The sequence below is a fragment of the Chrysoperla carnea genome, chromosome 3, assembly GCF_905475395.1.
Source record: "Chrysoperla carnea chromosome 3, inChrCarn1.1, whole genome shotgun sequence".
Lineage (NCBI taxonomy): Eukaryota > Metazoa > Arthropoda > Insecta > Neuroptera > Chrysopidae > Chrysoperla > Chrysoperla carnea.
In genome coordinates this window covers 30,575,778-30,647,866 of record NC_058339.1, presented here as the reverse complement: position 1 = coordinate 30,647,866, position 72,089 = coordinate 30,575,778, and the positions used below count along the sequence as shown (strand labels likewise).

The window sequence follows — 72,089 nt, the reverse complement described above, 5'->3', positions numbered from 1 at the left end:
ATTTGTTACAAAAGCTACCCTTAAAATTATTCCATTTTTGGTCAAAAATACTTGTTTTGTCATTTAATCACAGACAAATTGAACAATTATTATTATTCATTTTAATCACATACAATTAATAACTATACAATAAATAAATCAATGTATTTTTTTTTTCTCAAAATTAAAACTGGAATTTTACATTCTATTCAAAGTGAACGCAAGGTCTTAAAGTAATACATATAATATTTCTTTGTTTTATAATATTAAAAAGTGGTTTAACGCCATAAACATTTAAGCTGTCCAACGCCTTAAATCAATTATATATCTAAATTGATATTTATTATATAAATTTCGTAGGTAAATTTCATGTTAAAATATATCTTAAAATATGTACTAGATATGTTCGAAAACCACAAAAAATTAGCAAAAATGTACGCTTCGTGAAAAATCCAACGATTTTATTAAATAAATGAAGTTAGCACTATCATTTTGAGATAACAGAGCAGTGATGAAAGCCTTGAGAAAAAGAAAGATGAAAAAAGAAAGTTCTTGGCAGTTTTTAAAAGTTGTCCCGAAAGTTTAAATAATTGTCTGTCAAAGTATCTACCTGTTCAACATATAGTCGGAGAGATATTAGGATCAGCAACTTATCATTTTAAGTCAGTTAAAAATATAATAAAATGATAGTGCATATCGTTTCAACAAAAATGTGGCCAATACGTATGAAGATAGGTAAGCGGTTGAGTAATAAATTTGAAAAAAATTTACTCATTTATATAAAGCTCAAATTTATAGTAACAATAAAAAATCGATATCGGTGTTGGAAAATTTCATTTTAAGTCGAACAAAAGGAAAAATGGCAGCAAAGGGGGAAACAATTTGGTTTTTAAAATGAAATCACAATAAATTTTCAACTCCTTACAATCAAGCTGTATATAGAAAACAACAGTTGATGAACAGATGAAATCAAAAATTATCATATCGTTGGTTTGATAAAAAAGATGTGTCATACCAAGTCAAAAACTACTGTTTTGAGAAAGGACCTATACTAACAAATTTTAATAAGGCTCAAATTTGAACAGTATGCTATATTTATGCAAAATACGATGATGTAAGTGCGTACCCTAATAAAAAAGTGTGACCATATTTAAAACTGGCATCAGAATCCGATGGAACATAATACAATATGTTTAAATTCATTAAAATAATGCAAATTAAATAAAAATGAATACACAATAATTAACAAGCAATTTTCACAATTGCATTTATAACTAATAAATTTAATAAATTTTGCAATTGTGGGAAATTACAAATTTAAATTCACTTTTCCCTTTTTTCAATAAATTAAAAAACCATTTATACAGTATTTAAAATAAGTAATAGCGGTTAAAACTAATTGATTAATTAATATTGTTGAAAGAAGCATAATGATACTAATTAGCATATTTCACTTATTGACTTACAACAATTGTACAAATTAGAAAAACGTATTTTTATTCAGAACAATACCTTTTAATAATATACAATAAACATAATAATAATTAAATACAATTAATTAGTAATTCTATAAAGTAAGAAATAAGAAATAACAACTTTTGGAAAAAAAATCCGGTGTGAACACTTATATTGAACTCTGTATCAATGGATATTCATTGTGTGTCCGAAGAAAGTATATTGATGTCAATAGGCCTTTGTTCTTATGTCGATTTCAATGTATCTTTCTTTTGAAAATGAGCGAAAAACGAAGATAAGATCTGAATTCAAAATAAAATCGATTGATAATCATAAATGATATAAGCAATTAAATAATTTTTCCTACCATATTTTTGCAAAATTACTTTTGATATCTATCCTTTATGGCAATTGCAGATTATGACATCACCAAGTATTATTTTCCTTTCTCTCTATTTTTACATTTAAATCCTTCATATTTTCGTAGTTGATGTTATCCAAAAATTGATTTCACGCCATGTTTTCACTCGATAACAAACGTCTTTTGGAGCAATAAAAAAAATTTTAGGACATAGGGCCATTCTAAATGTGGTCACTTATCATTCTTTTTGAAGCCACAGCAGCATTATTACATTTCACTTAATTATAGAATAATATAATGCTCAAATTTTAGCTTAGCTAAATGAGGAAGCACAAATTTTCTCAAAACAGTAACAGTAAATACCGTAAACATATTTTGTATATGTTAATGATAAAACAACTTTCGGAACTCAAAATTCGGCTTCTGTGGTTTTCAATATTGGCGTGTTTATAGACATCTATCTATCCACATAAACACAGCCCAAAAATAATATTTTTGATAGGATTAAAATGTTAAGATCTAATGAAACACTCTGTATATATAGATGTAAAAATCCCATCAATTTCTTGAATTAAAGTTTTATTATTATTCATCTTAAATAAAACATTTTTTATTGAAAATTCTCAGTAATGCTGAGAATTGTTCCTTATTATACGAAATCTTACATAATATTTTATATTTCTGTTTATTAATATATTCATTGGCAATATTTTTATACCGAATGTCAAATGATAAATTATTCTTTGTTATTACAGTTTCTAAAGCAGGAGTTATACCAATTTAACAATTTTTTCTCATCAGAAACTTTTAGAATGATAACCATCAGTGTTCACAATCTGAAGTGAGAAACTTATCGTACATGTAGCTTAAAATTACCATACATAAAACTAAATTCTGCTCTTGTAACAGTACCCTTGAAAAAAATAATCGACAGCAAGTTAATCCAACGTGGTCACTCACGCTTTGATTCACCATATATATTTACACTCCGCATATGTCAAATTATAAGGAATTAGGAGACCCACCTACCACAGAAAATTTATCAGCAATATTACAGAAAATAATAAACAAGACATGGTCTCTTGAGGTCCACACGAATAATAAAAAGTTATTAAAAATAATAATAATAAAAACTCGATGACTCGAAACAATTCAACCAAATGTTTCGAATTTCTTTTCGAACCATAACGCCGTTAATACACACACTTTAAAATCTGTTGAAAATTTTGTTAATCGGATCCATTAGAATACCTTTCTACAATGGGATGTTAATAATCACACTAGAATAAAATTAATCAAAGCACGAAAATTTCAATAAAGATACCTTATGACTATCCATAGTGTCGTAGATTGACTTCACCAGACGTGTTTAAACATTCCGCGACCATGTTCTCAGTATGCTTACTAGATATTACAACATGTAAAAATTTGTTCACCGATGTTTCAGACAGCTTATTAGACTAGTCATCACGTTTGAATGCTTCATCATATATATAATATTTCTCTAGCCTGCTTTTTCTGTCCAAGCGAGATCTTCCATATTCCTTTATCTAATTCCATGATTTACTCCTCATTTTCGAGCTTATGACGTGCTGGCTATTGACGAAAAATAGACTCTTAAATAGATTATATAAAGATTTAATTTTGTTCATTATGTAATTTGTATACATAAAATATGTAAACTACTATAGATATTTTGGTATCATCTATTCTGGCCTGTTATAGGCAGTGGTGGATTTACACTAGGGGCAGTCGGGGCTAGTGCCCAGGGCGGCAAATTTTCTAGGGCGGCAAAATTTGGAATGTGAGAAAATATTTTCTATACAATATATAATTAACTAATTCTTTTAAATAAACATTTTATTTTGCAAGAAATATAATTTATGCATTATGTATCAAATCAAAATTTTGTATATTATAATATAAGAAATTTAAGTGAAAACTATTAAAATAGTTTAATTAATTTATTTCCATAAAGGTTTGCAAAAATAAAATTTGATATTTTTATTTTCTGGAATTGAAAAATTAATATAGTTTTTTTGAAGAATTAAAAATATTTTCAAATTATGTATGTCTTTTTGATAACAGAAACTTTAATTGATCAATGAATTTTCCTAAAATTGGCGAATTATCAAATAATACTAATTAATTTTAATTTAAAAGAACAGTAATAATAATATGTAATACATAATAAATTTTCTGCAATTAATTAGTTATTCTAATTTTTTTTAAATAAGATATCAAAACTATTAAAATAAAATTTCAGTCATAGGGCGGCATTTTCTAAAGTGCCCCAGGGCGGCAGAAATTTAAATCCGGCCCTGGTTATAGGCATGGGTACCGCACTGCGGTATTCCACCCAGATCGAGCTAGTAATTGTAAATACTTCAGAAATACAAATAAGTTTTTTTTTTATACCAACAAAACATTGACACCGTATATAAATTTAGTACCGCAGGTTCGTTACGCGTGTATTAACAATTATCAAAGGTACATACAATACCTACACACATATAACCGCTATGTTTTTTGTCTTTATGAACAAGTTTTGCAAGTGAAAGTTTTGCATACGAGAAGATTTATTTCAGTATTGTATATCTACTGTTTAGCACAGATATTTACTTTATATTTATGATATTGATACTTTATGAATTTTATGAACTAAATACCTACAATTAAAAGTCTACAGACAAATATGTTTTTACATAAGTGCATTAGTCGGTCCAGCTTCTTACATTAGACGAGAAAATTTAACACAAAAAACGTCAAAACCACGATAATTTCTAAAGTAAGATGAATCGAGATGCGGTTTTTTTGTATTAGGTTCTAGAAGGTATTTATGAACTTTGTGAACATTGCAAGTTATGGGGAGATAGTTATCCTCGTTTGTGCTGCACTATTTCAGGCAATTGGAAAAAAAATGTTATCCCGTCAAATGTACCAATAACTGAAATTTTTTACTCATGGGTTTTTGGGATCGTTCCATATGTTAGAACCGATGGAAGCAATTTGTTTTATACTTTGTAACTTGGACGAAACAGAGTATCTCCTTTAAAAATGACTTTACAGACCTGTAGATTTGCCATGATACGCCTCTTCTGTAATTTCTCCATAACTTGCAATGTTCACAAAGTCTATAAATAACTTCTGGAACCTAATACAAAAAAACCGTATCTCGATCCATCTTACTTTAGAAATTTTCGCGGTTTTGACGTATTTATACCATGTATATATGAAATATATATAGTATATTAAGTTTAGTCTCAAGTTTGTAACGCTTAAAAATATTGATGCTACGAACACGATAACTCTAAAACGAAAAAAGATATCAAGCTGAAATTTATACAGCGTACTCAGGACGTATAAAACGAAGTAGAGTTTGTAAATAAGCAACATAGGTCAAATGGGTCTTATGTCCTTAGGACCCATCTAGTAAACCGTTAGAGATGGAACAACAGTTTAAATGTTAAAAATGTTCCTTATAAAAAATAAACAACTTTTGTTTGAAACATTATTTCGTAAACATAACTGTTTACCCTCGAGGGCGCAAATTAGTGTAATGTGAAAGAGTAATCAACACTTCAACACTGTCTCTACATGGTATTTCAACGATTAACTCAGTCAATTGTTTGTTTTCATATGTTTTAAACTAGGATAATAACAAATGAATGAAGAAGAAGTCATTACAAAATAAGAATTTTTTCGAAATTAAACGAACGTACTTTTTATTTATCTATTTTTTATTAATTTTGAGAAAGAATTTCATCTCATAACCACAATATTTACCAATAATCCTCTTGGTCTAATAATACTTGATCTATTAATAAATCTAATTAAATAAATTTAAATATTTTGAAAAATAAATATGATTATATGTACAACCAATTTAGAATAAATTAAATTATATTTCATAAAAATTAATTTAATGGTTCGCTTGGTATTATAATATTTATTTATTTATAAGACATTAACCCCGTGTAGATGTAAGTATAGTATTATTGATAAATACCGGTATTAAATATATTTACGTATGGGTTAATTATTGTTATTACTTTGTAAAAACAAGAAAAATATTATAATTATCTAATGTTTAATTGGGCAAAAAGAAATTGAAAATAATATTTATTTAATTGGTAAAAATATGGTTTAATTGTTATACAGTACTTCAAAAACTTCAGATCGTGGAATGAATTATCGTGAAAATATTTTTCATATAAACCTGAGCGTAAAATATTTCCATTTGTTAACCGACTTAAAACAAAAAAGGAGGAGGTTATCAATTCGACTGTATTTTTTTATGTGTGTTACTTCAGAACTTTCGACTGGGTGAACCGATTTTGATGGTTCTATTTGAAAGTTGGTACTTCCATTACATTTTACCATTTCATTTTGGTCCAGTTCTGACAACAGCATCCACGAAAAAACCATAAAAGTCTTAAATTTGCAATAAGAATGCACGAAAAGAGGACCAATAACTCAATATCACGCCAACCGATTTCGATGACTCTTTTTTTAGTGACAAATTAGTTAGTGTACTTCAGATTTTCCAAAACAAATTAATATGCACTAAAAAGTAAAAAAATAACGATAATATAATGTAGTTAAAATTATTGTTATTTTTGGAGCCAAACTAATGTAGCAAACTGTTTTGTCAGAGTTGTTTCCTTGGCTGACACCGACGATAAAAATAATTTTAACTACATTATAATATCGTTATTTTTTTACTTTTTAGTGCATATTAATTTATTTTGGAAAAGTTTGTCTTTGAAGTGGTTTTCTTTTTGTTAAAAGATTGAAGAAACAAGTTTAGCAAATTTTGATTTGATATATAACAACCTAAGTACTCCCACCCTTCACTATGCGTACAAAAAGCTTAGTAAGTCACCTTTGATGATTGCACGGTTTTTCATTCTCAAAATATGAGTGTTTTTTTAAGAAATGATCGCACAGTTTTAGTGAGTTTAATACGGAAGACGAACAAAAAACGAGAGTAACAAAGTAACATGTATCGTATCTACGTAGAATATAAAATCCAAATTTCACGTTTCTATGATGAGTAGATTTTTATCTGTGTTGGTTTTCTGACAGTCAGAACAAAGCCACTTATATATTAATAGAGATTACAACGGGGGTTCTTCTTGGAATCTTCCATCTTCTGTTTCTATTCTTATGTTTACTAATAAATTCGTCTAAGCTTGCAAGTAAGATAAAACACTGTAATATGAATCCTTCGTTAAAAATTTAGTAGAACTTTGAAAAGTATAAACGTAGCTGAATAAATCGTCAGGGTATTAACATAACAAAATATTACGACCGGAACAAATTAATCATTTTAAATTGGAGATGATTATTTCTAAGGTGAAATTGAGACATTGTTTGTTATATTTCAATTTGTAAAAAATGAAAAAATGTTTGGAACAAAAGATTTTTACTTTTTACCGAAGAGAACGCTTCTGAAAACAAAATGTATAGTTCATTTTCTTTTCATCTTGAAAACGAAGAACAAATCAATTCACACCAAAACATTCTAACGTGTTTATTTAATTTTATACACAGTTTTGAAACACCTCGTATGACTTGATTTTAGTGCATTTTAATGCACTACAGAGTTATTTAATTATTATAATTAAATTGTCAAATTGTTATGCGATTGAAGTCTAATTAATTTAAATCGTTTAATATAACGGTTAAATATATTATTAGGTATATTATTATTTTATTATATTTTAATATAAAAATAATAAATACCCTTCAAAAAAAATTACCTACAAGGGATATTAATTTAATTCGATTGTTTTCAAATGATCACGATTTGTAATAAAATTGTAGTACATACATAGATAATAGGTAATATTAATAGATAATACTTACCTATCTAACACTTAAAAAATAAAATAAATCATTAAAAAAATAATAAACCAGACTGCGTTAAATAAAATCTGAAAAGAAAGAAACAAGTTCAGTAGTGTACATAGCTACTTTAGCAATTGGGGCAAATTTAGATTTTAATGGACCCCGGCTGTTAAAGTCGCTCATGATTTACCCCTCATTTTCAAGCCTGTCGTGCCAGACAAACGATCTAAAAATGTAACAATTTTGTGCAGATTGCGTAATTTCACAGGGGTTGACTAGTACCTAGATATACATTAAGAAACCATAGTTATTTTCAACAATAATGTTAAAATTTATGAATGAACCGCCTAATACTGCTGTTTTTTTATGTTTTAATTCTGCATATGACTACCATATTGGCTGCTTGACGAAATTAGTGATTTCACCAATAGGAATGTTCGTATAAACATAATATAGGAATGTAATTAGGTTGTTGATACTTCGCTACTTTTAATGAAAATCTGTCCGACATAAGTTAGTATTTAAGAAAATAGAAATATAACTAATAATTGTTCTAATTTATTACCATCTTTTAATGTTGGCTTATCAAAATAATGAGATAATCAAAGTTAATGTGGCCATTGAAATGGAAAGGTTTTAGGTTAGAAATATTTCTACATAGTTTGAAATAATACATGGTGGGGCCAATAAGTGTGCGATTTTGCAAATTCTGTAAAAAGAGACTCCTTAAACTTTTCCAAATTGTCTTTTTACTATCATGAAAAGGCGTTTAAGAAAAAGGTGAAGTAAAAAAAATGTGTTTTGCCATTCCAAACTGTGTTTTGCCATTCCTTCATCGATTTACCATTCATTAAATAACAATGAAGCCGTTGGTACCCTTGCATCGCGATTATGCTGTGAAAACGTTTTATCAATGCAATATTAAAGGCAATACTAAAAGAGCAGATCTCACAAAAGTTGATTCCAAAAAAAAAGGGAAAGGCTGCGATATATAGTGAATATCGTCAACACTCGCCTACAGATGTAGACGTCATCTTTTTCAAGTTAAAACGTATTAGGAAAAGATTAGAAATTCAACGACACTTACTAAATTACTTTGCTTTACTTTATAGTACCTACTCTTTACAATTAACTGGGTCAATACAAGTTAGTTTATTGAAATAATTACCAATATAAGTTTATAACATGTAAAATTTGATGAAATTTGCTTCAATCTTTTTCAAAATCGCACACTCCTGTATCCCGTTCTGTACAATAAAATAAATACTCTACAATATATGAATACTATAATTTTTAGTATTCACAGTACTTATCTCTAAAAATTGTTCTGCAAGAATAATTCTAACAAACAATATCATTAAACATAACTAGTCACATTTACTTATCAAATTTAACGACAGAAACTTCTAGAGACTCATATAACATTCATATATACATAGATATAAATAACGGAAGATATTAGCACGGAAGTGCAATTGAAAAATGTTCATTTGCAAAAAAAAAAATTAATATTAATTGAGTTATTTATTAAATATGTAATAAACAATAATTAAAATCGTTTATTTTTTCATAATTTTGTATAATTGATTATTTTTAAACAAGTTTACTCAGACGTATTAATTTTATTTATTACTTACTTCATACTTGATTTTAAATCAATAAAAATAATAAAAATAATTTACAAATTGGTTTCAAGTTATGACTCTCTTTTAAAAAATATACGTAGTAATAAGAAAAAAACCGGTTACGGCGTTCTAGCACATAGACATATCAACTGCGGATTCAGTAGCGCCAATAGTAAGGACTAAGAAAAAGTTTCTGGAGCAGTAAGCAATAAAAGAAACTGAATTACGAGAATGGAATATATAAAATAAAGTAAATTATTTAAATAATCAAAAAACCCGAGTTAAATATAAACTTAAAAGAAAAAAACAAGTCCGCAGTTTACATAGTGACTTTAACAGTCGGGGCCCATTATTGGGAAAATTTGAGCCAGTGTAGATTTTAATGAGTCCCGACTGTTAAAGTCGCTATGTAAATTGCTGGACTTGTTTTTTCTTTGTTGGGTTTTTTGATTTTTTTTATTTTACTCTTTTTAGTTAGGATTTTCAAATACCTATTCAACGATACCCCACTTACCATAGTTTGTGGATTTTCATTTTCAGTCTATATGTATGTATGTATGTATGTATGTATGTATGTTGGTCCTTTGAGACCAATCACGTTAACCGATTTTTATACCATGTATATATGAAATATACATAGTATTATAAGTTTAGTCCCAAGTTTGTAACGCCTAAAAATATTGATGCTACAACAAAAAAATTGGTATAGGTGTTCATAAAATCACCTAATTATTCCATTTCCGGTTGTCCGCCCGTCCGTCCGGCCGTCCGTCCGTCTGTGGTCACGATTACTCAAAAACGAAAAGAGATATCAAGCTGAAATTTTTACAGCGTGCTTAGAACGTAAAAAGTGAGGTCAAGTTCGTAAATGAGCAACATGGGTCAATTGGGTCATGGGTCCGTAGTACCCATCTTGTAAACCGTTAGAGATAGAATAAAAGTTTAAATGTAAAAAATGTTCCTTACAAAAAAATAAACAACTTTTGTTTGAAACATTTTTTTGTAAACATCACTGTTTACCCACGAGGGCGTTAATTAGGTACAAATTTTATAGTATGTATTAATATAGGAATATCAAAGTGAATATTTTTTGTTATTTACATGACGTCAAAAAAAACAAACGATTGCGCATCAACACTTGCGCATTATATGAGAATATCAGTTAAATATGTCAGATATGTATGTATGTGAAATGTGACAGAGTTATCAACACTGCCTATACATGGTATTTCAACAATTAACTCAGTCAATTGTTTGTTTTCACTTGTAATTATTATTATTACCTTAATCGATTTGTCTATTTAATAACTATTCAATGATATCTCTCTTGACATATTTCAATATATCAATAAATTTGCATTATCCCCATATATTCAGTAGCACTCGCAATGTTAAAACAAATCGATTGGTGTAAGAATCATCGAAATCGGACTTCGCGTTTAGTCCCTAGTGTGCCATATAGGAGAACACATATATAGACTGAAACTAACTAGAAGAAAAATTTTGACTACTAATTTGCTCTGGCATATCGTTCTTTGTAATTAATTCGGAGCGATATCTGAGAAACTACCTACTCGCCAAAAGTGTTTTTTTATCCGATTTGACTTTATTCAAATGAGAGTCTCTTGAATCGGAAAAATCACAACAAAAAATGTTGATGAAATTTGATGTAACCCGCTTAGTATGTCAGGTAACCCAAAATAAAATACAAAAATTGAGTTTATTTAACAATTGGTTGAATAATTTTGGAAATATTTTGTAAAGCCCTGAAGAAATAAAGATTTTAGGCAAAAACTGAGAATATCTTGTGGCACTGTTAAAGGGACCCGAAATTGTATTTTTTGAGAAAAAATTACTCGAGAAAATGATCTTTCTCCAGTTACTCAAATTGCAGGCCCAAAAATCCAATTTGTCATCTTTGCATTTGGCTAAAAAGATTATATCATATTCCCAAATTCCTTAATATACGGAAGTATTTAAATGAAAATTAATTAACTTAAAATAATAACTTAGTATATATGTATACGTAAATGTACTTATTATTTTCACTTTTATCATTCAAGTTGAAAGTACTTTTATTTTATTAATATAAAAATATAACGATAAAATTTAATTAGTATCAGGTACAAGTTTTCATGTCAAATGCATGCAAATTACTGACACCTGACACATTAGTATGTGTTACGTTTACATTTCACTAATTTTTACATTTCTATAATTCTACAATATTGCACGGTTTTCACATTTGTTAAAATTTTTTATTGTTATATAATGGAAAATTGAATGAAAGTTGCGTGTATAGAAGATATCTGATAGTGAGTGCAGCTATATATGAAAAGAATTTGACGTATTTTTTTCATTGAATTGATTAAAAAGAATAATGTTGTCAATTTCAAAAAGTGATGCATATTTTTATATAAACCATTCCATTAAACACCCATGTCATCCTACTCCTCCATCCCACCAATACAAAACCAAATCAGTCCCACACAAAAAATTATATTAGTTGTGTACTAAGTTGTTGTTCTATTCCAGATTTTGTTGCTCAAACCGTTTAGCAGGAATCAATGATTAAACGTAGAGGGTCTAGGTTAACATCCAGCAACTTTCTCTCTCCAATTGGTAAAACAGTACCAACCCGCAAAGTAAATTTATGAGAATTAGTTACTATTGATGTGCTCTTAGAATCCAGTAAAACATTTATAAAAAAAATCGACCGTTTACAGTGAAACCTATGCATGTTTCAAAATTATTCATATAGAGTATGTAAGTATATTAAATACACGGGCAAGGTATTAAAGCGTAATTGTTCATATGAAAATTATTGATGGGAGTCGATAATTTAAAAATTGTTGTATTCTTGAAATGTCTTCGCGTGTAAGGCTTAAAATGATGAAATTTGATTTTAAGAAAGACAGTTTTATTCACAAAAAAAGGCAAAATTGTTTACAACGTATGAGTCCATATCTAAAAAACTACTAAGCTGATGAGCTGATTTTGATGAAATATATTTATCGCACCACCTAGAAAATATACCTCTTCAAACAAACAAAAAATCGGTCCATAATTGGCAGAGAAATCGATATACATACAGAAAATTATGTATGTGACAAATCGATCATTCGCTATTTAACAATCCCCAGTGGCAAATTTTTTTTAAATACCAACTTCGATTCAAAAGGTATATCTAACAAAAAAAAGAATTATCGATAAAAATATATACAAATTGAATTGTGAACCTTCCCTCTTTTTCGCTGTTTAAAAATAATTGACTGCGTGTCATACTTACACTGTTTTTTAATGTTTTCATTTAATAAAATTGATTTATTTAAAAAAAAATATTCAAATTAAAAATTGAAAAATGCTTACGGCTGTTTAGAATATTGCAAATACTGACCATTCTCAATATTTATATAAAAAGTACTAATAATTATGAGAAAAATTATTCATATTTATTCTAGATACCTAATACTGTGTCCAAAAAGTAAGGTGACATTTGAATTTAAACCGCGCGCGTTTGTTGTGCATTAAGAATTCCTCCCGCCCGGCCACACAGTCAGCAAGGAATATTATTTGAACGTTATGCGTCATTTGCGTAACGCTATCCGCCTAAAAAGGCCGGAATTGTGGAAAGACAATTCATGGTTTTTACACCACGATAATGCACCATCCCACACTGCACTCATAATTCGTGATCATTTCGTCAAAAAATCAACCCATATCGTTCCGCAACCACCGTATTCACCTAATCTGGCGCCGTCCAACTTCTGGCTGTTCAGCAAGCTCAAAAGATCGCTCCGGGGACACCGTTTTGATACGATAGAGGAGATTCAAACCGCAGCGTGGACGGTCTAGACCGTAGACGGTCTAGACCGTGGAAGAGAGTATACCGCACACGGTATGTTACATTTCTGTAGAATACGCTTTTCCATCTGTATAATGTATACCGTGGACGAGACTATACCGCACACGGTATTTTTCATTTGCTTCAAATAAGCCTTCCAATCTATATTGTGTATACCGTGGACGAGACTATACCGCACACGGTATAAGGGCTCGACGGCATAAAGAGTATACCGTGAAAAAGTATACCGTGCACGGTATAAGGGCCCCACGATATAAAAGGGCAAAAATAATTTCATACCGCGTCTAAATAGACGGTATACCGTATAGACGGTATACCGTATAGACGGTATACCGTATAGACGGTATAGTATATAATTCCCAAGAATTTTAAACGTTAGTTTCCCAAGAATTTTTATTTCAAAAACTAAGCGTCTAGAGAAAAACTCTCATGAGTACTTTTTTGCTTATAACTGATCAAAAAATATGTTTTATTTTGAAAAATTCAGCCAAACCAGCCTACTTTACCGCTCCTTTATGCATATATAGCTTGTTTTCAAAAACTGGCAAAGAAATGTTAAATCCCATTTCAATATAAAGCATTTTTAATAAGAATTACATAATGAGGCGGAAATTTGACTTTCGTGACGGGGCTTTGCTGCTCACGAATTTTTTGGGTCAGTTTTCAGTCAACTTTACGTCAATTTTTCAAGTTAAATGATGGTATTAAGTTTCAAGATAGTATTAAGTTGGTGCTTGAATTTGATTAATTTAGAAGCAGGAATTCATCCAATTGACTCTCTCGAATTATTAATTAATATGTATTATCAAGACTCTATTTTATTTTTCAATTAGTAGATTAAATAAAAATTATTTTAATAAATAATTAGTTGAGTACACGCAAAATTATAATTATTACACATGAATAAATTAAATTATAAGTTGTTAAAAAAACACCCAAGGCAAATAAGTGTTATTTTTTAAAACTTTAAGGTATAAAATATATAAAAATAATATTTAGAATTGGGTTTAATTACCATAATGAAAATTTGTTTAATGGTTTAATTTAACTTCAATCAAAATAATATGGTATGTATGACGTATGTTATGTAACCTTGACAATAGAAAATCCGCTTTAATTAGACGGAGCTAATCCAACTTATAAATAAATCTGTCTGCTACTTTATGTTTATATGAAGTAAAAGTTAATGTAAGACCATTATAATAACTATTTATTCTACACGATATACCTATAAGCAGAGTAAACAGATAAAAACAAAGACTTTAATACACTTCTGTAAAAAAGTACAATACCATTTAATGTTTAAGTATTATTATTAACTTGCCAGTAAGTTCTTGTAAGAGGTTCGAAAATTAAATTCGATTTTTCATGGGAGCACAAAGCTGCAACTATAGTTCTCACCTTTCCTTCGTTTGCCTAATAAATACCACTATGATGCTATGGCATATGTACAATGTTTTATTAGAGTAAAAACTAATAAAGTCGCCCTATTAGCTCAGTTGGTTAAGGCGTAACCAATTCCGTCCGCGGTAACCAATTCCGTCGCAACAAAATTAATTTAATTAATAGTTGTGATGGGCTGGTGTAGTGCATGGCATATGCATGAAGGAGGTGCACTCAGCCTCTAAAATTGAGGAGCTGATAAATGAAATTATCAGCGGAAAGGTGGTAAAACACATATATGGTATCACAATGGGCTCTATAGCCTAAGTGTGTCCTTCGTGGACAGCCAATATAAAATAACAAACTAATAAAAATTAAAAATATTATAATTACAGTTAAAATTTGTCTTAACTTTTTTTATAGGTGTATTTTTTAACTTATGAAAATATAACATATTTTTATAATATAATTAGTTGATACAATTAATGGCCTTGCAAAATAAATACAAGTAGTATGTATTATTATTATTATTATTTTAGAAATAAAAATTGTTGCTGAAGTATTAATAATTTTAGTTGTTTAAGTGCTAACAAACACCAAACAAATATACACACCTCTTAATAATAATTAAATAATTTTATTACTCTTAATATAAAATTATAAAAGTTAATTTTATTATTTAAAAAGTTTATGTATAATATTTATTTTATGTATAATAAGGTTTATTGAATGTAGTAAATTGAAAATGTCACTTGGAAAGAGTGAATCCATCCATGAGAAAACCCTCCATGCATCCAGCATTCATGAGGAAACCATAAAAGTCTTAAATTTGCATTAAGTATGCACGACAAGAGGGCGGATAACTCAATATCACGCCAACTGATTTTGATGATTCTTTTTTCAGTGACAAATTTGTTAGTGTACTTCAGATTTACTAAAAATCACAACAAAAAAAAAACTTTTAACAAAAAGGAAACCGATATCAAAAGATAAACTTTTCCAAAACAAATTAGTATGCACTAAAAAGTAAAAAAAAATAACGATAATATAATGTAATTAAAATTATTGTTATTTTTGGAGCCGGTGTCAGTCAAGCTAATGTGGCAAAATATTCTGTCAGAGTTGTTTCCTTGGCTGACACCGGCTCCAAAAATAACAATAATTTTAACTACATTATATTATCGTTACTTTTTTACTTTTCTTTTTGATAAAATTTTTTTTATACAAATTTTGTGCTTTTTTAAATATTCAAAATGAGAAATATATACTAGCATTGAATTTATTTTTATTCAAGTTTTAATTATTTCTCAATAAAATTTTTTTCAATTATTCAAATGTTGTTAGGCGTGGTTTATTTATTATTAACTATTTATATAAAATGAATATTATTAAAAATGTGTTTATAAAGTCCGTTCTATTTAATTACAGTTCCTTTGTATATAAAAATTCATAGTATAATTGCATATAAATGAAAAATAATATTAAAAACTGACTAGTTTTCTTACTCGATAAAAAATTAATAAAAATAAAAATATATATATTTTAACTCCCGAAGAATGCCCAAAACTCTCTTGTCCAATATTCCGGCATCGAAGTAATGTAACTACTAGCCTAATAAGGATTACCTAAAGCTTTAAATTGAGACAATCCGTAAATGAAATTGAGACAATCCGCATTTACAATATTTTGTTTTACGTAGGTCTCTATCTAGTAGAAATATTATTTTCTTCCAGTAGGAAACTAATTTATCACTTCTCATATCGTAATGACTTTAGCATCAAAAGTGACCACCCCTTACCTTCAGTTCTTGTTTTGAAAAAAATCTTCACAATAAGGTTCTGTAATCACAATGAATATTATATTTACCGAAATTTCATTCATCAATAAATTGAGTAGTAAGTACCTATAGTAGTTATTTTACATCCGCCTCTAAGTCTACTATCATGAGAGAAGGATCTTTTCTATTAGTAAGAAATCACCTAAGGGTTGCATATATTTTGGATCTGGATATAAAACTTATAAATTCATGGGATATAAAACAACAAACATGTATGCATTTAAAATTGATTTTTGTTTGTATTCCTAAAGCAAAATATATAAATACTATTATGCACTTTCAATTTATTAGCTGATTTACATTTTCTGTTCACGATCTCAATGAATTACATAGGGGAATAAAAAAAATACATAACAAATACATTATTTATTACAGATAGATTTATCAGGTGGGTCGTAATGTTGATTGCATATAAATATAAACTTTTAATTATACTGTAAATATCAGCCAGTCTTTTCAAATGTATTATTAAATCTATAATATAAAAATGATTCGCTGAATGTGTTGCTAAGCGCAAATGTCGTGAGCAGCTGAACCGATTTCGCTAATTCTTTTTTTATAATATTCCTTGAAGTACGAGGATGATTCTTACGGAAAGAAAAATTTTAAAAATTGTCTGAAAAAGTCCAAAAACAACACTTTTCTATATTCCCATACAGAAGATTCGTAATAATTATTAAAAGTTAATTTGAACTTTAATACCATACCAACAAGTTTAAGTTTTAGTAGAGGGGTTCCGGGAATGGGATATGAATGTCAATATTTATACTATTGTAACATTACAACAAATTGTCTATGGTAAAAGTAAATTAGAACGGAGCCGTGTATTGAAATAATTTTTTTAATATAATATGTAAAAATGGTTCTCAGACAAACATGAAATATTTATAAAAATATTTAAAAAATTATAATTCTTTCTAAAAATAAGTTCATTCATATTTTAGTATACTACTCTTTGTAGAAGACTTTTTTCGAAATCAGAATAGTTTTCGTACAAAGGTTATAGTATTTAGTTTTTTTTTTTTTAATTAAACTCGTTTTGCAACTGTCTTCTAAACGCATTAATGCTCAGATAATCATAGTTTAGAAGAAAATTCAAATTCTTTGGGTATTCGCTCTTAATACGTTTCTGTTTATATATCTCCTATTTGTAAAAATACGAAAAGACAATTTGAATTAATTATTATGAAATAAATGACTTGTATGACAAAAAAAAACAAGATAATTTTAAAATCTACAAAAATTTGATAATAGAATAATTTTAATAAATTATTATTATAATAATCTTGTCAACATGACACATGCAATGCTTGACGAGTTAATAAGGTGGTTTTACCTTGTACACGTAAATATAGGTTCTATTACAGGTTACAGGTGCCTACTGTCCATTACACATAAATATTTATCAGGCCTGGATTTACCTAGGGCAGTGGCCCTATTTTCTAAGATTTACTTCAAACACAAATATAATATAATATTTGTTTTTAAATAATACTTTGAGAAAATGGTAGAAAATAGTAAATAATACAGGCATATGTAATCGATAAATATAATAATTCTGTTATTATGATAATAAGTAATAACAGTAAAGAAATTGTATTTAATTTATTAGAAATTTTTGACAAAAATAAAAAAATTCTGAAAAGAAAGTTTTAGCTAATTTATATTACACATGTTTAGAAAATCGATATTTTATTTCTAATATAATCATAGACCTGGTGTATATTATTTTGTGATTTATTATTCTAGTAGGTACATGATTTTTTTTAAATAAACAAAAATATAATAAAGATTTTTACGTTTATAATAAAAGAAAAAAATTAAATTTGTATTTCCTTCCAGAATTTTTAGATTTGTAAATTGTATTAAATAGAAAATGTACAGAACCTTCGTAGAAAACAAACTAATATTGTATAACCTTTAAGTTTGGACATTTTTTTGTTAAAACAACTTTTTTTTGAGTTTTTCGAAATTCGTCAGTCCTCTAAAAAAGATTGAATTTCCATTTTCATATCCATATTGATGAAAAGTGAATTTTTATATCCTCCGCCCAACTTTTAATTAATTTCAATGCAAAATACTTGTTGGCTGGTCGAAATATTTCAATTTTGATTTAATCTAAAATGTGGAACGAATTACAGAGATTTATAGTCAGTATTCTTGCAACTAAAAAGTAAAAATGACCTAAGTAAAATTTAAAAAAATTAACAATAATTAACTTTTTAATCTACATTAATTAATCTAGACCACTAGATTAACTATTATTAATTGCAATAAATTGCATAATAATTAAGATATTTCAATTAAAAAACTCCAAGAGAGTAATAATTTGACTAGTGCCGGGATTCGTAGGTAATGTTAGGTACATTTTGTAGGTAATCTGATTATAGCATATCCATTTTCTCGTGGTTAAGTCAAATTTTCAATGGAAAATAAATTAATAGAATAAAGATGGAAATGGTTTTCTATTAATGGTTTTATTTTTACTATTTACTCGAAGAATGAATGACTAATATGTGATAAGGGGCCATCTAAAATTGAAAAATATGTGACTTCACACCAAGGAGGTGGGGTTTCACAAATGTGGCCACCTATGACAAACAGGTGAGGAGGTGGTTCAAAAATTTATAAAATTTGAAGAAGATGATTTATGGTCCTGTGAAAACGAAAAAGAGCGGTAAGATAACATTTTTGAAGAAATAAATGTGATTTGTGCTGTTAAAATATTGTCTTAAGTGATTTGATTATTGGGTAATTTATTTGGAATGTATTTCTCCACTTTTACTTTCAGAAATCTTGAAAGCTAAACCAGAAAATAAACGAACTAAAATCAGTTGAATTAGAGCCATTTTTTAATGGTAATAAAAAAACTGGAAAAATCTGATAAACAGAATTTGGAATGTGGATAAAACACATCATTTATCTGTGGAGTTAATAATCGTTACAGTATAAGCTGCAGTACATGTTCGAAGAATAATCTATGAAGGCTAACAAGACTTTTTTATAATGTTTCGTCCCCCTCTGGGAAGTTCGATCCTTGTAGTCGTGTGGACTACAGGGATCGCATTTACACGACTTCAGTACCACACCGATTATGTACTGGCAATTTTCTTTAAAGTTTTTTTAGTTCGGATCTCTAAAATCGACCCACTGTCCCATAGATTAAAAAAAATCAAATTTAAAATGCAATAGACCCTAAATACTCATGGATATTGATAACTTTTAAAAAGTGAATGCTCTTATAAATCTATTAACAAGTGTATTATAATTTACAATTATTTTACATAACAAATTACTGATAGCATTGTCCTTGTATTAAATTTGAACCTTGATGTCTACGATTTAAAAACTTAAAATTAAGAAATTAATTATATCTGTTCTTTTTCATAAATCAATAAACACCAGACAAATTTACTTTTACCATATTCAAAAACTCATTTTACCGGAAATTTAAATCAATCATTCCTTTGTCTATATCGTATATATTTTATCGATTACGAAATAATTTTTCCTCTAGATTAAATTAATGTTTAATTATATTAATTTAGAATTTAATTAATTAATAATATTTCGTTCAAGTATTTATTTCTTTGTTTAATTTATTATTTAGACAATATCTTGATCAAATCAAACAAAAATATCGTGAATTGAATTTATTTATTATAATGCGTACATTGAATATTTTATTGACCTTAAAAAACATTCTTTTCATGTTTCTTTTGAAATAAAGTCTTTTGTGATAGCAATAAAGGCAGAAATTATGTGTGAGTAATGCCCTCGTGCTTGTTTAAACCCAAAAAGTTGGCATGACTGTTCAAATTTGCCATGGAGCACATCAACGTTAAAACGATCCGTTTCATGTAGTCATTTTAAAATATCTTAAAAACCACCCAACGCTTTCTAAGATAAAATGATTTTTTTGAATCTAAAGAAATTATTTTCCACCTTTTATTTCAGCTAGTTACAAAAGCGTGTTTTTTAGTTTTTTTTAAACTATTATTTATTTTGTGTTTTTTATTTTTTTATCAAAAATTCAGCAGAAAATATGGTGGGAGCGCAAATAAATGTATATATTTTCAGATATGGAAATCGTTAATCCTGAAAATATCGATCAAGATAATTAAACTTATTAAATTATTGTATTGACATCGATCCTTTATAAGTATGCCAAATTTCGAGTTAATCTGACGCTTTGAAGGGAGTCAAAATCATGTTCAAAGTTTCCGTTACATACTAACATACTAACATACGTTAAGTTCATAAAAGCGTGTTAAAAACAAAATTAATATTCTGAAATGTTTTTATGGAGTTTAAAGTGGTAAAAAGATAGTTTGGAACAACTGATTTGATTTCCTTTTATAGCGTTTTTAAAAATCGCACACTTCTAATAAATTAGATAAAAAATTTTAATTAATATTATTAATTTCCCACAATTTTATTACCTTATTTACATTTAATAAACATTAAACAAGTTTTAAATTAATTAAAGAAATAAAAAGTATTTCTAAAAATATTGGACATGATATTCTTGTATTTAACGATTCAACACATGTTTTATATCATTGCTTCTATCAAATTCTGCCTAATTAACTATCGAATCATGCAAAACCAACCATTAATAACACCTTACCTCCCAGTGTTTGAAAGTAAAAACTTTTGTAATCAGTAATAAATTTTCAATCGCACACAAGTAATTCTTGTTCTTTTCATCTATTTTGTTTAAATTTCACTATTAATGTAGTTCTGTGCATTAGGAAATGGCTAACTGTTCCATAGAATTTTGTATCCACTCTACAATTCCTGTATTGATAAATGGTAAGTAATCAGGTGGTCTAAATTGGAACTACTGGAAAAACGGTCCACTACCTGTTTAATAGTACAAATTTTATCGCCAGTTAGCGGTATTTATGTGATTTAAATTGGAATATTTTTATTGGCCTTAAAAAAGGGTTAGTACAAGTATTACAGTCCGGTAGTCGAAATTTTAACTACTTACCAGACCCGAGTTTGGGTCTGATTTTAATTAGTACATTTTATTATCGCCAGTTGACGAGGATAACATTTGCCGAATATAAAAAAAAAAATTGATTAACCTCTATGACGTCATCAAAATATAACAAAATTTGAGTTTGCTCTATCATACCCAAATTTTATCCAATTTTAATAAACTCATTATGTAGGTATTCCCACTAAATTTGATCGGGAGATTCCAAAAATCGTAGTTGCTCTTGTCTCTCCATATCAACATTTAGATTATTTGTTTCTCATTAAATTTTTAATTATGGAAGAACTGCGTATACAAATATCATCAAAAATATCGTACAGTATTATGGTTCGATGAAACAATCAGATTAATTTCACTATCTAACCCTATCTGCATTACAACATGCAATTATTTTTTAAACATGTTACAAAATTTTGAAATAATTATGTCGTGACAATTTTATATGTCATAAATAATAAATATATTATGCTACATAATTTTCAAATTCATGAATATTCAAAATTTAATATAATTTTAAGTAATTTATAAATTCAAAATTTCAATGAATTAAATTATAATAAATTTTGATGTTTTAACAAATTTTCACTCTGACATTATATCCGTTCTATAGTAATATAACATACAATTATTATTATATATTGACACGTTGACTAAATTGAGTATTTATACACCCATAAGTATCATATAAAATCAATGTACTTATATTTTCAATCAAATTTTTGTCAATATGATTAATATAAACAAGCTCCGATTATCTAACAGTATCAATATTAACCCTTAGGTGCCGACTTTGATCACCAGGTACCCACAAGATTGTAAAACAATTTTTTGATTTAATTCTTCACGGAGAGATTCCAATAACAACGTTTCGAAATTTTTTTGAAATAGAAAAATGATCCTGAATTAAGGTTACTTCCAGGGAGCATCCAGGAAACCCGGTTACCCGCTGGAGAAAATACCCTAAATATTTTCAAATTCATGATCATCAATATTCTAACAGTGTCCATAACAGATCCAACAGGTAGTGTCCATGGTTATTGATCGAGTTAAAAAAAAAAACTGTAAAATTAAAATCATTTCAAAAAATAATTAATATATTCTGATTTTATTGATTATGAAAACTGAGGGTCAGAAACCTATTTTATTATCACAACATAGCATCAAAGGAAATTTTTTTAATTCATTGAACAGAAAATCCTTGTTCAATCACTTAATAAAGATGAAATTTCCATACGAAAATGGGAACAGATGATTTGAGATAAAAAATAATAATTTTTATTTAATTATTTTTTCAACTTTGATATCCGTGTTAATACATTGATATAATAATCTATTTTTATTGATAATATAATTTATTTTAGTTCATCTCTATAAATATATAGGAGACTTTCTATAGATCTATATAGATAGATAGTCACTCATCACGATATCTCTGGAACTATAAGACCTAGAGACTTGAAATTTGGCAGGAATATTCCTTTTGCCAAGTAGAGGTCAGCTAAGAACGGATTTTACGAAATTCCACCCACAAGGGGGGTTGCGGGGGTGTTCATGAATAAAAAATTCATATTTTTAAATTATGGCTTTTAATAGTTCAAAACTTGGTCAGAATGTTTTAAATTACATTTAGAAATTTTTTTAACCTTCGGAGGGTAGAAAGGAGTAGCGAGAAAGTGGGAAGGAAATATCGAATATTTACAAATATACCTAAGTGGGGTATCAAATAAAAGAGCATGACGTGTACATTACAAAAATGTTATCCAACGCGAGGAAATGTGGAGGGAGGGGTGCAAGTGGGGATGTTGCCCAGCAAAGCGGGTATATTTTACGCCACGCAAAGCGGGCGGGTAACAGCTAGTAAATAATAAACAATAAGGCAGCATGTCAGACCAACTGCTTATATGCAGTTGTAGCTCCAAGGTATCTTACAGGCTCATTATACGGTATCATTGCATGCATTGCATGAAGTTGTAAGTTGAAATCCAAACTTCCCAAGTGCTGTGTACCAAAAAATTTATACTTTATTGAATTCAACACCTATTTTTCCTACCGTCATGTCAAATAACACTGCACTTTCTCAGCATATTAACTCTGGGCGATTTATTTCTCGGAGTACATAATTTTTACTGTACTATTTTAGCTAGATTAAAATAGTTATATATAATATTTATTAAATTGGTATTATTGATTAACTTTAACTAATTTTTTTTTTTCATTTGAATATAATTTAAATTCAATGAATAAATTAATTATAGTTAAATTTTTTTAGTTAATTATTCATTAAAATGTAATATTTTTTATGTAATGTATAAAATAATTCAATTAAGAATAAAATACATAAAATTAATTATTAGAAATAATTATTTAAAAATAATTATGTGTAACTGATAATAGAATTATATTTATATACATATTATAATTAATATATTTCAAATATTTATAATTTATAAATAATAGTTATGAATATTATTATTTTTGATAGGTATTAATATTTTACGTTAATTTCGCAAAATTCTTTAACTGTTTTTTAAAACATAAAACTGATTTAAATGTTTGAACTTGCAATTTTAGCTTAATTGAATTTTAAACGAAATTTTATTAACCAAATGTAAGCATGCTTGGAGGGCCGTAACGAGGGTACATGGCGCTGGTGGCAAGTGTTTAGGATGCGCCTTATATATACCGAAATTGGCTCTAACGATTTTGATGAAAATTTGTAGACTAATAGTACTTAACATAACAGTAAAGGCAAAATTGGGGAGAGTAGCCATAATCATGTCATTTTACATTAAAGAGTCTGTACATTTAATTGATAAACTTTTTTAATTTATTCAAATGAGTATCAAATTAAAGAATTGATAAGTTTTGATAAACCAAGTTTGGCCGATACTTTTCAAATTTGTGATCAAAATTAACCTAGCTCTAATTTGTTTCAAGAATGTGGAGTCCTGGACTCGGAATAAAGCACATAAGTGATAGCTAGCGAAAAATTGACATCACAGCTGAAAAAAATGACTCAAAGTTAGTGGGTTTCAAAAAAAAATCCAAGAAGATAGGATCAACTTTGCCTGTGTTATCAAAAAAATCGAATTTTAAAACTTTATGCCGTCATCGAAATCCAAAAAATTTAATTTTGCTTTATCACATCCAAATTTTATCCAATTTTGATAAACCAAGTATGTAATCCGACTAAATTTGGGTCATACTTTTCATATTTGTGATCAAAATTAACCTAGCTTCAATAGATTTCAAGAATTTGGAGCTTTGTTCCGGAATTAAGCAAATAAGTCATAGCTAGCGAAAAATAGACATCACAACTGAAAAAAATGACACAAAATTAGGGGGTTTCAAAAAAAATTCCAAAAAGATAGGATCCAATTTGCCTTATCAAAAAAATCGAATTTTTGTACTTTATGGCGTCATTGGAATACAAAAAATTTAATTTTGCTCTATCATATCCAAATTTTATCCAATTTTGATAAACCAAGTATGTAATCCTACTAAATTTGGGTCATACTTTTTAAATTTGTGATCAAAATTTCAAAGATTTCAAGAATGTAGAGTCCTAGCCCCGGAATTAAGGACATTAGTGATAGCTAGCGAAAAATTGACATCACAGCCGAAAAGAATTACCCAAAATCAGTGGGTTTCAAAAAAATTAATGTAGATTCACGGTTTACGCATCACTGCTCTAAATTATACGAACAAAAATAATTTTTTGCACTAGGTAACATTTGGATGTACGGTCTGTCGGATATGCAATAAATAAATTACTAAAAATATTAAACAATATTTCAGAGGTATGTATATTTATTTTCATAAAATAACTAACTCGACAGATTTTTCCAAATTTGTATATTAAAAAATTAAAAAAGTAGGCAATCCGATCTATAGTGATTTAAAGATTTTTAAAGTATGCTAGGTATATGTTTTTCTTTTTTACTTTGTTAAATCAAAAAAAGAGAGTCAGTCCTCCATTCATTTCTGAATGTCACTGATTCGCCAAAAATATTTCTTTAAATATGTGACCTTACAAAATTTTTAACATTAATTAGTAATATCCTGACATGACGCGTTGAAAATTATTTCATAACCGGACCTACTTATTCAAATAGTTAAAATTATTATTATTTATTTTTTGTTAAATTATAAGTACATACAAAAATATTTCAGTTTGTCTGTTCGTTTCAAATGTCCTCAAGTGTCTACGCTAAGTGTCTATTCAATCATCTGATCAGAATATTGAGTATGAGAATTTATCATTGTAAGCATTTGAAATATATCAATGGATTCATGCTAAACTATGAAAATATGTATAAATATTATCGAAGATAATAAATGAGAACTCTAGGATATTTCGAAATAAATTTCGATTTTTGCCCCAATTTTCTATATTAGTTTTTTGTATTTTATAAATATGTATTTCGACTACCAAGTAGTCATCATCAGTAAGAATTAGCTAGTCGTGATTACTCTTATTATGAATGTCACTCTTTGCTAATTTGGTGGTGGACTGCACGGTTGTCTGATCTAGGAAATTGGGAAAACTGATCTAGGAAATTGGGGCAAAAATCGAAATTTATTATGAATATATGGTTTGTAATAGTAGTTTGTAATATAAATCTCTAGGTTACTTTTGGCCAAGTGTTACACCCATTTATATCAGTACATTCGTGTTTTATTAATCATATTATTAAACATTCACGTCAATAATACCTGTAGATTTACCGAATACTACGTACAATCCAATTCAAAAAATCCATATAAATTGGAGTAGGTACTAATTGGTTTCATAATCTCAAAATGGTCAACACTTCAAATATAGATTGATATAAGTAGTTTTTTATCTGAGCTCGTAAAATAAGAACTACTTTTTTCACTTATTTTGCGAAAAATAGTTCATTTCCGCACTTATAAAATTACTTTAAAAAGTTATTTAAAAGGACTTTTTAAACAACCCTCTTTTTAGAGCAGAGGTTACTAATTTTTCCCAGTGTTGTTTTGCCAGTGAATTGCTTTTAACAATTGCAATTCATTGGAAAAACAACACTGCCATTAGATCTAAACACTAGATTTTCCACTGGATCTAAAAGTATTCAAAACATTTTATTATTTCAGACAGATCAGTTTTGATTGATCAAAAGAGTAATATTCGTTGAACGATTCAGCATATATGTTATATGGTTATTTAATCAGACAACTTGAACGCGATTCTCTCACATGGGAGTAATTCCACCACCTCCAATATAACAACCAAGTACATTTAGTGAAAGTCCCTTGACAATACTATAAACAAGATTATAATAATAATAATAAACATATAATACCATTAATTATTATATGATAAGACCTAATCAAAACAATTTTATTCAATCAGTTACATATTATATTCCATACAATAAGAAACTCATTAACACAACTGTAGGCTCTCTAGGCTTATTTTAGGAGTTTGGTTGTTATTTTTATTTAAAAATTATTTAATTTATTTTTATTAATTATTTGAAAAAATGTTGTTTCGGTTGTTAACAGTGTTATTGTTTTGTGGAATTGTTGTTAACGGTTTCGAAGTTCTCAATCAGTGGAATACTTTGGAATATGATGTACCGGAATTTGATTATGAAACTGCACGAACTATTAGGTAACATTTTTTAACTAATTTTCCTGCAATTTATCGTTAAGTCTGTCCAAAAAATTTTATATTTTAATATTATTTGGTTTTTATGATGGAACCATGAGCCATGGTCTTTTATGAAATTATTTCTGCCAAATAAACGATTAAGACTTTTAAAATTTTTTCCGGATGAAATATTGACATTCAAATATATATATTATAATTTTAAACATAAACCTGTTTTTAAGAAACAATTTTATCTTGACTAAAACTGACTAAATGAGTTTTTTATCGAGCACTTTTATTTCAAAATTTTGGAACAGCAAAAAAATAAATAAATTTGCATAAATTAACTTCAACACTTTATACTAATAGAAAGTACACTGTAAAAAATGTCTGTGGTAATATTTTACAAAGAACTGGAAATTGAGACGCTGTGATGATACTTGTTTAGTAATAAAATAAATAATTTAAATAATAAATAAAGCGATTGTGTTAAATGAAAACTTAAAAGAAAACAAGTATAGTAGTTTATATTTATAGCAGCTTTAACAATCGAGACCCATAAAAATCTAGCTAGGCGGGCTCAAATCTTCCCAATAATGGGTCCTAACTGTTACTGTTAATGAGACTATTTAGTGGAACATTATAGACCGGTATTTAATCAATTAAACTATAAATGAGATTTTATTCGAAATATACCCATTTGATTTTTTTCCTGAAAACTGAAAGTCGTGAAACTGTGAACGTGATAGCTTAGAAACTTTTAAATAAATCTGAAACCTGATCTAAGAAGACTTTTTTTACAAAACAGGCAAGTATTTAAGCATTTGGACACATCTTGAAAACAATCAATTTTGTTTCAAATTTTTTATTTTTTATTTTCTCTTTTTTTAAAACATCATTCATATCTTTATGAATTTTTTACTATCTCTTGCAAGTAAATAATATTATTTCATATAATAATAATAATGGGGTTTAACCTCCGTTTCTCAGACCATGTCTATAACAGAGGCGAACCACATCATTATTTTAAATCTTTATTTATTAGTTAAACTACATCCGAATATAGAATTAATTTATGATGTGGGTGGAGTCGGTTACATCGTTCTTGTCCAAGCGACGACAGTTTGATCAATTTACCGCTTCATTTTACTATTTTTGTTCACACTGCCGCTGCCTGGATTCGAATCCGGAACCTTTCAGTCAGTAATCATAGCAAATAAAGACACTTTATCTCGATTGAGCCGACTAAGCCGGTTAAATATTTCATATGGTCAATAAAATAATTTTAGAAACTATGCATAATCGGTTTTTTGTATTTTTGGTACCAAAAAAGTTTAAATTACTTTTAATTTATAATTATTTATAAAATAAATAAAATAAAACAATAATAAACATATAATAATAATAAATACATTTCATAACACAAATATTTTTTGGATAGAATAATGACATATCAAGGTAATATATTATTTACTCTTTTATTTAGGTACCATAATATTTTGTGTGTCTATATGTTATTTATTATTTAAATAATGATAATTACAATTTACTAATTATTTTTTTAAACATATAAAAGTTTTTTTTTTTAATAAATTATGTTGTAATAATTAAAAATATAACATTTTTTATAACAAAAAAAATATTTTTAGCGACGGAGCTGTGTGCGGAGATAGTTTCTAGGCACACTTTACGGACTTTATACGCTAAAACATGCGCTGATAAGCTTAAGTACCTTTTAAAAGTAAAAATAATTAATCTGTTTTCCGTTAGATTTTGGTAATATATTACATACATAGTCCACCGGATCTGAGGGATCCCAGACCTTTAAAAATGGATCCATTCGTACCATCCCGGTGTTTCAGTTGGAAACTGGCGAAATATTATTAAATTTGGATGGTAACGTTTTTCTACTGTTGCAACCTGGAAATTCAGAACCTGAATCTTAGAACAATTAAATCCCGTATATATTACTTTGCTTAAGTCGTCATTCATTACCTTCAGGTTTCTTCTTCTACTATTCATCATTTACTTCTACTATTCATCATCATATCAACATGTGCCTACTCATGTTTTTAGGACACGGAAACAAGTAAATTTTTCCTCTAAATTTAATAGGCAATTTTTCCATCCTGCCTTTCGAATAAGAATCAGTTGATGTAGGTATATAAAAAGTCCACTGAGAACACTCATGACCAAACACTTCTTTTAACACAGTTCTGGTACATATTTTTCCAATGTAGGTTAAATAATTTAGTACAACCCGCTGTCAATACTTCGTGAAAAAAATTTTAAATTTTCATGTTGTCAGGACTATTTGTAAGTCCTAGTAGAATGGAAGTATTCTTTAGGAACAAATTTTGAAGGATAACGAACCTCTTCCCCCATAATCCCGAAAAATTCTAACAAAAATCATAAAATGGAAAATTATGAAATCTGAAGTAAATTTTTCATATTTTCTTTCCTCAAAAAGTATATTTGGTTTTCGAAGTCCTCGAATTCAAATATATTTAATTTCGAAAATGTCTAATTCCAAAATGATAGATAATAATGAAATGGCGCACTATTGTGATGCCATGGCCGTACCTTTACCTCTGAGCTACTCTGGGGAGTGAAAATGTTTCTGATTTTTACAATTTGATCAGTTCATCTAGAAAGATTAGATACAGACGAAGATTACTTGAAAATTTTGGAAGTTTGTCACTTTGGCGACGCGCTTGCGAATAGAATGTAATGAGCTAGAAATATATAAGGCATTTGCTTGCAAATTATTCTTAAATATTGTATTTGTATGTATTATGACAAACAATATTTCTTAAATACATATTATTAACAATTATTACCAACCAAGGGAAAATATTTCAAGAATTTTACTTCGATATTAATAATATAGATTGCAACAATAAAAAAATATTGAAAAGCTATTTTATATCTAATTCCATAAATTGATAATAGCTCTGAATCATTTTATATATTTTTACAATTACTTACTACTTAAGTATTACACTGTATATCCATAAATGGATAATAAATTAAATTACTTTAAATTTATAAAGTGAGCTATAAAAAATTCATTAAAAAAAATTTAAAAAGCACAGATTATTAAATGATTATTTTCAGAATAGTGTAATTAATCAAGTTATTCGTATCCTTGGTATTGTAAAAAAGTATGACTAGATTTGACCTACAAATATTGATTATACAAAATGATAAAAAGTGTTTCTTGAAAATTTGACCTAAGAAAGCAAATACTCGCAGAATTTTCTTAATAATTGCATGAAATTGAAATTTGCACCAAACTCTCTTTTTATATTGTGAGCGTGTAGTATAAAGAAATTTCTAAGAGCGTTTTGTCTGCTATTTTGAAGATTGATATAGACAATTTTGGAAATAAAAACCTTTTAATCATGATTAGCATATCTTCTATTTTAAACAAATTTTAAACTATACCTATATTTGGCGATTCCAAGGGCCTCTGTTCGCAAATTTGTTGCGGCTATTACAGGACACTGGTTGGGCAACAGGCATGCTGAACGCCTGGGCCTGGCAGTGTTTCACGACTACTACAGGAGCTGTCTCTCTTGTCATGAGGGGATGGACTTACTTGAGCCAGCCTCTCTTTGACGACCTCTCCGACCTGGAGCCCGTCGAGGTTTTTTCGGTATCACAACGGACCCTATGGTCTAAGTGTCTCCCACCCCAGGACAGCCACTCTAACCTAACCTAACCTATGTTCGGTGATTAGGGACTAGACAAAAAAGGGGGCGACACCGACCGATCTACACTTTTTTGATAATTTATTATAGTTATAATTTTCAAAATAAATAATCAACTCATTCTTGAATCGTTCTATAATCTTTTTATTCAATGAAAATGAATAGCTGGTTGACCAAATGAAAAGTTCATTTTTTTACTATTGCGGCTCTGAGATCTTAAAAATATACTCGGATATTTTTCGATTGAAAAAAGTATGTCCAATCTCAAAATATTTTGAATATTTAGTTGGGGTTAAGTATTAACAGTCTTGGAGGTATGGGTTTTATACACATTGCTAAACTTGAATTAAAAAAATTACTGGTTTTTTTCTTTTACCATATGCAGAAATCCTTCTTTGCAATTATTAAGACGTTGACATGACACACCTCTTTTTATGAACAAAATTACATAAAACACTATGTATATTTTTCAAAAAACAACTTTCTTGCCAATCTATAATATGGTAATTCACTGGTACAATAAAATATGTAATAACCATTATTTTAAATGTATATCATAAATATAAGCGTGAGAATAACTTTGATATTAAAGGCTCTATAAAAAAGGTCTTCCCATGGATATTTTCGAACATTGGGTGATATTTCAATCCACCTTCTGATAACGGATTGATAATCAAAGTATCGAACGAATATCCATATTAATAGAATCATTTTACCTTAAAAATGCTCTTTTTCTTGCAAAAAACTTAACTGTAGACAAAATATGCATTCTTAGCAGAATCATTGATATTGATGAGACTTCCAAAAATAAAAACATTAAAACATTGTCATTATTTTCCCGAGAAATGGAAAACTGTGTATTTATAGTTGTAAATTGCTAATGTATTTTTTTGTTTTTTTTATGATTGACCGATCTATGCAAGTTTTTCAACTTTCTGGAAAATGGTGACGAATTTTCCTATTGTTAGAATTGTTCATGAACATTGTATTTTATTATTTGACACTACTCGATTGAAAAATTTTTTCATTTAACATTTTGGTGTTGAGATATTTACTTTTTTATATTTAAAAGGGATTTTTGTGGGTTTTTCATGTACCGGTAGCTCAATAATTATCTTAAGCACTCACGTTGTGAGCATTCTGCTGCGTTGTGAGCAAATCGAATTCAAAAACTTGTATATCGATAACGGAATAGCATAGACCTTAAATTTCAGCATGTGCCTAACTTTAGAAATGTTTAAGGCTATAGTCAAACGTCCATAAAGATTTTCAATGTAAAAAGATTTTCTTTGCGGCATTTTTGTGTTACAAAGCCCTAAGAAATGACAGTTTTACATAATAACTCCATATTATTATCTTTGCATAAAAAATATTTAGGTGTACCTACAGACCATAAATATAGAGTATAATCGATATCTTTTTAATTTTTGTCTTTATTTTATGATTACAGTATTTAAATCTCTTTAAATTAATATGCACGTAAACTGAACTATGTTAAATAATAGTTATTTCAAGTAACTATAAATTCTTATAATTAATGGAAAATTATTTTAATATATCTATAAAACAAATATATGCTGTATAATTGAAATATTCTATTCAGCATTTGTAAAATGTTTTGACTTTTGAGAAAGTCTAAAATGAAAACAGGTGTATAACCTCTTGAAGTTGATTCTCTAATTTAAATTTCGATTTAAATTATAGATAGAATTTCATATTATTTTAATATTTCAACATGTCTTCGTGTTATTCGAAATTTTTTTAGTCTGCCGTATAAGAAATTCATGAAATAAGGATCCTTCATTATTTAAAGTTCTGGTCATAAACCTCTTTCATAATCCAGGTTCGAAAAAGTTATTGACCCCACATACTTCATAGCAAACACAAAAACGTTAAGTATTATTTTGTTTCCAAAAAAGTAAGTGGCGTAAGAGATTTTTTCGAAATAAGTTTATGGTACGTCCAAGTCTCCACACTATGGAATCTGTAACTTATACCAATTAGAAAATAGTTCATAATATGATAATTTTCCCCAAAAATAGCATTGAAATTGAATTTGGAATCGCAGATAAATAATAATAAATTCTCGCCTCTTCACCGATCTAGGATATCTTTAAATTAAAAAATAAATAAACATTTTGGGTTTTATACATTAATATTTATTTAAAATGATATAATTTTGAATCTGTAAACATTTCAACGTAAAATTAGACTCGATCTTTATTAGATTTCACGATTTAGAAATTTGTAATAACATAAAAATATTAAGTACAGGTGAATAGGTGTTAAAATATTTTTTTTAAATTCACACGATTTGTTATTTTACTAAATAGATCGATACCGGAAGATTTATATTACTATTAATTGATCGACCACACCTTTAAATTTTTAATATCTCAAATATAATTGCTATATCAGAAAAAAAAATCAATTATACATTGTTCATTATAAAAATGATATATTATTCTGTACACGAAACTTTTTGCATTCACTGGTTGTGTAGTGGATCATTCGATCGTATTCGCCGGTTGATTAAGATAGAACGGCTGGGAATTGCAGTGTATCACGACTACTGTAGGAGCTGTCACAATGGTGAGAAGGAGGAGACAATGCCCATCTTCTCTGTCACTTCCCAGCTTTTGTCATGAGGAGATCGACTTACTTGAGCCAGCGTTTCGTTGACGACCTCTCCGACCTAAAGTCCGTCGATCACAAGACTCTTCTGCTGTTCTTAAACAGCTCCAAATGGCTCATGGAGTAGTAGCCGGGGATGGGCCAACCCTTTTTCGGTTTCACAAAGGACCCTATGGTCTAAGTGTGTCCCATCCCAAGACAGTCACTTGGCCAAATCTATAAAAATAATCTTTTTGAGTGTCAACATTGTAAAAATTTAGTTCGTTAATTCTACAAACCATCGTGAAGACTACGCTGGTAGAATAACTTTTACTACTATGCCTAATTCCATAAAACACTTACTGTATCAATTTAAAAAAACATACTTGTAATGATATATCATGTTTCAAATTCATTATACCCATAAATTCTTTTAATTTATTTATTTAAAAATAATTTAATTATTTTGAAACATATTTTACACATTAAATTGTTATAAAAGTCTCTATGAGAATGAAATGATAAAATTTATTTGTAATTTTTATTTTACGTTTATGGGTATCCTATTCAGATCATTGTTTGAATATTAGCTATGACTGGCAAAATAATTATTTATGTTAACTATTAAAATATAAATAATATAAGTAGTAAAAAAAAGAAATTTTGAAATGCATATTTTCTATTTGACGAGATATTTACCGGAATATGAATCATCATTGCTACATACTATTTTATCAAGATTGCAATTTTAACATTTTGTCAACACTAATAAATTAAAACAGGTGAAATTTGCTAATAAAATAATACGCCAGTAAAATCAGACAAAAAAAAAAACAAATAAAATCGCTAAACGCGATGTAAAGCTACTTTTTTTATGGGTATGTTATTAGGACCCTTTTGGAAAAACTGCAAAACTTTCGAACTTTTTCAGTTCCAAAACTATGAGCTTTTGACATTAGTTGCTACTATCATTTTAAAATGATATTAAAGACACAATTAAAGCCAACCCACGCAGCTCCCAATGTCTTATTTTTGAGATATGCTGCTTGAAAAATTTACATGGTGTTCAAAATGTTAACATTTTGAGTTTTGCTTATGTTAAACCGTAAGAGATAGAACAAAAGCTTAAATAAAAAAAAATACCAACTTTAGTATGAAACAATTTTTCGTATACACGATTGTTTTCTCGTGAGAGAGCAAATTAGGGCAAAATTTGGTCCCGATTTATAAAAGATAAAAGTTGTAGTTAACTTCAAATAGTGAGCTTTATGAAAAATTTTGAAAAAAACAAAACAAAATTTTTCTACTAGACTACTTCGAAAATTTTAAACATTTTTGATCTAATTTTACAGTGAAACCTTGATGAATATCCTGCACGATATCCATTTTTTTGTTATTCTAATTAAAAAATAAATAGGGAACGGTAGAAAGTAAATAGGGGTCGATACCGTCGTTTTGATGGAAAAATTGCGATTTCCAGGTCATCAGACTTTGACTCGTTTAATCGGGTGTCAGAAATTATATTTTATTCTTTCTTTTTATTTCTTTTTAGAATGACAAGACTAATAGAAATTTATCAATTTTAAGCACCTGCCGTGATAGAAATAAGCCTTATTTATCTTGCCGTGTCTTACTTAAAATTTATGGCTTTGGCACTAGTATTCTTACTCGTTGTTGTAGGACTACCTAAGGATTATACATACACAAGTATATGATCACGATACATAACTTCCCATCGCTTCCACCAGTATATTAAAATATTAGCTAGATGTTCACATATTCTTCATAGCTCTTCATACCATAAACTAAAAGAGATCAAAATTCAAAAAAATAGCATGATTTTCTGTATTGTGATTGGATAATATTCACAGCAGATTTTCAAACATAAAATGAAAAATTATAACTGCATACTTTTTAAATATAATACATAATATAATTACCAAATTTCACACACATAAATTCATTTCATTTTAACATGAAACAATTTCAACACATTAAACAGAAAATATTATAGAATTTATGTGTGTAAAATATTTAATAATACCTCATAATTTTACAAAACAATAACATTTCATAAACAAATTCAATAAATGAATACGCATATTTAAAATATAGGTTCAATTATTCAAAAATGAAATTACAAAAGAAATACATATTTTCAATAAAAGAGAATAAACTTATCTGTGAAATAGCTACTTTTATAATCTATTTTGAAATATACAAGGCGTGTGATCTTATAAAATTCGCCATCTTTTTAACTTCCCACTATAGGAAGTTATTGTAATGGGTCCGATTTTCGAAATCGAAATTTTCAACATATCTTTACGTTTCATGGTTAGGACATTAACACTAATTTGGAGAAGAAGTATATTTGTGTGTGTTTGTGTACGTACGTACGTCCGTAGACATTTTTTAGACGTAGAACAAAATATGATATCGACTTCGTTGAGGTGTCGCTCGTTGTGTGTTAAAGGCAATATGATCCGAAAAGAATTTCATAATATTCGGTCGGGTCGTTTTGAGCCGGGCGAAAATTTTTCTTAAATTTTTTTCTGACCAACATCGCGCGAACAAAAAACGATATCAACTTCGATAAGGTGCCAATCGAAGTATATTAACGGCAATATGACCCGAAAAGAATTTCATAACATTCGATCGAAACGTTTCGAGTTGGTCGAGTTTTTATGGGATGTCATTCATGTGGACATCATGCGTCGCACCAGACTCTATCCACGACTTGATTTAATGTTCTGTTCTCAAAAAAACGAAACACTTATGGAAACATCTTTTGGGGAATTTTTTTTTTTTTTTTTTGGAGTTTATTTCACATAGGTGATTGAAGCTCGTATAATAGTTAATGTGCAATTATTGCCATTAAATCAAGAAGTAAGAAAGAAAATACAATTTATATCGTTTTAGAGCTTTAAATCAATGCAAGAAAATTCCCTAACAAAATCAGAAAGAGAAAAGAAATCATTCGTTTTTGAATATGACTTCTGGATTTTACATATTTGAAGTTTTTTATAAACTCAATAAAATTTCAGTGAAAAAATTCGTGGAAATAGTAATTAACAATTTCCTAGAAAAACTGAATAAAAAAATTTTTTTTAAGAAAAAAATTAATGTCATTTTGAAATTTATCTAGCATTGATGTCAAAAATCTGTTAAAATTGTTGAAATATGTTTCTTAATCTAAGTAACAAAGTATGTATAAAATCTGGCCACATCATTTACTAAAGGCATAAACTTGTATTTTCCAACGACAGATGAATTGGCGAAAGCTTACAAAATAATATGAAAAATGCACAATATTTAAAAACAAATTAATAATCAAGTAGCAACTATATACGTGATCCCGTATGTACGATGTAGCCCTAAAATTAAATGGTCAATTTTTATACATTTTAGGAGGCCGGAATGTGTCGGAAAACTAAATGTTATTTCAATCCCAATTCAATCCATTTTGGAAAATTGATGGTATTAAAATGTTTTCTCATGTATTTTTAAATCTGAATCGAATGAAACCAGATCTGAAACCAGGCTGAAATGTGAGAAAAGAACAAGTAATTCACAAATTACTAAATTTAAAACGTACGTGTAATGTAACGAGTGAATAACTTATTCGCCGAACGCAATTGGACCTCGATGCAACGTAAAAAATACAAATTTCACCAATAGGATTCAATAGGATCCAAAAAAAACTCTCAATGTGAATTCCTCTGTGAATTTTCAAAATTATCGAAAATTAGTTCAAATGGCGGCCGGAAGGCGATGTAAAGCTGCTTTGGTATGTTATTTTAGCCCTTTAACAAAATGAAAAACTACGTTTTGCAAAGTTCTAAAAGTGGTCCAAATAACATACGAATGAAACAGCTTTACATCGTGTTTTGCGATTTTAATGTAGAATTTGACTGGCGTATTTATATTCATTGTCAGTATGATTGAAAATATTGAACTATTAACTTTTTTGTTCCTATAAAATTAGCCTTAAGCTGTTAACCAATACAAGCATATTTTGAAAATTGAATAGATAATTTGAACTAAATAATTTCCTTATAATTTAATTACATCATAAACTTAAAAGGTGATTCGTGACTATTGAAATTAAATTATAATAATATAAGTTTTAAATATTTATTTATTTTAAACAAAAATATATGTATCATGAAATAAACAAAACAATAGTTATAAAAATATTTAACTTATTAGCACTTATTTAGAAAGTGAACGCGTTTTTTTAGTTTACCTTCACGGTTCAAAAGGATGCTCGCACGTTATACGTAGGTACTCTAAACATTTTGTAATCATACAGAGTGGGAAATCAATTTTTCGTCTACAAAGAAAAAAGGGGCTTGTTTCTGAAGGTAGTAGATACTATCGGTAATAGATTTTGCATTCAGAATTTAATGAAACTTGGCATAGTTGTTCATTATTATATCATAATTAACCCGTTAAATTTTTAGGGGCCTTCAGAGAACTGAAAAATCTGAACGTCCAGTTTTGTGAAATAAAATAAAATCTGTGATTTCCCGTAAGGATCAATGTTAAAATATCTTTAAAATATCTTTTTTTCAGTTCTCTGAAGGACCCTAAAAATTTAACTGGTTAATTATGATATAATAATGGACAACTATGCCAAGTTTCATTAAATTCTGAATGCAAAGTCTATTACCGATAGTACTACCTTAACACAAGAAAATTTTTCTTGAACCAAGAATATTTTTTTCATTTTAAAAGGAAAAAAAATCTTGGCGCAAAATTAAAAAAAAAAAAATATATTTTTATTTTTATTTTCTTATTTATTTATAAGAAATATTTATTTGAAATTATTATAAATATGTGCTTTGCTGTCACCTCTACTATAAAAATTACTAATAACTACGTATTACAGGTCATTTATTGTAGCTAATGTTAAAATATGGCCACATAAGGGTTTAAAGCAGTTATGATCACATATAGTTGAGACTTTCTTAAATCTAAATTTGATCTTAAGTAGATATAATAAATTATATTTAATTAATTTTTGTTAGGGAACCATTCTGTAGATACAATTTAGATCAATTCATATATATGAATGTGATAATTGTATATTTAATGAATAAGTGTGAAATTCAAGGTCTTTTATGGGCCATTACCAATACTAAAACATAAAAAATATTCACACAACTATTATGAAATTATAAAGTTCATGAATTTTATACACGTGATTTTAATGATTTTATTTCTTATTTTAATGATTTAATAAGTTTAATTGTGCCTAAAATATTTTTTAAATTCCACAACTATTCAAGTAACAGGACCTCACGTGTACCTATTTTTTTAAAGCTTCAATCATCCTTTATGAAACTTTTAAAAACATTCTTTGACTTTTACTAAACAAAATTAAAAATTTATCTCAACTACAGGATCATTTAGAAATCCACAAAAGTCATCTACGGCTTAAATTCTAAAAACAAACCGCTCAATATTCCGTGTCTATCTTTCGATAATTTGACTTATATTACTATACCTACAAAGAGTGATTGCCCAAATATAAGTATGAAGTTCCAAGATTGAATTTAAGAATTAGATAAATTTGGGAAAACATTATTTTTAGATCATACCTATATCACTATGGAATGAATATGGAGCATTACATGAATTTCAAAAACTATATTATTGCACACGAATTTTTATGTTTTTTTTCGAGGAAGTTATTAAAGATTGAACCAAATTTTTCACAATCGAAATCGAAAATGGTAGTTCAATTGGTTAATGCGTACCAATTGGCGTAGACGGTGTACCTAAGATTGTGGGTTTGAGTTAAATAGTGGACTGGTATAGTGCCTGGCATATGTATATATTGGAGGGTGAATTCAGCATCTTAAAATAAATGAGTAGCTGAAGTAGTCAGGGAAAAGTTGGCATCATAATAGCTTAATCTAACCTAAACTAAATCTAGTTAGAATAAAACTAAAATGAAAATCAGCGGAAATGAAAAAATATTTTGTGTTTTTTATCCAAAATCTTAAAAATTAAAAATAATATATTTTTAAATTTTTTGCTATTAAAATTTTTTTTTTTTTACAGACCAGAAAATAATGTATTTACCGGTATGGAAATTACAGATGATCGCATATTCATAGCAACACCACGATTGTATTCAGGAACTGGACCAACAGTAACATCAATTCCTCGTAACACTTTACCAGGAAGTTCACCAGTATTAAAAGCGTATCCTGATTGGTCATGGCATACACAAAATGTTCGTGGACAGAACTATTCATGTGAAGGATTAGTCTCAGTTTATCGATTGCGACAAGATTCTTGTAATAGGTAAAATTTACTCTTGGTAATATCTAACTAGAATTTTATATACTCTTATTTTTGGCATCGTGTTTCTACGCCCACGCCAAAATGATGCTTGAATATCCTTATTACTTTATCGACAAATTTAACACAATTTCCAATAATACAGCATCATTGTATGTTAATGATAATGATTTTTGAATTATACAAGCGAATAATTTGACTACGCTTGCTTGGTTTCTAAGTCATTTAAGAAAATAGGCCCGGGGCCCAAAATCTTTTTTACAACTCAATTTATCAAGGATAAATTGGTGAGGAAAAGATCGTCAATTTAGCCTGAAGGCTGTTTTCAGATTTGAAGTCGGAGGAGGAGACCGCCGGGGTTAAAGGATGATAAGCATTTTGTTTTTTTACAAAAAGACGAAAGTTTCATTGACCTTCAAGGGCATTGTCCCAATGGAAATATACTCTAGTTTTGACGGTTAGTTCGCCTCTTTCTTTTCTGACAATGGTATTTTTCCAATTATTTAATTGCTTGTCAAAATGTACACTAGCTCGTAGACTTAAAAGTATTACGAAGTTGAATAAAAATAATTAATCTGTTTTAGGTTATGGGTATTAGATTCTGGTCTAACAACATCCATTGAAGATTTCAGAGTAGTTTGTCCACCAAAAATTGTAATCTTCGATTTGCATACAAACCAACCAGTACGAATAATTCAATTTCCACGTGGTGTCTTACGTCCAAGCACATTAACCACGAATTTAGTAATTGATGAAGTGTCACGTGGAAAATGTGATAATGCTTTCGCATACATTTCAGACACCGCAGCACCTGGTTTGATTGTTTATGACAGTGCCAAAGATGCTGCATGGCGTTTTATTCATCCAACTATGTTCCCTGATCCTGATTTTAGTTCTACAACTGTAGCTGGTGAAACATTCCAATTGATGGATGGTATTGTCGGTTTGGCAATGTCTGCGCCAACAGGAGTGCTATATTATCAACCATTAGCAACAAATCGAGTATTTAGTGTTCCATTAGCAGTTTTACAAAAAGGGCCATTGGCACAAAATGAAGAATTACCTGTTAGTTTAGTCGGAACAAAAAGTTCTCAAGGTATTGGATTGGCTGTGGATCCAAAAACAGACAGTCTTATATTTGGACCAGCAACTGAAACCGCCATAGCCCTCTGGAATCCTAGAAGTAATTTACAAAGGTATTAATTTAAAAAAAATTTATTTCCTACCTGGTTTTACTAATAGTTTATATTGATGAATATACGTTTAAACTTCATAAGTAGCTTCATTATGGCGAGTCTGAAACCTGTTTTTTAAGAAAAGAGGCAAATCGTTACAAGCTTAAAATTGATTAAAATTAGTTTATTTCGTTATTCTATACGAAGCTAATTGTATAACAAATTCAAAAATAAGTTTTTTGGTACTTTACAAAAATGAGTGCCCGCATCAGCATCGCAAAATCTGCAAATTTCATCATACCAGACAAAAGTATACACATAATCAGCTATTTTAAACTTGTACCATAGTTAATATATTAGAGAGGCTATGAAAAAAATGAATTTTCTCAAATAAAAAATGTATAAATTTTAAAACTCGCCGTAACGAAACTACGAAATTTCAAAACTATGGCAATATACCAAAAATATTAATAAAGTTTTTCTTTAATTTTTCAATTTTTCTAAATATATTTGATCTTTTTTAGTGTATTGGCTTATGACCCAGAACTTTTACAATTCGCTGCAGAAATTCGAAGTGCAGAACGTGATAATAATAATGTATGGGTACTATCAACACGTTTCCAAAAGTTCTTCTTACGCACACTTCAAACGCGAGAAGTAAATCTTCGTATTATACGCATTAACACTTCAGGTGCTCCTGCACCAGGACCATTCCATGGTTTACCAAGAGTACCAGGGCCGTATTCATTAAGTACGAATTCGATTTTATTTTAATAACAAAATGAGGGTAGAGCAGGAGCAAAAAAAAATTCCTGCCTAAAATATTTCTAAAAATATTGAAGTTATAATTTTACTAAAATATTTATTAAATTCGGCCAAAAGTTTTTATAAATAATTAAAGAACTGAAAATTTTATTTAATTGCAAAATGTATTCAGAATGTGTGAGCATGGGTAGGATTACTAGTAACTATTTTCGACTTACTAGTTTAAAAAAAAAAACATTTAAAAAAAAATTATTGTAAAAAATTAAGAACAAATAAAATAAATTTTTAATAATTGATACAGAAAACGATTAACGATTGAAAAAACGCGTATATTGAACAGTTTCTGTTGCTATAATTTTTGATTTTGCATCGTTTCATCTGTAGCATCTTGGGATAGTAAGAAGAAAGTATTGATATCCTGAAATGGTTTCATACTGTTTTTTCATATTCTAAATACAAACATAATACCTATGCTCATGCATTTTTTCTTAACTATAAATGTCTTTCGAAAATTTGTTTCTTTTTAACTTTTTTTTTACTAATCAACCTAGAATCAGTATTTATAGCAGGAAGGAATTTAGGGATAAGCTGATTTATTGCACTTCATAGATCAATCTTTTTATGTGGAATAATGAAAAACATTCAATTATACTCGACACCAGAAAAATATGTGTTCATAAACAATTTTATCCATTTAGAAAACTTGAAATTAACTTATAACTTTTGAAATTTTTTTAAATGTAAATGAGTAAAGAAAATATATAGATTTTTCATTAAGGCCCTTTCATTTCTAGTTTTAAGGTCGTTCAAACTACAGTCAAAACATATAAAACCCAATACATCATCTCTACGCAATTTGTATTTAGATTAAAAGATTTTACTACTATGCAATGGAAGTTGCCTATCATAATAAAGAGTAAATGTAGCAACGTCACACAAACATCAACATAAACTCATTGTCAGTCTAAAATTTAAAAAATTTTATGAAATACAGAAAAATTCAAAAAAGACTGAAAATGTATCCTTGTGGAATGTACAGAGACCTTGATAATTTAATTCAAAATTTTTTTGTTAACTCTACGAATTGTATAGTAGAAAAACTATAAATAAAAATAAATTATTTTATTAATAAATTCTTGGTTTTTTTTTTAACTAAATTAATGTTTTTAAATTTTTTCAAATAGAATTAAAAAAAAGTTTAATATAAATCACGATACAAGAGAACCAATCTGTGATTTTAAGCATTTTTATACCACGACTACCAACAAAAGTCCTATGTACCACTTTTCTAAGTCCTGACACAATCCACCAAATGGCTATCATTGATCGTTTCATGGATCGGATTGGCACTATGGGAGTTTAGGAGAAAAAACGAGAAAATGGGGCGGTCGGCTTAAAACCAATATTGACTTTTCAATTATAATTATGGATGATACGTTTTCATAGATTTCTCCAAAACTAGTCGATGAATTTAAAAAAAAATTTTTTTTTCAATTTTGATGGGGAATTATGTTATAATTTGAAAGTAAGAACAAAATTTTTCCATATCTGAAGTAATTTTAAAAATATCGAAAATTAAAAATTTTGTTTAATTATTTAGCTTTCGATACGAAAATCAAAGCAGATATCGAAAAATTTTATTCTTGTGTTTCGTCTACATTCATGAACTTATAACAAATTGAATCATCATTGTTGAAGATAAGGTACAAATAATTTTAACTCTAAGTCTAAAATTGTCTTGGCGCTCGTACTACCTTAGGAACACCAAGCTATTTTATTAATGTACAAAGTTGAAATAGATGCTATACATATACGTATTTGAAAAATGTCTACAAGAATCAATGATTCCTGCGTAATACACATAATATATCTAAAATCCATGAATACGCACAAAGCACGGCCGTGACCGTAGAACTTTAGAAGACGAGTATTTTATTTTTACATATAAATACACATGGATAATTCTAAATTGTTATGTATAAATTTAAAAAAATTTTCCTTCAACGCAAAACAAAAATAAAAATTATTACTATTATTAGATAAAATTAGACAATCGTTTAATGAATAAAACACCGGAAAAAAACTTATGTTTTTATACTAACATATATTACAACATTTTTATTTAAAACCTTGAACTTAAATGCCAATATACCACAACTGCCAGAAATCATTTTCTTAGTGTAGCCACCTACACCAATTAAAAATTACGTAATTATTTGTTTATACGATGAGGAAAATTAAATAAGAAAATAAATAATACGTAATTGTTTTTCTAATAATCTTGTAAGATAAATATCACACGTGTTACGACAAGCGAATCATTTTTTTGCTTTGATTTTTTTATTTATTTCATATATAGGCAAGTAATATAGCTCTGGAGTTGAACAGGTTGCTTGTACAAAGATATTAAAATGAAACAATATTATGGAATAGGCTTAACAAACAAGGTACCTATATAATAAAGAGTCTTCAAATTCTTGAAGCTATATAGTAATCCATTATCGACTAACGAATGGGACTTATGATAAATACACTTAAATACGTTTAAAGTTCATTGACTTAAAAAAAAAATAAAACTTTTAACTAGAAGGTAGAAAGAAAGCTAAAAATATAATTTCTACATCAAGAGTTCTTAGAATTCAAACGAAGTTTAGCTTGAAATATAAATAAATAAAATATAAAAATTTTTATTTAAATTAATCAAAATTAATCTTTAATCAATGATTTAATAAAATTAAATCATTTTTACAATAACAAAGACAAAACATGTATTTTCAATTACAAAACCACAAACTTGCTATGAATAATACAATAGTAACAAATTTTAATGCGGGAAAACCATTTAATCAAAGGCGTGCTCTTTATCAAAGTACACACCTATAAATGCATTACCCATTCAAAAGATTAATTGATTCAAAAGAATAATGAAATAGATACTAACTTACTAGGGTAATAATTTTTAAGGTTGACCCCCTTTTTTTAGTTATTTTTTGCTTTAATAATAAGAATAAAATTTTTTAATTTAATCAAAGGAAAAATCTTCCTTTGTGTTAAAATTTTAATTTATAATGACAGATTTTCTAAAAAAATTAAAGCTTCCTTTCCACTATTTAATCCTTTCGGCAATTATTGGTTTTTGATCATCAGAAGTTTAAAAAAAATTATTAATTTACAAAATTAATTTAATCTTTAAGAAGAAAATATTATAAAAATTTCTACATTCTACCTGTCAAATAATTTCCATAAATACTACTATCATAGTACAAAATAAACTTTCCTGACCGTCATGTGACTATGTGAACAATTCATTCCTAATTAATAGCAAGCAATCTCATCATATTTATTATAATTTAGGCAATTTGTATTTTAACGGCTCTGTAAGTTGCCTACATAAAAAATAATAATCATTTTAAAACGATGCTTTAATAATCCCAACATTCTATTTTATAAAATTTGGTTGTTATTTTTGAATTTCGTTTTCAATTTACTTCTTTTCGGAAAGTAACTGTTTCTGCACGTTATATTTAGAACGTGTTAATGATGGGATACGTAAAGGTAAGTGATTAAGTAAAAATAGATTGAGTTAAAACTTAAAAATCTTTGTGACGACGTATATGTTTTTTAAGATGAGTGTAAAAACACAAACACACGTTGTTTTTATTGAATTATTTGATTTCAATGAAAAAATATCTATTGTTTTCTATAAATATTTATCAAATATTGATTGAATAAGAGAAAAAAGATTATTAATTTTATTTTAACCTTGCTAATGAATAATTTATCAATATTCATTGAAAATAATCTATCAGTTATTTTATAATCCATATTTTTAATTTTTCCAAGAATTTAATTTTCTCTGACGACTAAGATTTCACTATTCTTTTAACAAACATCCCATATATTTTATGGTTGTTGATGTAACAAAGCAAAGTAGTAATTACTTCAATGTGATATTGTGTTCTTTTTGGACGCTTAAAATGCTTATTAGCGGTCATGAAAAATAAATATCTTAGTCGAAATTGCTTATCTTCAACATCAATTTTAAGCCGAAAAGCCTAAAATTCTCTTTGTAACAGCTTTAAGAAAAAATCATATTGACTTTCTGCCATGGATCGAGCAGGAAATTGAAACCTCTGAACTGAGTTTTGCACCTTTAAAATTCATTAACAAAAGCATATTAGCGTTCCAAACGAAAACAGACATTATCAATATTTAAAAAGTTCAAAAGTTGAAAAAAAAATTTTTTTTATAATGTTTGTGATATTTTTGATTAAATTAATTTTTTTAAATGCACCAAAAAATTTCTGTAATTCTTTTTACTAAAGTAATTATTTCTAATTTTTTGAGAAAACAACAATTTAGTAGTAATTTGATAACAATGAATTATAAACATTACCGAGGCAAAATATTAATTTTAAATCGATGAGAATGAGTCACAAAAACTACAAATAATAAACCTACCTTATTTTATGAATAAATAATGATAATGCCCATTAACAGTCATTAAAAAAACCATATTTTAAATTGTACTTATTCATTTACTGCACATAATTCCAAGTTATTATGTTACCTACACTAAGAGGAACGAATTTTGTTAAATGGAAATTAAATTTCACGACTTTCATAATGTATTCTATGAAAACAAAATTATAATGAAATTGAAATTTCAATCCCTAACCGCACAGGACGTATTTAATACAACTTTTATTGTTATATTTTTTGAAGTTTCACTCCCAAATTCGCTACCAAAGACCGAAGGCAGACCGAATGCCACTTTGTTGCTAAGTGGAGGGAGGTGATGGACCATTTACGAGGGTCAAAAGAGCAAAAGGGAATATTTAGTGATATATATTTATAAAATTAAAATTGTCCAGCAAAGTGGTCGGCTAATAACCAGTAATTTAAATAATCAGAATCAAAACTAGCCTCTCTAATCAAGCAAAAGGTCATTTCATAAATTTTGATTTTTCAGAGATGAATGAGAAGAATATCGTGATATTTGCGGGTCATTTAATTGTTTATTTATTGTTGTTCAGAGCACGTGCTACGTGTTATTGTATGTTATTTAAATAAATTAATGTTTTTTTTATTAATAGTGGATACTCAATTATACGTCATAAGTTTATTGTAAATGAAGACAATACTAGTACGTTAGTACTATCTGTTACCCAACCGCTCCGCTGAGCATTTCGAAGTTAATGGGAGGCATATGATTTAAACTAACCCCCGATACATCTCTGGTAGTTACACCTTTAAAACAAGATCAAAGAGAGTTTGGGTAAACAAAAAGTCATGAAATACTTAGTTTTAAGCGTCTTAAGTGATGTCATAAAAAGAGAAAGGTGGGTATATTCAACGGATTCAGCCTTCAGCCTTAGAGCTTTCTACGTCTCGCTATGGTCGTTCAAGTGAACCAAACATAGCAACGACGCATCATCTCGAAAAAACAAATAATTGTGTGAATTTGTCGTCAACCGCTCAAGTTAAAAGTATAACCAAAGAGGTTAACCTCTTTGGAATTAACACGATTACAACCAAACAGACGCACAAACGATTTATATACTTATATGTGTGTAATACATATATAAAGACTAACAACTACGTCATCCAAAAAAACCCATTTCAATAACAAAAATTTAAAAGGAGAACAAAATGTTATACCACTTATCTTTTAATAGGCACCATAAAAAAAACACACGTGAAAACAATCCCTTTTGAGTAAATATTGAATAGTTCTAAAAATTTGTACAAATCAAAAGAAATTTGCTTGCTATAATAATGCAACACTTTAATAAAGAAACCAAAAATATTTCGACGTTATATATATCTCGAATACTTTGACTATAAATTACATTTTTCCTTATGGGGATCATTATAGACCGTCTTTCCCTAGTTGACCTAAGCGTGTAAGTCGAAAAGTCTTCGCGACGACGTGTACTGTTGTTAATTTAGTAACCAATAACTAATACAGATTAAATTCAATACTAATCATCATATCTTGGTTTTTAAAAGTATTTCATTCCGCGGGGGGTTTTTAAATGTTAATTATTTTACTTACGTGATTTTATATTCTAGTTGAATCAAAAATAACATGTTACAGGAAATAAAATACCGCATCTTAAAAAAAAACGCCATGAAAAATGTATAATAAAATTCAAAAACTTCCTTATGATTAAAATGAGATGATTTACAAGGTATATTATGATGATGACCCAAGGAAATTCTCTAATTACATAGTAATCGGTAATAAATATTTGAAATAATTGTACAAAATTTGGATCAATATCATAGTTCAATGTTCATTACATGATTTATATAATAATTAAATCAATAAACGTTATTAATTAGAATAATATACATAAACATGAAATTATTTATTTTAACAGGGTTGGGTAACATTCAGTTTGCTCCCGAAAAATATTAGACCTATCTTTTATTTTTGTTTTGTTTAAAATGTAATTTGATTGAGATTGTTCTTAACTATGTTTTACGAAAATCAAGTCAGGTGTTTGAGAATTGTCGATCAATTTCAATTGAAGATTGAGACTTTGGAATTAAACAATCCGCCTAATTACTCTTCAGATCTTTATAAAAGATCGTTTTAGGATTTTGAAAAGCTCAAAAATTTAAATTATTTGCATTAATTTTCATCTTTGAAAATAACCTATCTGAAGTTTTTCCAAACATTAAACTGTTAATAACTCAAAAACACAAAAAATCGACATTTTACTGTTTCTGTGAAGGAGAGGAATATACAAAAATTAGAGCAAGAGGGTTTCTCGCAACATCCGGAATATTAATCTATAAACTTTTTTGAAAAAGAATCAATTATCAAAATGCGGTCCTGGATTTATGCACACTTTTTGCACGCGATCTAGCGTCTGCTCTAATCCGTTTGGGAACTACGATGGCACTAACGAGTCTACGATGCCACAAACGAATCCATCAGACCTGATTTTATGCCGGGGGTTTCTTTAAATTTTTAATTTAATCGATTAAATTTATGTAGATATTGACTAAGATTATATACAAAAAGCAATTTCAGTCAATATCTCAGAAACTTGTCATCTAATCGCAAAATGAACCAGATTTTCGTGTTAGTTATAGCTCGATGGAATTAATTACTGACGGCATTGCTTGACGGAATTAAATATATTTTGCATCTCTTTATGTTCTCAACCCTAAATATAGTATTAGCAGCAATGGACTACTTATAAATACAATTTTTATAAATAACTTTTATTGATAAAAACGTACAATTTTTTACACATATATATAAATAAATTATGTACATATTTAAATTCAGTGAATGAAATTAACAAATTAATAACTAATAATCATAACTCCGTTCTATAAATTATTCATATTTGTACGCATAAATTATATTGAAAACCAGTCAAGTGAGAATCGAGCAACAATAATTACTCATTCCGTACCGATAAAAATTTGCTTCAAAGGCATGAAGAGTCTTCTAAATTGAATCCACGGATACAAATGCTTATAAGAATCATTATCTTCAAGATTCGAGGCTTCCTTTCATGTCTTCAATATTACAAATAAGAAAATTTAAGTGTTAACTAGTTCCGATTTGTTTCCATATCGGTATCCAAAGATTCGGCACATCCCTACTATGAGGCTTTTTAATCTAATATTTTAACCCTGATTAAGTTAATCACTCAATTCTTTTTAAAAAAATAACTAGCTGTTAAACCCGCTTCGCTGGGTTGTTTTTGCACATTTAAATATCAAAATTGTTAAATGAAAGACTTTTTTTTAATTCTCTCTGTGTGTACGGAACAGTAAGATTTTTTTGGCCGATCCCAATATTATGTCTACACTCTCTGTGTGTACGGAAAAGTAAGGGAAAGATCGATAGAAACCCATGGAACATTCCAGAATATTCGAGAAAGTTCTAGAAAATTCAATAGAAATCCAGAGAACATTCCAGAATGTTCGAGAAAATTCTAGAAAATTCGACAGAAACCCATGAAACATTCCAGATTGTTTGAGAAAGTTTGATAAAATTCAATAAAAATCCATACAACATTCGAGAATATTCGAGAAAATTCTAGAAAATTCGATAGAAATCCATAGAACATTCCAGAATGTTCGAGAAAATTCTAGAAAATTCGATAGAAATCCATGGAACATTCCAGAGTTTTCGAGAAAAATCGAAAGACATTTGCGCCAGTAGCGCCATTTAGTGAAAATTGTACTATTGACAGTGGGGCCTATTGTACTATTAGAATTATTTTTTTAATCTATTTTCTATGAATTCCTAGATCACTTTTAATTCCACCCCCACCAAACTCCCTTATTCACAATGGGAGCCTAAGGGCTACCCAATGACATAATCCCCTACCGAAGGTCAATGGTTAGTTTTAGGGAAAATCGGGGACATACAAACAAACACTCTCTTTTTATATATATAGATTATTCATTAATCACTGACGTCTTCGAAACAAAACAAAAAACAGATATTTTTACACTAATTAATTTTCATCTTTAAATACGTCACGCAGGAGATGCGTAAGCTAAGCCGAAGGATGAAGATCCTTTTAACCTCCCACTTATACCACAATATTGTGAGCGTCATGGCAAGTTTAGACTTTTGGTTGAAATTATTTGTACCTTATTTTCAAATTTGATGATCAATTTTGGTATAACTTCATGAAGGTAGATGAATAAAAAAATAATAATAAAATTTTTCCATGTCTGCCTTGATTTTTGAAATATCGAAAGCTAAATAATTAAACAAAATTTTCAATTTTTCATATTTTGAAAATTACTCCAGGTATCGAAAATTTTATTTACACTTTTCGTCTTATAATGTCAAGTTATAACATAATACAGCATTAAAATTGAAAACATATTGTGTCCTAAACTACCGTGCTCATACATTCTTAATTAGTCGGACACAACGGGTTTTTTTGTTTTCAATAATTTATTAAGGTTTTGACTTTAATTTAAATAGTTTTTTTTTTAAATTCCTCCGACTAGTTTTGGAGAAATCTATGAAAACATATCATCCATTCAACATTTTCCCATAAGACCAATGTTAAATTTGCCTACTTTTGAAATTAATAAAAAAAAAATTCAAGCCTTTTATCCAAAATTACCCTCTGGCACTCACTCGTACATTCTTAAGGTAGATAAATCGAAAATTTGCAGCAGTTTCAAAAAATCTTCATTTTACAATTGCCTATACCAAAAATAAAAATTATTTTTAGCACACACATATAAATCCTAAAGTAATTGGTTTGACCACTCAACCAATATAATTTAACCAAAAAAAATTCATTAATGACTAGACTCGTCTTCAAAACAACAACAAAAAATCCAAAACAGGTATTTACAATTAATATTAATTGTTCTCTCTGTTCAAATATAAAAACGAATACATCGCATAAATAGACTTTCAATACTCTCAGTTCAGTCTGTTATCAAAGGTATCTATCACAAATAAATCTTTTCAACAGAAATCACGTCAATAATGTAAAAATATAAAATACCCCACTAAAAAACTATCAGTATTTTGTTGTTATATTTTATAAATAATATTTTGTTTAAAAATTATAAAAATTTTTTATTTTTTTGCGCACTGTTGAATATTATCGATATATTAATTGTTTAAATTTGGTTGTGATTTATTGTTAACAATTTGTGAAGAAATTTTTATATGGTACGTAATTTTATTGTAATATTTATTTACTTAAATACTTTTAAAACTTCGATAAAATTAATTCAATGTACTAATAAATAATTGAATTATGTGCAAACAATAACAAAATTAATTGATGCGAATAATTACTTATATTTCTGATTAATTATTATAGTAAATTGCTATCGATTATATTTTGTAAATGGGTTATTGCTCTTGTGTGCGGTTTGATTCAATTATTATTACGGGACTTGATCAGTGAATTTTATTTACATAACTGTTTTTTTATTCAAAATAACTTGATTGATTGAATTGTTTAAAATTAACAGTGTTTTCTAGCTTTCTACAAATTTATTGACTATGATTTGTGGTTTCATTATTAATTGCTGTGGTAGGTAAATCTCATTTATCGATAGAAAAAAGCACTATTCGTAGATTAGAGGGAGCGAATATCGATTTATCACCTACCATGTCAATGCAGTCATTGCTTAGCATTCGTATTTTTAACCCCCGAAGTAAAAAAAAAACGGTATTATAAGTTTGACCGCTATGTGTTTGTCTGTCTGTGGCATCGTAGCGCCTAAGCGGATGAACCGATTTGAAGTTTTTTGATTTCATTTGAAAGGTAATTTAACGGAGAGTGTTCTTAACTGAATCAAAAATCAAAATTTAATTTATTTGCATTAATTTACACCTTTGAAAATAACCTTTTTGAAGTTTTTCCAAGCAATAATTTGTTAATAATTCAAAAACAGTGAACTTTTGGGAAAGGAGCCTTTTCGACGTGAAATTATCCAAAAAACCACGGGCAGCTTTATATGGTTTAAGAAATTAACATATGACTGTTTCTGTGGAAAGGGAGGGAAATAGGTAACATTCGGAATATAAACCTAAAAGCTTTTCTGAACAAGAATCACTTGAACTTGAATTGAACTCAACTAATTTATTTTGCTCAATTCTAAGAAAGTTTAAAAAACAGTCTGCTTTTATTAGTGCTGGGAAAATTTTAAATAAAAGATTTTATTATATTTTAAGTGACATGTGGCTATTTATATCCAATTAACATAGGGTCAAGGCATGTTTGTTTTGCTATATCAGCTTAAAAAAAAATTATAAAAATATCCGGTTGTCAAATTAAGCCTTCTAGCTAACATTTTATAACAATATGCTAAAGGACGTATGTATTAATTCGAGAATATTTTTAAAACTTCAACACTGCGGTATTAAACAATGAACCTTTTATTAAGCTACTCAGACTCTCAAAATAATTGAGGAGCTGTAAGAATCAGCGACAAAGGTGATAAAACACGAGAGTATCATATTAGGCTTCACCTGACCTTCAACTTACTAAGCCATCTGAAATATTTAAAATAAATTGACTTTAAATTAGTATATTTGACGCCCAAAATATTTCATAATGCAAAAAAGTCTAATTTTAAACTTTTAAATGAATCCATTAAAAAAAGAGTCCTTGTAGTTTATTATGGCTTTTATTACATCATTCCAATAGATTACACGGTAATTATTTTAAAAATAAAAATATTCTAATTTGCTAAAAAGTTAAAATATTTAATTCTCAATTTATAATAAACATCATAAAATAAATTATTTCACCATTAAGACAAATTATTGAACAAAATTAACCGTGAATATAATATATGCGTAATAAATGCGTTTCAATGGGTGACCCAATATATCTCCTGGGCCTTCGAAAAAGTTCACTCTCCCCGATCAAATTCAAACCAAGAAAAGAAATAGAGAAAAAAGTTTGCAACTGAAAAGTTTTTCCTAACAAAAACAATTTTCCACATAAAGCAATTACTTTAGCACTAATTACAATCAAAAATAGTGGATAAAAAGTTGCTGTTATAATGAACAAAAAAAATAGGGAAGTCACGATTGAATATATTTAAAATTTTAATTTAAAATAGGATAATTTTAAATAATTTAAAAAATTAGAGAAGCACGATTTAATATATTTAAAATTTAAATTTAAAATAGGATAATTTTAATTAATTTAATAGTGCACACTTAAAATTTGATCGTAAATTTTTTTAAATGTTTATGACTTGGAAAATTTATGGAATAATTAACAAAGCAACAACATAACATGTTTTCGTACAAGGTTAAAAGAAAACATTATTAAAAAAATTTGAATACAATAGAAACTTTTATAATTCATTAGGTAATCAATAATTTGTTATTTTCATATTGAAAACACTTGTATTGAACTTGAAAATCATTTGTTCTCGACCAATTCTTGTACTCTGGGAAAGTTTTATAGATAAGACTTTATAAAATCGACCTATAAAATTCCCGTTCATAAAATTATGAATTTTTGTATCATTTTTTAAATTTTTCAATAAGTAATTCTATGAAATAAGAATAATTGAAAATAATCACACAACTTTCGTATAATCAATCAATTGGTATAAATGTTTTTGAAGTAGTAAAAGTAGCTCCTGTAAAAGTAGCAGAATCTTGACTACGGAAGGGACTTTAAAATGATTTAATTTGTTTTTTTTATTTAGTTTTCAAATATATCCCACTTTATTCGATTATTATTATACTGGAGTAAAACTAAACAAAAAAAGGCTGTTATATGGATTAAAAGTTCGGGCAACGAAACTTTGGGGTTTTTCTTTCCACATCAAAATAAGTATTTTTTGAAATTTTTTACTTTCCCGGAGTGGTTCAACATGTTTAACCAACAAAATGGCGTCAAAAATGGAATTCGCAAAAGGAGACATCGGTGCATATCCAAATTTCGTAGGTTTGTAGTCAATGTTAAGAACTACTCCTCATATTTTTTTGGTGGTGTTTCGTCCCTTCCCCTCCCAGTTATATATATATGTATACATATGGTAAAACAGTTCATTTTCGTGATGTGAAAAGAAAAACCCCCAAGGTTCGTTGCCCGAACTTTTAATCCATACACAAGGCGTAATTTCACTCTACTATTATACTATTCTACTATTAAAAAGAAAACAAATTAAATCAATTCAATCATTTTAAAGTCCCTGCCATAGTTTCATATTATTAGGTGACACCTACTACGGTCTTCTGACTATCATTGGTGTTGTGAATGAACAAATTTTTCAATTTTGGATACACCAATATCTCTCAAATTAGGCCTCAGACCGAAATTTGGTCAAGAGCTTTTTCTTTTTTTTTCAGCTTATTCAGAAAGTAAAGAAGTGTTCTATAGCAGTTAACTATAGAACACCCTGTATAGGTGTCAGGTAGGACCTTTCAAAGTTAAAACGATGATACCTTTAATTATTATTGTCTTCATTAATCAAACATAAAATTTTCTATTACGTTTTTTATGACAAAAGTTCGATTTTATTAGTACAGATATGTCATAATTTTATCCTTAAAACGAGGGGCGGATTACCAAAGGCCCCAAAGATTTATAAATACATTTTTTATTCTTCAAGAAATATTTTTAGTGCAATAAAAATAATTTGGATAGCAATGTCGAAATATTTTATTGTGCTAATTTAATACAATTAAAAAAGGGCTTATCTAAAACGTATAAATATGTAAATCTTTTCTTGGTAGTAATAATGAGGTATATGAAAGTTTGGAAACTGTTTAAAATTCTCAGAACAATTGCAAAATATTTAATGTATTGTACTGTACAAAATATTTAATGTGTTGACCATATAGATTAAAAATGAATGTTGTTATCGCTAATAATTAGGTACATATAGGAAGGAAGTAACATTTAATTTTCATTTTTAAAATACTGATTATACTCATAAATACTTAGAAAATATTAAATTGAACATTATATTAATTTTAATTTTTTGTTCAAAGGTTTTTTTTATATTGTTCAAAAACAAAGCACCGATAAGAAATGAATCTACAAAATAAAATATTCATGTTAATTGAATTCCTTTTGTTTTTCTTGAGTCTGAACAAAGCTCAAGATAACAATGTAACATTTGAAAGTCGATTTGGTTCAACACCACGAAAAGGTTTAACTACAATATTTCAATGGAAAAGTTTAGATTGGAAATATCAATCAGAATATGATCGACAAACGGCAATACAAAATGGTGATTTTATACCTGGTACATTAGTTCCAATTGACATGGATGTATATTATTCAGGTAATTTATCTTAATCTAATACAGACCAAGATGTAAATTGATTCCATAGAAATAATTAACAAAACTGATGAAAAATATTATTAATTTTATTGAGAAGAGGTAAAAAGTTTCCAAAATATAAGCTCCATGCCGGTAATGTTCTAAAAAGTTTATTGTATAAAGCCCAAATCGTCCAAATACCAAAATTTCCAAAATATTTCTGTTTAAAACTATTGTCTTTTGTTTGATATTCGTAATTCTAACTCCCAATTAGGTTCAATTTCGAAAAAATTATATCTCACTCATATTTCAGTCACATAAATCTCATAAAAAATCGCCTTTTAGGAGCTTTTGGTAATAGAGTTTGAAACAAATGACTTCTTATGAAAGTCATTTGAAACAAATGACGTATAAAGCTGCGGCCATGCACTAAGGCTAATGCTAATCAACAGCGAAAATAGGTGGACACCAAATATCGAAATGAGACATTATGCTATGTTAAACCTATACCCATTTGATACTTGTCTATGTTTATTGTTGTTTGTTATTAACCTTCGTGTCTGGCCGTTGCATTAACAAAACATTTATAAATTCGTTTTAAAAATCTAATTAAAGACCACTCATTTACAGGTTCACAAAATATTGGGAATTTAATTTTTTTGACGGTACCTAGATTTCAATTAGGTGTTCCAGCTACTTTAAATACTGTGAATAATGAAGGATTATTAACTCCATATCCACCAGGTTGGGATTGGCATACAAATCCAAAACAATGTAAACGTAATCGTATAGTCTCGGTTTACCGAGTTATGGTAAGTAGCGATAAAAGTCAATTTTTATAGAAAAAAGAACTGAAGTAATAATGGTAATTAATTGCAGGTAGATGAATGCGGAAGACTTTGGGTTTTAGATACAGGTATTCTTGATGAAGAATTAATCTGTCCTCCACAATTGCTTGCTTTCGACTTAAAAACGGTAAGGTATTATCTAATAGCAATTCTTAGGTATAAAAAAGAACGAGAGGTGTCGTCGGACAGCTGGAAGAAACTATATATCCCTTTGGTACCTTGGTATATTATAAATGTAGCGCTTAATTTTTTCATTTACAAGATATGTTTCTGAAAATTTAAAGTATTAATTTTAGAAGTCAAATACTTCTCTCATAGAAATAATAGGAATGATAGTTTAAGCCATTTTGAATAAAAGTTCCCATGGTCGCAAGTTATGAAAATTACAGGATTTTAAGTTATCACTAAATTAAAATTGGAAAATACTCATTTATATTGTAAAATACTCATTTGTATTGTAACTCGAAAATTATTGTAATTTAATTGTCAAAAATCATGTACGTATACGTGTAGCTGAAAATTTGGTCTTAACAATTCATATTATTGATCCACTGAACATTTACCACTGCTTCTTCTTTGAATTTCGTAACATATTCTTCAAAAAAACAAGAATTAAAAAACAACACTCTTGCATTAAAAAACACACGTATGCATGTAGTTATACATTTCTGTATATGTATTTGCCTATACACACATATAGGCATATATTATACAAATAAGTACATTTTCCAACTTTAAATTAGCTATAACATGAAATCCTGTCATTTTCATAACTTGTGACCACGGGAACTTTTCTTTAGAATAATTTAAACTATCATTTGAAAAAATTGGAAAAAGTTTGACCGAAATGCAGATTACATTTAATTTTGCGAGGTCCGTCCACTTGTATTGTAATTTTGGATATCTTACAAAACATAATACACGATAATAATAAATGTTTTCTATGTTTCCAGAATCAAGTAATAGCCCAATATGAAATACCGAAGGATCAATATAGCCCGGGAGGAGAAAGTATTTTGGTGACACCTGTAGTAGATGTTCGTGATCCTAAGAATGGATGCTTCGATACGTTTGTTTATATAGCCGATGTTACACGTTTTGGCTTAATTGTTTACGATCATTCTCGTAAAACATCTTGGAGGATTACAAATAATCTATTTTATCCATATCCAAATGCAGGAACTTTCGAAATTTTAGGTAAGTTTTATAGATTGATGTCAAATTTTTCCACTCTTAAATCTAAACTAATAACTATGCATTGATTTCTAGGCGAATCATTTGATTTGATGGATGGTATTTTGGGTTTGTCATTATCACCATTAATTCCTGGCCAAGATCGAACATTATACTTCCATGCACTTTCAAGTTTTACAGAAAATCGAGTAGCAACATCTATAATACGTAATCAAACATTATTTTCGGATACTACCGACGGAGCACCACGAAAATTTAACGTAAGAATTGACGTTTTATTTTCAAGTTTCCAAACCTTTGTATTTGTCTCATCCGTCTCATCAGAAAAGTGACAAAGTCTACTAAGTCCGCCATAATTATTAAAATATTATCAACGCCTAGTTTATTTCAAATATTTTCGATTGATTTTTAATTCGATAATTTTTTTAGCTTTATTCACGAACTCGAACATCACAAGCTGCAGCTGAAGCAATTGATCGTAATGGCAACCAATACTTTGTTCTGACTCGAGACTTAGCGTTAGCTTGTTGGAATATTCGTAATGAATATGGTGGATCAAATATTAATATTTTAGAACGTAACCCAGAAACATTACAATTTGGCAGTGGAGTGAAAGTAATTACAAATCGAAAAAATAATCAAGAATTATGGGTAATCACTGTACGATTCCAAAAATTGATGACTGGTACATTAAATCCAAATGAAGTTAATTTTCGAATACAAGCAGCAAAAATTGATGATTTAGTAAAAGGTGGTCGATGTGGTAGTCAAAGTGGTGGTCATCAGCATGGACCAGGAGGTGGTTACGGTCTCTCAAAATACACTCGTGATTTACGATACTTACCTGCTAACTAAAAAGTATTTTTTTATTGTAGTATATTTATAAAATAAATTCCTAATTTAATATTAATTTGTCTTATTAACTTGTAAATCCAAAAAAAATCATTCCTTCTTTGTAAAATTTTAGTCGATACTTCACAAAATACTCTTCAAATTGTCAAATAGAAACAACCTTGGATTTTTGGGTCAAAATTACTCAATTAATCTACGGAGGCTCAATGTTAAATTTGACAAAATTGCTATCAGAAAAACAAGCCAAAAACATAGCGATTATTTCCAAGCCGAGAAACATGAGCGTTTGTAATTTTTTAATTTTTGATGCCAAAATTTTGCCTTGAAAAAGTGCAATTTTTTTAAATAGGTTGTTCACGGTAACAAATAAAACTCATAGACCTCTGAGGCTTGCACACGTTATTGCACTATGGCTATGCTCCCGTCAAAAACAATTGTTACTTTATCCCAAAAAAATACACTTATGTCGAGGCCATCAAAAATTAAAAAATCTCACTTGCCGCTAATACATCATGATAGAAGAAATCCAGACGAGATTAAGCCAAAAAAACCGCTCTACCATAATTCAATACAAAATTTTTTATATAAATTTTTATTTATTTGTGCGATTATTACAATAAAAATTATCTGATTTAACTAAACGAACATTTTGATCACAATTATTAATAAAAGAAAATCGATTATATTTCTTATGTAACCAATTACTTTTATTATTCATGGTGTTATTATTATTATCATTATATTGTTGTAACATTGATTTAGAAATTATTGAACTTTTTATTTCATTATTGTTCGAATTTAATCGTTCTTTATTAAAAAGATTATTTGATCGTAAGGTCAGACATTTTAATAATTCACACATTTTTTTATTTTCTAAAAATTCACCACTTAATGTTGACACTTGACATTCGCTATCCATATATTGTTTGCCTTTTCTCGGTTTGTTATTAAATCTTTTTGATGTATTGTATATGTTATTAGGAATGATCTCTGCATCTGCATTTTTCGGAAGAATATCTAATGTTTGTGTGATAGTCATATTTTTTTTAATTTGTATTGATTTTGTACGTTTCATTAAATTTTCATAAACATTATTATTTTTATTATTATAAGGCATTAGTTGATAAATTTTTGCGTTTCTTAAATTATTCGTACTTGATAAAACCTACTATGTCAAAATTATTACTAATCTTTTTAAAATAAATTAGACCAAGCGAAAATGAGACGCAGCTTGGTAAGGTGGTGTGATCTAAGTTTATTTGCATGATGGTCAGCAATTCCGTGAATGGTGTAGTAGAGCAGATCCTTTGACTAACCTGAACCTCTTTAGGAAGAAATAATATTGCGGACAGCACTTTAATAGTATGTACATAAAAGGTTATTTTTTACATCCAAACTAAAAAATGGGGTGTTATAAGTTTGCTTGAATGACCGCTATGCGTGCCTGCCTGTCTGTCTGTCTGTGGCATCGTATCGTCTAAACTAAACGGATGAACCGATTTTGATTTTTTTGGTTTCGTTTGATAGGTAATTAATGGAGATTGTTCTTAGCTATGTTTCAAGTACGAGTTTAGCGTTCCGTACCCGAAAAACTTGTCGGGGGCTTTTTTAATTTTGTAAATTTCACTTGCTATTCGTTTGCGAAAGCCACCACAACAGTCAGCTTTTTGTCTATGATTGAAGCCCTCAGCAAAATTTGGGAGTCACGAATAGAAACTTACCGTGACTACTTACAAACTCACAATGACTTTCGGACTCACGTCTCGTTACCTCACCAAGCTCTACCTCAGTTGCACTAAGTTGGGTAAATATAGGGAAAACGATTATTTAAAAGGCAAGCTTTTATTTTATAGCACTAAAATTTGTTGAAAGGTAAGGAAACGAAAGAAACCCGAGAACACATAATAATTTTATTTTCAGTTTCAGTCCACTAAAATGTAAGCTTGCCTTATTTAGAATTTTCGAAATATATCAAACAAAATGATAGTAGACAAATTATATTAAAACAATTATTATCACCTTCTCGGGCATAAAATTTTCTGAATCACGAATGTCCATATTAATACTACGTAATTCCCTTTCAGAATTTCTACGAGCATGTGGTTTTTCAAATGACACATAATTATAACAATATTGTGATGACTTATGACAATATGTTGCAGCAGCAACAATTTGGGCACACAAATCTGCATTATTATCTACATATAAAAAATTTAAATGTATTATTTCGTTAATTAAATCGAATTCGAAAAAATTAACTGCGTCAGTTTTGATAGTAGAATTCACTAAATACAATTACAGTAGAATCTCGATAAGTTAAAGTCCAAGGGAAACACAAAATATTTTAAGTTATAGAGGTTTTAAGTTATCAAGTGTCTATGTTAGGTAAAGGTTAATATAGAGGTATGTACATGTTTCTATGTAGTTACTGAGGGCCTATACAGAGATTATTTATTTAAGTTATAGAGGTTGCGTATTTTAAGTTATAGAGGTTTTGGGCTCTGATGGGAAGGGAACATAGTATTTTTTGAAGTAACAGAGGTTTTTATGTTACCGAGGTTTAAGTTATCGAGATTCTACTGTATTTCAAAACCATATTTCTAATCAAATTGAAGCCAAAGGAGATTTAGGGATGAATTGAAACCTAAGTGTACAAGAAAATGCTCCGCTTAAAAATGGTTATTATAGATAATGTATGCTTATCAATGATAATGTATGCTGATGGGTAGTCAGACTATCATCGATTAACGAATTCTACCTTAAAAGCGTTATCTTACTTAATCCACAAAATATATCCTCACGAATTTCTTTATTATGTTTTGCAGCGTTAATATCACTATCCGTCAAACGTAATAAACGTTTTGTTTTTTCAACAGGTGTTAAAGAATCATCAATACCAATTTCATCGGAATCTTGTTCATCATCACCTTGCGCACAACTTACAATCATACTTAATAATGCATCCAACGATCGTGATACTTTTAACGGTGTACATCTGATTGCATTATTGCAATTTTTTGATTCGATTATAGGGAATATACATGTACTGCTTTCTACGTCAGGTAATTGACTATAAATTAAATATTATAAACAATTTGTTAAATTTCCATAACAAATATTCTGGGAGGAGTAAATCCGAGTGAGACGCCTGCATCCAGATTTTAATACCAATCATAGATGTTGGCGGTTTCTGTCACTCCGACGTTTCACACAGTCAATCTCGTAATTCTAATCAATGGCGGGACATACACTTCTACAATTGAAATTAAATATGTGGAGGCATAGAAAAATTATCTCATGCTTAGAAATGACTTCCTTTTTGTTATAGCAAGAACTGCCAAAAGAGAGTGGAAACGTAACGATCTTCTCAGCTCTTGCTATGAAAACTGATTCGTATTCTAAATTGGGCATTGATGGTTCTATATAAAATAGTGAAAAGCAGAAAAAGAAAGAATTTGTTGTCAAAATGGTGCACGAAAGATTAAGCGAAGAGGTTAAGCAGTAGGTATTATTTTCACGAGGTAATTTTTGTAAACAAAAGCACATTATTATAGTTTTTCGGCGACTTACTGTCTTTCAAAATAAAGTGAATTTCTCTGTGCTACCTTATAAACACGAAAGAAACTGATTTTAATAGGTACAAAAAAATAGTTACAAGAGCAACTTACTATTCGTAGTTTGAAGCAGATCGTAAATATTCTTTTAATAAATTTTTACGTAATGAATATACACTACGCATTGATCGTACTTTACGTCGTCGTAAGGCTTTCTCAAAATTGTATTTTGAATCTTGATATTTTGTTATTTCCTCAAATTTTCTTGTTGCTTTTAATATTCTATAAAATCTAAAACAAATTTTACAGATATAATTTACTTAATTATCCAAGTACAATTTTCGTATTCAACGTTTACAGCTTTTTTAGGAAATTTTGAAAATGTAACCGCCAACTCAGTACATAATTTTTATTACTGATTTATTGAAATCGAAGACTAGACTTTCATAAAAATACATATATTTACCTAAGTACGGTGAACCACATATAACAGGATGGTCCTAATCGTGTAATTTGTTTGATTAAAAACTTTCCACATGCAAGTGTATAGCCTCCCGAAATAATGCATACAAATAATCCAATACCTAAGGATAAAGTTCCCAGCAACAAATTTTTTATACCACCCACTACTAGCCACGGCAAAAGTAAACCAGCTTTTTCTTCCTATGTAAAATTGTATTTTATTTTTATTATATGCCATACACTTAGCAAAAATGTAAAAGTCGTTGCCTAACAATAATCAGTTATCTGCAGTTTGATTGTACTAACAAAATTATAATATTAAAATTTTTCACGGATACGGTAATTAATGAATTATATTAAACCCTGTTATTAGGAATACGAATGTGGTTATTCTTTTTAACTTTTAAAAAGAATAACCACATTTTTTTTAAATTTATACAGCTTGTTCCAGAACAAAGGCGGGCACTCTTCATAAAAAAATAAAAAACTCCCGAATAGGTACATCCAAATTTAAGTATGATTTTATTATCTTTGGACGTGAAGAGATCAGGACTTTTCATTTACACCCAAATATTTGGGGACATCCAATACCTCTTCTCTCTGATTTTAATTGATTTAGGCTTAGTTTAGGAAAATGAATGGGTAGGCTTTCTTATATTTTAATAACTTGAACTTTTTTACTAGTTATATACGGGGTGTTAGAAAGAACCGGAACAACAGAATAGCTTTGTAAAATCTAGTTAGTTTTCGACAAATCTTCTCTTTCTATTTATGACAATTTCTACCAAACCTATTAAGTTATCGAAAAGTTTCGAACAAATGTTGGTATTTTATGAAGAACAACGTCCTAATTTAGTTTTTCTCTATTTCTTACGAGTTAATAGTTAAACTTTTTCAGTGAGTCAAACTTGTGCTTCAAACTTTAGTTTCAAAAACCATTATTTTTCAAATTTAGCAGCTTGATCCGGGACTTTTCTAAGAGCAATATGCATGAATAGAATTAAGTCTCACTCTATATAAATTAAATTATTTTATAAATAACCAAATGACTCATTTAATTTTATGAAATCATTTGGCGGTTTTTTGTTCTACGTAACGGTACTACGTAATGAATGACTGACAATAGTATGGTCTATGCCTGAAAACATTCGTGTAGCTATTATTTATAGAATGCGCAAACTAATTTTATACTCGTGAATGAAAGGGTGAAATATTTTTGCATTGTTATGTTATTTAGTCTATTACGATTAAATCATTCCATCGCAATCTTTTGTACTCTGCATACATAAAATGTTGCTAAATTTGTCAAGAGATCTAGAGATCCCTATAGGGATCTAGAAAGAGTATACAGATCTAGCAAGAGTAACTATAGTAACAGTGTAAATGTCGATACCGAAAAAATGAAAATGATCCAAAAACTTTGAAATTTTATTTTTTATTTATCAATAATCATCCTTTTATACGTCTTTTGTGAAAAATTCATATTGATTCTCTGTACGGTTTAGGAAAAGCTTTTAGAAGGCTGTTTTTAATAATTAATTTATCGTACAGAGAATCAATCGATTTGAAGCTTATACAGAAGGAGTATTAAATATCATTAACTGACACACAAAGTTTTAATTTTTTGGTAACATTTTTGTTTTGATATCGAAACACCTTAAGCTGTTATCGGCAATTGATGATTTTCAGTAAATGTAAGGCAACCAAATTTAAGTTTTTGAAACGTAAAATCGTAAAAGAATACGTACAAAAACAGCAGGCCATATCATCACAACATAAAACGCTAAATACAAGTGTACCGTAAACGATCGAATTACAACAATACCAGTTATTATAAACTTTAATGTTCGTTGTGCAAGCGGTGTAAAATGTGTTGGTGAGAATTCCACACTCCATATTTCACGTAAATTTGAATTTAAATCCATCAATGATTCATCAAACATTGCACACAGCATACCACATATTGTTAATAATATAATTTCATTTTTTAATGATACTCCAAGATAATGTCCAATATTCGTCATAATTATTGATTTTAAATTATATTGATCTGCCTAATTAATTAATATTAGTTCATATCCCGGAACAATAATTTAACATACCGTTGATTATAAAAAAATTAAAATATTCCAAAATTTGACACGTTCAAAATCTTATAACCATTGTTTTACCTTTGCTTATTGTATTTTTAAAATCAAAATGGGTCAAATTTTGTGGTTATACTCAAAAAAAATTCATTTGAGATTTAACAAAATGATTCGAAATTTTTTATTAATCTAAAGATTAATACATCGCTTACTGGATTGAATATTTTATATACAAATTTTTGTGATTCCGTACCAAATGACTGAAAAAGGGTATATTTTTGAGGCAATCAATTTTTGCTGTTTTGGTAAAACTTTTTGGTTGACGAATAATATTGTTCAGTAACGCTTCATATAACAAAAAATTGACACTCAATAACTCTAATATAAGCCAAGAATGGACAGCATTTTGGAATATGGATTTTTTTTTATTACAAGCTCATGAAAGCATAAATTTTTTGCGAAATAAGATTACGATGCACAAAATTATAGAACATTTACTTTAAAACAAAAAATATAATTGGTTCTCTTTGTCGCTTTGACGAGTATTTTCTGAGATAAAATCATCCACTTAAAACACAAATAAATAACTGAGATCTGCCATTTCTTGAAGTAAGTTAATAAAATAATTGAAAAATTATAAAAAGCTGATTGTGGTTTTAGATTTTTGACCTCCAAGATATGATTAAAATGAACCTTTCATATAAAGTTACGCTATAATGCATACAGAACAAGTTTATTTACAGTCTGGATAATGTTCAACGGCGCATAAATTAATTTTTTAGGGTTCAGGATATTTTATAGTTTATACAAACAGTAACACAATGTAGAATGGTCAGTAAATACAATAAATTTGCTTTTATTTATTACCTAATATTCTTGAAACTGTTGTCTTCAAATCAAAAAATAATAGTTTTCATAAAAAAAAACGGGTTTTAACTTTATAGTGAAATACTACTGTAAGCAGATTATATGCCTACGGGTTTCATATGATTCGGTGTGTTTCACACTTTACCTAATTTTTATTTCATTTTTGATATTATGCAAATAACTAAAGCTAAAACAATAATATGCTTATTCGCTTAAGAATTTAATTCAAATACTTTTTACTTAAAACCAACCATCACGCGAAGAATTTATTAACAATACACCAGTAAAATGCGATTATAACTCACATACAGAGGATTCCAGTATCGAAATTGCTGCTGTAAATATTCAACAATAGAATTTTTGATATTTTCAGGACATTCTAGAATCTAGAATGAGGACTAGATTTATAGGACGTAGATGCTTTAACCAACGAAGCTATGGGTCCTACATAGTATGGTCAAAGTTTTTCAATTATAGCTACCTACGCCACAGTTGGCACTTTTTCTAGTCTTCGTAAGATCTGTGGCACCCAACGGGAGCCCTTTGATCAAAAGCAAAAATTTTAAAAATAAAAAAAGCTAAAGCTTCTATAGGCAGCCGCTTAATTGATAGATGAGCATTGAAGCAGTTCGAAAAAAATATCGATAAATTGAAAATTTTGTTTAATTATTTAGTTTTCGATATTTGAAAACCCAAGGAAGATATCGAAAAATGTTATTCTTATTTTTCGTCTACATTCATGGAGTTATAACAAAAGTCATCATCAAAGTTGAAAATAAGGTACAAATAATTTCAACCACAAGCCTAAACTTGCTTTGACGCTTGTACTACTTTAATCAGGCCATTCTCCCCCGCTTTGAAAATACTTTTTACTACACCATTGAGTTAACATTATATTTTACAGGCGCCACTAATTAATATAACTAACACTTGTACCTATAAAAATTATTAACGATTAATATAAAAAAATATCCATTAATGTTCAGTTAAATCGATCCCACGTTACAGTTTTTTTTTTTCATCTCAATAATAGTTTCACCTAACAATAATGTTTATAACCGTATTTGTCAAATACTAAGCAAGTATTCTCTACTTCAGTAGATTTATTAATTTTTCGAAAATATATATTTAAAAATGTGTTTAAAGTATTGAGAATCGAGGTCGCGGTCATTGTACAGAGAAGCATTTTCTTCTTTATAGATAACATCAAATTTTAAAATAATAAATTAATTTCTTTTGATATTATAAAACTTCAAACACATTTTTGTTACTAATGTTATTATACATGCAGTTATGAGCAGTGCAATGTGTAATGAAAGAAATAACACCCTCCCACTTTTATTGAAACACGCGTGGTGATTTGCATCTCTCATCTTTTTAAATTTGGTAAAATTATTGTAATAGGTACACTCTGGCTTAAAAAAATTGAGGATCTTGAATTGAAAGAAATATAAAATTAACTAATGACGAGAACAAAGTGTTTGGTGTGACGAAGCTAAGCTGCTATTAGCTACGGAAATTTTAGACTTCAAATTAATAGTAGTACTAAATTACGGATGTGTTAAGTTAGAACTAAATAGGATAAGATGTTGTACCTTTGACATTTGTAAGTAATTTTGGCTTCTTTAGCACAGCATCAGGATTATTCTCGATATCTTCGAAGACCTTTCCATTTCTTTGTTCCGCTCTATAGGTTTAAAAACATGTCTATTTATTCTGTAAAAGTGAAAAATTTGTGACATCTCACATAATTATCTACACTAATTGTACAGGGTCATTCAGGATAGGACGTCCGGGCGTTTTTTAAAGTATTAGCCAAATTTATTTATATAATATCAAAGGAACAATATTTTTATTGGATCTATTATTTTATGTAATAAGAAATTAAGTCTCTAATCTCTAACTCTCTAATGTTTGTTTGCAATACGAAATTTATACAATGATTTAATTGCTGTTAATAATCAACAAAATGATGAATTTGTTTAATCATTAACTTCTACTTTAAAAACACATTCCTACAATAAAAAAAAGCCTATGACGTGCTTTAGTGAAAGGCCCAGTATACAGAGAAAATAGTTAATTTTTTGTTTTTTCATTTGAAATCATAAATTCAAAAACTACAGGATCGATTTCAAAAATTATTTTATTAATGTTAAGCTACATTATCAGCGAGTATCAGGATCTTATTTTATTTTCAAAAAAAAATTTAAATCCGTACGAAAATTGCAATAATATAGCCCAAGGTGTTCGAAATTTGCCTATAAAAGACATTATAATGAATAATAATGACTTTATGAACAAAAGGAGAGGTAAGTCGTAGTATTTGCGGTAGTCTTTGTTTTCTTTTAAAGCTTTTTAAAAAACAGCTACATAATTTCGCACTTGATTAACATCTGACTTAATTCCGTCCGCGGTATGCTTAGGGTAGCGGGTTCGATTCCCGCCGTCGCAACAAAATTAATTTAATTAATAGTTGTGATGGGTTGGTGTAGTGCATGGTATATGCATGAAGGAGGTGCACTCAACCTCTGAAATTGAGGAGCTGATAAATTAAATTATCAGCGGAAAAGTGGTAAAACACATATATGGTATCATAACGGGCTCTATAGCCTAAGTGTGTCCTTCGTGGACAGCTAATATAACCTAGCCTAACATCTGACTTTAGAAAATTTAACCAGTTTTGTTTAATTCCAGCTAGACAACTCGCACTGAAAGTAGTGCCGTAGAATTTTGAAACATTCGGTATTTTATAATAAAGCCAATATGACTGAAACATTACCTAAAATAATCACATGTTAAAAATTTTTATTTCTTAAATTTATCAATAAATTTTAAAATAAACGACTAAATAATATACATTATACTGATATTGTTGTATCTTTATATTTTATTCAAATATTTTACTATGGCGTCTGTGTCAAACATTACGCTGTGCTCACAGCTCACGGTATGGTAATTTAAATATGTGGGCTGATATTTCCGATAATAAATATAAAAAAAAAAAAAGGAAATTTATTGTCTAATACAACATTAAAACATGTTTTAGCCATAATTTTAAAAAATATTTGAATCACACATACATTCTTTGTGACCAAACGAAATTATTTATAACAAAATAAGAGTTCTTTAACATTTCATTCTCAAATCATACACACTTAAATTTAATAACAATTGCCTTAAAAATTACGCTTACGCATTTAAATTATGAATCATTATACCATGTATAAATGAAATATACATTACATGGTATATTAAGTTTAGTCCCAAGTTTTTAACACTTAAAAATATTGATATTACGAAAAAAATTTTGGTATAGAATCACCTAATTAGTCCATTTCCGGTTGTCTGTCTGTTCGTCTGTCTGAAATTTATATAGCGTGCTGAGGACGTAAAAAGTGGTTTCAAGTTCGTAAATGAGAACATTATATGTTCATCGCACACATAGGTTAATTGGGTCTTAGGTCCGTAGGACCTATCTTGTAAACCGTTAGATATAGAACAAAAGTTTAAAAAATGTTTCTTATGAAAAAATTAACAACTTTTGTTTGAAACATTTTTTCGTAAACATCACTGTTTACCAGTGAGGGCGCAAATTGTATAGTATGTATGTTATGGCTGTATCAGTTCTATATGTGTGACATGTATGTATGTATAATGTGACAGAGTAATCAACACTGTCTATACATGGTATTTCAACAATTACTTCACTCAATTGTTTGTTTTCATTTCTTTTAATTTCAAAAGAAACGGGCTATTCACCTGTAATAACTATAACTATGTTAGTATACATTTTAAAATATAATGATTTAGTCAGTGGCGTAGCTACCGCCGTATCAGCCGTATCAATGATACGGGGCCCCCAGACTATAGTGACCCCCGGGGTAATTTTACGCAATGTAGGTATATTTGACCATGAAAAGCCACAGCAGCATATTAATGCATGCCTATCTTGTAATAATAATTGGTTACAAGGAAATACCATTGATACTTTCTTGCAACGTGAAATCAATAGTAAAGTTACTACATTCTGGAGAGATGTATTGCATCGTATAATTAATGTTATAATTACTTTAGCACCATGTAATCTGCCTTTAAGAGGCCATGATTCTGATTCTGGAAATATTATATCAATTTTACGTTTACTGTTTAAATTATGATACTATTTTAAAAGAACTTCTTTTAAAACCGACGGGGGTCCAAATCAAAGTTTGATACAGGGCCCCCCTCCAAGGCGAGCTACGCCACTGGATTTAGCATTCTAATAATAATTGACATTTTACATTTTCAAAGAAGAAAATAACATTTAGGTAATTTATAAAATCAACATAAACATATAAAAAATTCTATGATTGGACAATCCCATTTTCCCATCAGGATAATATAAATTTACATAAGGATAATAATATAAGTAATAATACCTATGAATATAATTTAGACATATTTAGAGCAATCGATAAAGCCAACAAAAAAATATACCCCAAGTCACATGATGTGTTCATTTATTAATAATAATAACAATAATAAATAATAATTTGTTAAAACAAATCACTAAGTCCGCACCTTGTAATATAAATAAAAATATACAAGCAAGTTTCGCAAGTGACCTTCGCGACCGCTTTTAATAAACTCGTTCATATTTATAAATATATTTTAGTTAAAATATTAATAATACCGTATGTGATGATATTTGTTATGTTTATTATAGAAATAATAGTTTATCTTTTTTAATGTATTTCAAACATAATGTTAAGAATACTACCTACATCTATAAATGTTTATATTTGTGATCGTCAAACTGTAATGAGATATTTTATATTATGGCTAGTAATTCTAATTATTATCACAAACAGTTATTAAAAAATTATGTAATTATAAAATAGGTAGCATGACTCGAGCTGAATTCTGCAGTGCGGTACCCGTGGTTAAAATAGGCTAGATCAATAATATATAAGTGATTGAGTAATTTAACTTGTTATTTATAGGCAATTTTATTACAGATATGATATAGAATTTACAAAATGAACAAAATGCGCAGAAATTACCCAAGGGAGGAGTTCAAACTTTTGTTCGGCAAGTAAGGTCATAAAATCAATAAAAACAATAAATTCTTTTTTCGAGTAAGAGAACATTTAATTAGGTGATAATGTGATATTCAGTCACTGTTTTTCAATAAGTTAATTCTGCAAGGTACAGAAAAAACTCTGTGTGCATCGAACACAACACCGCGATTTATATTAAGCGAGGAGCGTTTATTCGTCACTGTTGTTACAGTCAAAACTTCCAGAACATTTGCCAACAATAATTGCAAATATCGAGTGCTTCTAGTGAATTTTTGGCACCCCGTCCGGCAATGCGTCTTCGCCAAAGTTGAACAAAGTCGACCCAGATGTTACGCGAATGATCATACAAAGTTGAATATTGTAGTTAAAAAAGTCAAGCACAAGTTTTCATTTTCTTGAGAAAATTAAAAAATTTGATAAAATATTGCGATGATTCAAAATTCGATCTATAATCTTTAACTGAATCAGTTTGTATATTCGAGCTTTGAGTCTGTTATGATGCGAACCTTGGCTTCCGCACTTTTATATCGTATTCATCACAGATATCGCTCATGGTTTTGAAAATTTTTCTGAACTCTTCTTCAGCGTTTCCCCTTCTTTCAATCAAAGCATGTTTTGCACCATCAGTCAGCTCGATAGCCTTGTCAAGATCCAGGTTTTCTGTTTGAAGTACTCGACTCAACGACAAAATCAAAGAACGTACCGAGCTCAAAATATGCATGGATATCTGACTCGTTTGTGGAAATGTGTCTCATAATTGGGTGAATTTACATAGCTATATTGTTAGTTCTAGATTTTTGTGGGGAGATTCTCAATGGAAGGGGTTAAAGACAGTGTAAAATGTCTAGACATTTCATAACATTCTAAAATTTTTTTGATAGCATATCATACACATCCAATATACTTCTAAATACTACCATAATATTCTTGTTACGTGAAATGATTGAGAGAGAATTCAATTTGCAGATTCACAGTGAACAAACAGCATCTCTTTACATATTAAGAGATATTTGCCGTTTTAGTGTCTAATTCGCGTGTATAGTATTATTATTTAATCAACATCATTTCCCACTATTGTGCATTCTCTTGTTAGTTTATTTTCATTTAGTGAAAATTTTTTGTTTATTTATTTATTTTTGTGTTAAGTGATATCAATTGTTGTGTAACAGTTTTTACTTTTAGATAATTTTATTTTTAATTAATTTCAGGTAATTATTCAAATTATTATAATTAATTTTCATTAAATTATTTATTAAAGGAAATTTAGAGTTTTTCCAAGAAATAACTTCAATTGAAATAAATTTTTCGTTTGAAATATTGCGCATTTTAATTAATTATTTGCGAAACATTTTTTTTTTTTTTTGCTTGTTACAAAACCGGTTTTAATTTTTTTTGAAATATAAATCTAATTTTTGAAATTCATAAATATTTCTTTATTGTTTATGTTCCGAATAAATTATTTCTTTTTCATAAATCGCCGCGCATATATCTATTTAATTGAAACAATATATAGATTTTTGTGTATAAATATGGAAGTTGAGTAGGTGTTTGCAACTTTCGCTATATAATTCTAGAAAGTTATTAGTAAAGTGATTGTTTGGATTAAACTAGTTTTATATAGTTGCCAATTTTTAATTTTATACATTTTGTATAGAATTAATTTAGATCAATGATAATTTTAAAAAGTTATTCTTAACATAAAAAATTTGTATCAACAATCACTTTTAGCAGAAAGCTTTTTAATGATTATTTTTAAAATTGAGACGAAATCATTCTAAAAAAAACAGATGTGAAGGCAACTTTAAAGAGTGAAGTGTTTAAAAAATGAAATTTTCTTTTAGATTCACTT

The 72,089-nt window shown here is 28.3% G+C and overlaps 3 protein-coding genes across 4 annotated transcripts in view; 2 read left to right on the top strand and 1 right to left on the bottom strand.

Annotated features, from left to right (window-relative positions):
• Window positions 1-26,838: 26,838 nt before the first annotated feature.
• LOC123295986 lies at window positions 26,839-58,262 on the top strand. Its single transcript, XM_044877446.1, has 11 exons — window positions 26,839-27,001; window positions 39,376-39,621; window positions 40,203-40,814; window positions 41,318-41,544; window positions 42,353-42,424; window positions 55,080-55,337; window positions 55,947-56,128; window positions 56,196-56,291; window positions 57,118-57,361; window positions 57,434-57,618; window positions 57,788-58,262. The coding sequence occupies exons 1-11, from the start codon at window positions 26,871-26,873 to the stop codon at window positions 58,211-58,213; spliced, it is 2,679 nt and encodes an 892-aa protein (XP_044733381.1). The 5' UTR covers window positions 26,839-26,870; the 3' UTR covers window positions 58,214-58,262.
• A 580-nt stretch (window positions 58,263-58,842) lies between these two features.
• LOC123295984 lies at window positions 58,843-64,256 on the bottom strand. The gene is made up of 7 exons (XM_044877445.1): window positions 63,975-64,256; window positions 62,231-62,427; window positions 61,879-62,055; window positions 60,988-61,280; window positions 60,230-60,408; window positions 58,909-59,375; window positions 58,843-58,846 (listed from the first exon to the last, which is right to left on the bottom strand). Exons 1-7 carry the CDS (start codon window positions 64,248-64,250, stop codon window positions 58,843-58,845), a joined length of 1,593 nt encoding a protein of 530 aa, XP_044733380.1. The 5' UTR covers window positions 64,251-64,256.
• A 6,964-nt stretch (window positions 64,257-71,220) lies between these two features.
• LOC123294812 overlaps window positions 71,221-72,089 on the top strand; it is an 11,857-nt gene continuing 10,988 nt past the window's right edge. Inside the window, exon 1 of one of the 2 annotated variants that reach the window (XM_044875969.1) lies at window positions 71,221-71,328. The gene's annotated coding sequence lies outside the window, so the exon portion shown is untranslated. Of the gene's footprint in view, window positions 71,449-72,089 lie in introns of both variants that reach the window. The other variant, XM_044875968.1, reaches the window with a different exon arrangement.

Coding starts and splice junctions, on each gene's coding strand:
- LOC123295986 (XM_044877446.1), top strand. CDS start 26,871: ATGTTGTTTCGGTTGTTAACAGTGTTATTGTTTTGTGGAATTGTTGTT. Junction 39,622..40,202: donor CGACAAGATTCTTGTAATAG/GTAAAATTTACT, acceptor AATCTGTTTTAG/GTTATGGGTATTAGATTCTG. Junction 55,338..55,946: donor CATGGATGTATATTATTCAG/GTAATTTATCTT, acceptor ACTCATTTACAG/GTTCACAAAATATTGGGAAT.
- LOC123295984 (XM_044877445.1), bottom strand. CDS start 64,250: ATGACGAATATTGGACATTATCTTGGAGTATCATTAAAAAATGAAATT. Junction 62,428..63,974: donor TGATATGGCCTGCTGTTTTT/GTACGTATTCTT, acceptor AATTTTACATAG/GAAGAAAAAGCTGGTTTACT. Junction 60,409..60,987: donor GGATATATTTTGTGGATTAA/GTAAGATAACGC, acceptor TTTTATATGTAG/ATAATAATGCAGATTTGTGT.